The sequence below is a fragment of the Lathamus discolor genome, chromosome 1 (genome assembly GCF_037157495.1).
Source record: "Lathamus discolor isolate bLatDis1 chromosome 1, bLatDis1.hap1, whole genome shotgun sequence".
Classification (NCBI taxonomy): domain Eukaryota; kingdom Metazoa; phylum Chordata; class Aves; order Psittaciformes; family Psittacidae; genus Lathamus; species Lathamus discolor.
This window is the reverse complement of record NC_088884.1, coordinates 71,751,516-71,823,604: the sequence shown is the minus strand read 5'-3', so window position 1 is coordinate 71,823,604 and position 72,089 is coordinate 71,751,516. Positions and strand designations below refer to the sequence as shown.

The 72,089-nt window shown below is 43.9% G+C and overlaps 1 protein-coding gene across 1 annotated transcript; it reads right to left on the bottom strand.

The window, feature by feature from the left end:
• Positions 1-23,443: 23,443 nt before the first annotated feature.
• On the bottom strand, positions 23,444-53,922 carry ISX (intestine specific homeobox). The gene is made up of 5 exons (XM_065665126.1): positions 53,751-53,922; positions 45,671-45,913; positions 27,850-28,001; positions 24,357-24,473; positions 23,444-23,680 (listed from the first exon to the last, which is right to left on the bottom strand). The coding sequence occupies exons 1-5, from the start codon at positions 53,920-53,922 to the stop codon at positions 23,444-23,446; spliced, it is 921 nt and encodes a 306-aa protein (XP_065521198.1).
• Positions 53,923-72,089: the final 18,167 nt, after the last annotated feature.

Here is a 72,089-nt window from a genome sequence, read left to right as displayed (position 1 = left end):
GGAGATGGACCTCTGAAGAACTTGCTGTCAAGGGAAGTAGAGACACATCTATCTAAGGACACAAAACAGGATGCTGCCAGAGATGGGGATTCCTAGACTGATGTTACTTCAAGTCATTCACGTCACTGCCTCCACATGACAATTGCTCATGTGCTGTTTTTGTACTGCAGGTCACCTTCATTCATACAGGCTTGGTGTTTTCATTAGGAACAGGCATGAAAATTCAGACTGGCCAATCTGGAGACTAGGTGACTACGCAGGCAACTGAGGAAGGAGGGAGTCGGGGAAGCTTGAACTGGCTTGTGGAGAGGGGACCATCACCAGCAATAGTAAGTGCAACCTTGGGTGCAACCCTGCTGATGCTTTCATGGGACAGACTTCCATGTATCTCTCAGGACCAATTCAGTCATGAGTAAGGAGCTCAGCACTCACTGACATATTACATTTTAAAAGACTAATTAGTCTCTGGTGTTGCCTACAAGGAGAGACTTAAGCTGCAAGTAGCTTAATGCGGCTTCACAGGATAGCAATGAAGCAGCCTGGATTGAACCCTGCTGTGAATAATTACTGCCACAGCTGCAGCATCATATAGGACTGATCACAAATACTCTGCATGCAGTCTGGGACTGACATCATTAGGCATCTACTTGAGGCATCCCCCTTATGATTGACTTAGTCTTTCATATTCATGCTCGTCTTTTTGGTCCAGCAGAGAGGGAGGAAGAAAGGTGCATAGTTTATGGACAGAAAACTGCAGCAGGAGTAGGTTGTGACTCTGCCTGTGCTTTGGGGTGTAGAAGTGGTTCATAGCTCCTTCCTGTAGTTTGGGGTGAGACCCTAAATATTATACACAGCCTCCCCACCGCAGTTGGTTTCCAGTGGTGGGGAGCCCCGAACAGGAAAGAAGCCATATGTCTCCTGACTGGATGCGTGCAGGGCCAGGGCTCTAAGGAAGGGCACTCAGTTCCAAATCTGAATGTGACCTTGGAGGCTTCTCCAAAGACATACTAGGAACACCCAGCGGTGCCAAAAGAACTCACACAGAACTGCTACTCTGGTGTCTGGGCCACCTTTGTCACCCTTCCTTGCCTTAAGGAGGATAGGTTTTGTCATTTTCCTGAAACAGCAGCGCCGTGATTTCCAGGAGCTTTAGAGACCCTTCTCAGCATGACTTTCCAGAGTGTTTAAGGAAGGTTAACACCCTGGAGAATGGGCCTCCTGCCAAAATCACCAGGGATGGTAGGGAAGGGATGGAGATGAACAGCTGAGGTTGTGAGGAGAAACACTAACCAGACAGGACCTCATGAAGCACTGGGCAAACCTTTTCCAGTCTGAATGCTATCACCTCTGGCCTGTAAGCTGTAGTGAGACCTGAAAGAAATTCCTTGGTACTTGTTTGATAGACAGCCAAACTGCCTTGGCCAGCCTTGCAGTAATCTGCTACCCACCATCAGCATCTCATGGCTAGAGAAATGAGAGAGCAGGCTCAGAGGTCAATAACAAGCACCATTAGGGCTGCCTAGTTTGGGCAGCATGGTCTGAGAGGGAAAGCAAGCAGTTCTCAGCATCACCACTACTGTCAGCATCGCAGCTGCATCCAGCTCTGCCTCAGCCTCAGGCACAACACTGGGGCAGCTTGTGGGATCTTCTTATCACTGGGGTCACTGCAGAGGACCTGGTGACTGCAGGAGAATATAGCCTTGACCAGAGCGTCATCAACCCTGCTCGTGTCTTTCATTGTCAGCAGGAGGGTGTGAGGTTTTAAGCAAAGTATGAGGCTATGAAGGGAGGAGTGGAGGTGGTGAGCAGTGACGTGCAGGTCGCCTGCAGTGCTGCCTGACCCTGGGGCAGATTCCAGCTGCCAGATGAGGAGGAAGGTGCTGCAGGACTGCATGGGTTCTCCATTCATGCCACCCATGTATAGGTACACGCATCTGTGGAAAATTTAGAGGGAAACATTAAAAATAGTAAAAGAAATAACCCAAAACTAAAGCCAGTGAAAGTGCATGGTATTTGTGTCACTCATTGTCCTTGTCCAGACTGGACACATTCCAGCTTCGTGATCTCCCTGGGACCATGCTTGCATTGGGACTGGAGACCCCTGCTGCCCATACTCCCTGTGCTGTCCTTGTCCTTTTGAACAGAAATCTGTTTAAAAAACAAAGAAGCTGGAGAAGAGCCCAAAAAGTTGAAATCCGCCATCAACGTGGGAAAGGAACAAAGAGAGAAATTATGGCATGCAGTCCTGACACGGCTGTTTCTTGGCAGGAGATGAGTGCCTGTGTGTCTCAGATAACTTCCCAGAGAAAGTAAACACTATCAGAACTCAGTGGGGAGGAGCAAGGAGGTTGGAGACAAAGGACCCCATCCTTCTGCTGGTCCCTGAGGGAAAACTGATGTCTTCGTCACCCAGACTGGCACATCTGACCAGCTTGCCTCCCCACGCTTTCCAGACTTCCCCAGCAGTGGATGGGGAGCTCTGTCTCTCCACCCTGCTGTCCAAGACAAAATCAGCGGCTGCAGGAAGCAATGACTCCAGGTGCAGAACTGATTTTGACAGTAATGCCACCACTTTGCTGCCTGCGCTGCTATGTGACGTTGAGAAATCACAGGCCGGTATGATCAATCCCAGGTGGACTTACAGCCCTACAGTTGGCTTTTCCTGATTTCTAAGTGGTTAGTAACATTATCTGAGCATACTTAGCAACGTGTCCAGGTCTTTTTCATCCTTGGGCAAGGATAAAGCTGATATATTGCTTTGAGTGTAACTGTTAAAAGGAGTCTGCCTTTGGGCTGAAACAAAACCTCAGGCAATCCTTAAAAAATACTCCCAGTAGCACCAGAAAAGTGATAAGAGGCTGAAACAAGGGCTTTATAATGGAATGACGATTCCAATCAATTGGTGTGAGTTAATTAATTAATTGCTGCAGTTGCAATGACATTCCCTCTTGGCTGAGTAATCAGGAAATCAGCCACCTGAGGCTCTTAGGGAGTTAATTGCCTTAAACTTTGCTAAAAGAGTGATAATACCATTAAGAAAAAAATGCTATTAATGCACATTTCTTGTCTTTGGGGATCTTGCAAACCAATTCTTCATTTTGCAGAGCAAAACCTTTAAAGTTTTACTTGAACAACTGAGTAATGGAGACAGATGAGGTGGATAAGCAGGGAGCAAACTGTGAAATACAAATTCTGTATCATTTGAAAGCGATTTGAAATATGCCGAAACACTCCAAACTTTGTGTCCACCCAAACTCCTGTCCTTTCTTGAGTGTTTTTTGTCCAGCAGGGAGTGGAGTTTCCCTACATTTGAGTTACGCTTTTATGCCTCATATGGAAACAGTTTTCTTTTGTTCAACCTGATTTTCTCTTAAGGAAGTGTTGCCTGAAATGAGAGAACTATTCTGGGAAGAGCAGAAAGCTTTCTTCCTTCCCTTTCACAGCTACCTATTTCTCAGGCTGAAGCTGAGCTTCTCTGTGCTTTAGACCTCCCTCCCAAGTGAGCTCTTTGAGAACTTTGGAGGACGCTTGGTCCTCAGTAGAAGTAGGTATTTTTCACTAGAGCTCCTGCAGACATCCTTTAAAGGAGGCAAAGCAGAGGTCTTTGAAAGATGTCAAGCCATCCTGAGCAAAGCTAGCCTTGTCCCAGCAGTGGCAAAATCACTGTCAGATGAGCAAAGGCTAAATCTGTTGTGCATCTGGCTGGCTGTCTCTCATGCTGTCCATCTCTTGTACTTTCCCTGCACACCCTTGCTTGTTTGTCTGCAGCTGCAACACCACAGTTTGCTCCAGGCAGCCGCCTTCACTTCTTCTACCCAGGGCTCCCATCTGTACCCTGCAAGGTTTTGACTCCCTGCCAAGTGACAGAGTGGCAGGGGGGTAATTCCCGCTTGGACTTCAGAAGCACTCTGATGACTCCCTAGCCAGAGCTTGCTAGAAAACTTCACCTTTTCTTGACATTTGTAATTGGAACAACATACAAAAAATAAGCTGAAATAAAGAAACCAAATGAAGGAGGGAGATTTGTCCCTCCAAAGTTTATCATATGAGAGACAGTGAGTGCATATAGAAGAAACGGGCATTGAGGATCTGATGATATTGATTTCCATCATTTTATCACAGTTATTTTAAAGCCTTAGCCTTTTGAGTCCTGCAATTATAGCATAATCTCAGGGTTTGTTAAAAATCAAAAGAGGCTCTAGCCTTTCATATGATGGAGGATAGCTTGCAGCTGTTAGCCCTACAGCCTCAGATAAGAGAATAAAACCAGAAGACTAATGTTTTAAATGACACCTTTAAACATTCCAGAGATTTTATAGGTCCAGATTCATAATTTTCTTATTGCTTGAGGGTGGCAAAACTGGTATTTCCTTTCTTTACCAGCATGTTCCTAGACTCCAAGGGCCTTTTGGGGAGGTGACATGGGGTTGGGAGTCTCAGATCTCCCCGCTGCAACCCTGCCATGGGCTCCCACGAAGGATGCCGCAGTTCTCAGATGCAAACCGCCGTTTGTCCCTTCTATCTTATCTATCATTCACTTCGTGTGCGAGTGCATATACATATTATTAAATATAAATACAAACCCCAGGCACACATTTTTATCCTTAAGTAATAAAATCTAATGGAAGAATTTACAGTCATGGGTTATAAAGTAATAGTAGTTGTAAAATCATTTAGCAGGGTTCAAATACAGGTGAAGGGAGAAGTTCAGAAGTTCAGCATTTAAATAGGCTTCCTGGCAGTTTCCTATGACAAACAGCAAATCCCCTATTGACATGGTACCAGTAACAAAAGCCCAGAACTGTTCTCAGCTGCTCCATTTGTATTTTTGAGTTCATGGTTTGTTTAGTTTTATTACTTTTTAAGAGCACTTTCTACAGATCTGGTTATTCAGAGGGCTAGTAGTGAGGCAGGACTGAAAAAGACTGCATAAACAACAGGAACTCAAATTTCTGTATAGTGCCCCTGCAGCCCCATGGAGAGGGAATTATCTTTCTACTTAAAGCATAACGTACAGAGTATATCATAGATGGAGACCACTGGCATTACCTGGAGGGAAATGGTTGGTGGAAGCAGGCCGGAGCAGTATTTTGCTTGGCAACTAGTGCCCTTCCAAGAAGACTCAGATGACGTTACCATGAAAATGCTTATGTGCATATTGCTTATATTGCAGTGCCTGCCATTTCTAGCAAGTAGCACTTTCTATCAAATACTGCTTACTACATGTAGCCATTCATAGCTGGGCAACAGCTTTGCTAGAAGTCTTCACCATGCCAAAGCATAAAATACCTGCTCTGTCGTTAAAAGATTGAGCCTGTCTTCTTGTTCCTCTGTTGCTTATTAGCTTAAGAGTGAAAACAACTAAAGTCTATCCCCCAGAAATTGCATGAGGCATGCCAGAAGACTAACTGTAAACTCCAGGTCCCTCTTGCCGTGTGGTGCCAACTCAAAGCGCTGAGACTGGAACCACGTAGGAACCCAACAGCTGCTGTTAGCTCTGCTTCTGCTGCTGCGTTACTTAACATCCCACCTGAACTTTGTCCTAATGATGGAGGCAGATAATAAGTTATAAGGTTGCTCACTGGATAAGAACATAACTTTGCCCTATGCTTCATTTCGTAATTATATTTTTAGAAAAGAAATTATAAGAAGGTGTGTGAGAGAGTGTACTTTCAATGAAAAAAAGACTCAGTTTCGTCAGGGAATATTTCTCGGTGGGATAGCAGAAAGCAGATACCTATGATAGGTGCAACACAAGAACTTTAGCGTATCATGGTGCTTGACACTTTTAAAACTCAATTAACCTTGGCAATCTCAACGACTTGCAGAGAATCAAGGCTGTGCTCCCAACCAAGTCCCAGTTATTAGCATATCTGAAGAAATATTTCCACTTCCTCAAGACCTCGAATACTTATGTTTTTCCAGAGAATTTCAGAAGTTCCCTGTCATTATAGTGTGCTTAAAACTTATCTAAATGGCCTATGCTGTTATTGAAACTGGCTGCCATTTTGTTGTTGTGATATTTTCAAGCTCCGGGACGCCTGCTGTGCTGAAGCAGGCAGCCAAACAGCTAATCCCCCAGCAAACATCCAATTAGTCCTTCTGTGCATACAAATGCATTATTGTTTCCCATGTCGTCCTGTGTATTAATGCAACGGTGGGGAACAAGTGGTCCAGAGCTGCTTTCTGATGGGTTGCCTGGGGGGGTTAGAGGAGGCCAAGCAGTGGCTCAGAAAGGTGTTGAAAACTTTCACTAGCATAAGTAAGGACGGCATCCCTGTTCTGCTTAGGGGAGGTTGGGAGCAGGCGATGGGTATCTCACGTGGCCAGGCTGTCCTTCTCGGGTTTGTTTGGAAAAACATCAAAGAAAGCTTCAATTCTGGAGGCTGTTAACACATCGGAAGATTTACTTTCTTTTGCCTGCTTTGCTCCGTCTTCCTTTTCCTCTTTCTTACACTCTGTGCTGTTTATTTCTTCCTTTTGTCCTAACTCCTGGTGTGAGTTGTTTTTTCTCGGCCCTTTTCTCAAGGACAGGTCACATAAAGTAAGTACAGGGTCACTGGCTGGAGGAAAAGGGCATCTCTGTGGATTTCCCCCATGCTGCACTCAACAGAGACCTCTTCTGAGAGCTTATGCAGGCTTGCCGGCAGAGAAATAGCACTAGACACAGAGTAAGCTTGCAAGGCCAGTTCTTTGGAAGGCAGGGAGAGTCATCATTTTGGTTGCCTGGAGAGCTTTGGTCCCTCCCTCTGCATACTGTCCTCCCTTCCATGCCTATGCTGCTGGCTGCAGCACCACCAGCCTTGTTTGAAGAAGATCATCAGCTGGGAAGCACACAGACCAAGAGCCGCTTCCTGCCTGGAACAGGAGGTCAATGGGTTTGGCTCCTGGTGCAGCAGGGTAAATCTAGAGAGGACAGTTTCCAAGTTTCCAGATCCCAAGGCCAGTTTTCAGGGGCTCAAAGCAATTGAACTGTGCTGGTGCTGACAGAACTGTGCCCTTGCGGAGCAATGGAGAGCTTGGTCTTGCATTCATCAGGGATCTGATGAACCCCATAATGGTTTGCTTCCTGATCCTGACCTAGTTGATGTCCCTGCTCATTGCAGGGGAGTTGGACTAGATCGCCTTTGAAGGTCTCTTCCAACCCAAGCTATTCTGTGATTCTATGATTGTCTCCCTGTGGTTTTGCCCTTTTTTCCTCGTATATGTCTTAACCCTCCTTCAGTAAAATCTTCCAGTTGGCTATAAGATTTCTCAGTGCAGTCTGTCCCATGGGAGGAGACACGCAAAGCCATCCACAATTTTCATCCCCTGCCCACTCTCCAAGCATTACTGCATGAGCCAACTGGGACAAAACAGCTCCAGCAGCTTCATAAACAGCAAAAAAAGAAGCACCACACACACAATGGCTCATGCACTCAGGGCTAATGTTTATAGAACAAATTTAGCACTGACTCAAGCAGATTAACAATTGGTTGCAGCATTTTATCCACATCCTCACTGTCCCCCAGCACATCATGAACCAGTGAGTGAGCCGTTGACAGCACAAGAGATCAAACCTTACCAGCTCAGCAATAGTTCTTATCACTGTGGTTGTCAGAATCTGCAGGTGGAGATCGGCGGTGTGCATCAGTGCTACTGACGTTGTTGTAAGGGCTTGTGGGGGCTTCGATTCCTAGCCTGGCGGATGTCAGATACAGGTAGACAACACATTGTCAAAGAAAAAACAGGAATGTGTTATGGGTGGGAGAGCAGATATCTAATCGCTTCGTATGCAAGACGCTTAGTGGTGGATTACCAGGGAAGCAATTTGCAATGGGCCAGTTTAGCCTATAAAAATTAGCTCCTCTGCAATCAGGTAAGACTCTGTATGGGGTCGTTTAGAGCAACTAAATGGATCCCATGTCGTTGTAAGACCTGTTAAGAGAGTTTGAAGTTTTATCTAATTCGTAAGGTTGAGTGCCAACTACAGCTTCTCCAAGGGTCTTGGTGCCCCAATACTTTAAAAATACCAGATAGATGAATGCAAATAGCATCATGCTTACAGAAATATTAAGAATGCACTATACAGTGCTGCCTCTTAGGGAATTCAGAACTTTACCCCTTTCTTCATTAAGGAAGACCAGATAACTTTTATTGTATAGACACAGAAGCAGAAGCCGGAAAAGTTGGTCAGCTGCTCATGCTGTATTTTTTGGTCTGGAAAGGGAGTAAGTGTGGTAATATTTCTCACTTATCACTAAAATGGTATAACGGTGGTTCCCTTTGAGGCCCTTGAGGGTTAAACCTTTATATGGGCCACCTTATTTTTCCTTATTTAGCTCCATGATCAGCCCTGCCAACAACCCAACTGATTTACAACCTCCCTCAAATAGTATCCTGGAACTCCAGAGCTGTTAGGAGCCATCCTACAACTGAAAATAAGTTAAGCTGCTTGGGAGCCTATCTGCTGCTAAATGACTTCAATTGCAGGTGTGAAGCCAGGTTCTAAGGTAGGGTCACAGTGATACTGCTTCAGGAACGTAAAAGCAAGGACTGGTGGCGTGTGTATCACATATACTACTGTTCCTCTGCACCATACTTCTCCAATGGCTGGCAGTCCCCTGTAAGTGTTCTGCCTCACCAGCTGAGATATTTAGAAACAGCATCTGTCGAGAGCTAGGATCACTCTGGGCCTGATATGTGAGGAGGCACAAATGTGTTGTATACAATTTCTGAGGGGAAGATTCCAGACTGAATGGCCTTTCACATGGCAGGAAAGTCAAGAGGCAGGGGAATGCATGGTAAAATATTTATTTAGCAAAGGAAAATTTCAACAGTCAGAAGACCAAGGTTTTTTTTATTTCTCCATGGTATTTTCAACTGGCATGTCACAATTCGGTCACAAAGAAAAAAATTGATGTAAAAAGTAATATAATACTTTAATCTGTTATAGAATAAATGGACCATATTACTGAAGCAGTGTTGATTTTAGGTGGGAACACTGCATGCAGTTGCAGAGCTCAGCAATAAGAAGGAAGCTGAGATGCCTTTAGTTAATGAACACATTCCTGCTGTCACCAGTCCAGGCACTGCCTTTACACTACACAACTAATAGGGAAGAACAAGGTCGCTTTGAGTTTTCAGTATAGTTCCTACCTAATGTGTTGCTTCCATCTGAGTTTGGCTTGGAGCATCAGGTATTTTTCTAGCCTCAGAAAAAACCTCTGGGGTTTTGAAGCTATTCCTGTTTGCAGAAAAGAAGCCATTAGCAAAGCTGTGCAGGAGTTAGCATGCACACAGGGTGGTGGCATTCTGCTCATTGTGATGCTGCGAGATGTAGCAAGATAAATCATTTTAATCACAGAGCCATCGGAGAATGTTGCTTTCTCCCCTCAGATTTCCAGATGACCCAGGTGTAACAACAAAATAAATACTCCCTGGAAAGGACGTGTAGCTGCTTCAGCAGCACGATTTAATACACCATAGGATGGAAATATATGGGAAGCATCTGTCAATGTGTCAGTGTTTTGAAACAAGGACAGGAGAAAAAACAACTCCAACCCAAAACAACCAACAAAGAAACTCCCAGTGGAGAAAATGGAATCTGGCTGAGAAACACCATCCAGAAAGGACATTGCTTTGCTTTTCCTTACATTCCTCAAGCCGTAAACTTGCTTTGTTGTCCCTGTGTTCTGTGTTAGCTCCTCAGTACTCCCAGGAGACTATGCCTGAAATGTCACGGCAATTCCAGGAGGCTTTGTAGGAAACCTTGAAAGCACCGTGGTGGGTTTCAGGTACTTGGGTTGTTTTCCTAGTTGAGGCAGCTCTCCATGGAGAAAAGCTGAGCTGAAGCAGCGCAATGTAAGGAGGCACAGAGGGTTGGGTGGTAGCCCATGTCTGATGTGCCCTGTGATGGTGGGAAGTGAGATAACCAGGAAGAGAACCCAGCATCCAGACTGCCTACAATGCTTCCAAGGTGTAGGTGGTTGACTTTCTTGGTGAATGTGGACTGCCTGTCAGTGGGAAAGAGCTGGTGGGGGGAAACTCTTCCCAACATGCCCACAACGCCTTCTTCCTGCCTTGAGCTTGGCTCTCTGGTGAAAGGCTTCCTTCAATAGGGGATTACCTGTTTACAAAGAAGTAGAAGAATAGACCACAGTACAGCCAGTTATTTCTCCTGAGTACATGCAGAGTAACTTGTAACGCTGTAGTATTGATATAGCAGCTACTCATCTCTCTGGCATGGTGGCTGCTGGCATTTCTGGAGAAATTTTCCTTTTCCTAAGTTCATTTAGATGATTTCTTCTGAATCTTCACGCATGAGCAGGATACAGGTGACCAGGCTGGTGGCTGAGAAACAAGATCTTTCAGAGATCAGCCAAGGAAAAGGTCTTTGGCTTCTGCTCAGAAATTAGTGTAGTCTAGATACCACCACAAGATTTCCTGTTTGTGTTGTATTTAGGCAGCAAAATTCATCATTGTCAACGGAGAAACTCTGAGGCCTGCTTGACCTACCTAGAGTTTTTTCAAGTTGATCTTTATTGGTACATAGATCTCAAAATTGGTGGCCTGCGCAGGGAGCGATTTTATTCAGTTCAAGTTCAGGCAAGAGAGAAGTAAGAAAGGATGAATGTGTGACACAGGGATGCACAGGCACTGTTCAGGGAGCCGTCTGTCAGCCACCTGAGCCAGGGGGAGGATCAGATGCAGCTCCTGGGCTCATGTGCCTAAATGGCTTGTAGACTGACCCTGGCTGGTGTCTCACCAGGTTATTATAGAATCATAGAATTACAGAATAGTTAGGGTTGGAAAGGACCTTAAGATCATCAAGTTCCAACTGCTGTGCCATGGGCAGGGACACCTCCCACTAAAACTTACCACCCAAGGCTCTGTCCAACCCGGCCTTGAACACCGCCAGGGATGGAGCATTCACAACCTCCCTGGGTGACCCATTCCAGTGCCTCACCACGCTCACAGTAAAGAACTTCCTCCTTATATTCAATCTAAATTGCTCTGCATTGGCCAAAACTAAGCACACCTTGACTGTGACGCCAGCTTACTGTGAGGTGACATTTAGCACGACTGATGCCTATGCTCCATGCTACCTAACAATGTCAGCATGCCATTTGGCTATTTCAGAGCTGGAGAACTAGGTCCTATCCCTAGGAGATGTAATCTATTTGATTTATTTAGCACCTGTGCTCCTGCTTTTAATTTTCCTGACATGAGTTTAGCGAGTTAAAATCAGATTTTCAAGGGTGGCTTTTCACTGCCAGTGAAAGAGGGGAAAAAAATTCATCAGGAGTTTCTTGTCTACTGCTAGAAAATGCTTTCCATCACCCCTAGGGAACTGTGCCTGCTGGAGACCGTGAGTGGTTCTGGAAGCAGCAGGCAGGCAAATCACCTACTTTATTAGCTATATTTTGCAGTCCAGTATGGTTGTACAGTAAATAATATTTTGCATAAAGTCAATGGCTGATGCTGTGCTTTTTATCAGGGACTGCTGTTTTTTACAGCTGCTCTTTTAAGTGTCAGCACTGAGCGTTTGTTGGTGTCATCATCTGCACTTTATGTTGCTATGCATGGCGATATAACCGTTGCAAAGCTTTGTGACAGGGGTGTCACAGTAATTTGGGAAAGATGCAACCACACTTTGAACATTTTTCACTCTTTGCATGGCCACGTTTATGGCGTTTGTAAAATTCTGTGTGATTTTATGGCAGCTGGGAAATGCTGTGATTTCAATGAAGAATGGACTACACTGGCTTCAGTGGGAGAGTTTCCAGTGCCACTGAGAGACAAAAAACACACCCAAACTTTCTGAGCATAGCAGAAAACTCTTGTGAGGACAGCAGCAGTTAAAGTGTTTTCTGCCTTTGGCATGTAAGTGATTATTCTTTTTGTGGTAAACAGTATTTGCTGCTTTGCACCATATGTACGGGAAAAGAGTGCTGGAAGAAAACCTCTGTACTTACAAATTTTAATAAAGCAGAACCTCAAGGAAATTATATATTTATAGTCACACACATATGTAAAGGAGTAATCATGTTCAAAGGCTGCCAAGTCCCTTACGTCAATAATGGCAAAACTTAGTTCTGTGCAAAGGGATGGAGAAGGGGCTTTGGGGCTTGTCTCTGCTTAGGATTCTCCACTTTAATTTGTCCCTATTTGCAGGATGTTAATGCTCTTGATTGTCAGAATTAAACAGGAGCGTTGTTAAATCCTGCAGTCATTTTTATTCTTTGCAGCTGTGTAACCTTCAATAACTATGGTCTCACCTCTGCTTCTTGCAGGCTTTACTGTTAGCCATAATTGGAGGAAAATCCAGCAAGGAGCTGGAGGTGAGGTTTGTTAAGGCTGCTAATTATCTGATGCCATCACATCAGAATTACAATCCAATTCCTCGGAGGACTCCGGAGCCTCTTCTCTCCAGCTCTGAGACACATGCCGAATTTACCTTCAGAAAACAGGGGCAGATGGTTAGTGCTGACACCCTCCAGTTCCCCCGCAAAATGGCCTGGCACAGGGTGGTTGGTTTAAGTGCCTTGGCTGGAAATAGAGTTTTCTTTCAAGTTGGTTTGTGGGGGCTTTTTTGTGTTTCTTTGTTGGGTGGTTTTGGGGTTTTTAATTTTTATTTTTATTAAAAAGATTACCAAACTAATTCAACTGAATGTGAAATTTGATGAGGTAGTTTTCCTTCCCAGAGCTTCTAATTTTGGGAGGAAAGGAAAAAGAGCAGCAGCAGATCTTCTGACGATGAAACTCGACTACCATTGATTGTTTCGATTTTGTTTGTGTCTATCTTTCAGTTACGTTATCATCTGATTTTTCATTTTTAAAAAAGACTTGGTTTCGTCCTCTTTCTTTACATGTGATTCTCTGCACGAGTGGGTATTCCATGAGCCTGAATGAAAAGATATAGTGCTGCATCCCTTATTTACCATGGTGGATGTTGAAGACAGCCTTCTAAGAAGATGAGTATTACTAAGATATACGTGTTACATTAAGGACAGTATCCAGACCATGCCTGATACAGGCATTGTGGAGCCATAGTTTAGTGGCTGTATCTTTGCTGCCTGAATTACATAGTCTTCCTGTAGACTCTGTGGAGAGATTTAGGCATCCGTGAAATCCAAAAGGCACTGCCACTTACCATAGTACCCAGTTCGTCTTGGAGGTGGGAGCAAACAACACCACTGAGGGTTTGTGACACCACCAGTGCTGAAGGTGTGATTTTGTCACTGCGGCAGCTCCCAGGTAAAAAGCCATGGCAAGACCTCAGACCTATTGATTACAGGTTTTATTCACCGGGATGTGGCCCCTAAGTTTTCTCTGCCTTGAGGAAGATGGGATGCACAGCTCTGGTATGGGGCAAAAGAGTAATCCCTTTACAGGCTGTGTCATCAGGAATGATAGGCAGGAATACAAATGCTGTAAGGCCAGAAGGAGAGGAAACATCAAAGTGCCCAAACAAGACCTAGTAGTCATGATAGTCTGCTGGGAGAAGCAGGACTGAGGTTTGTCTCCCTGATCCCATCCTCCCCATGGAAAACAAAAGCACAAGATTAACTTGATTTCTAGTAAATTCTTACACTAAGAACCAGTTACTACATAACAGTGTGATGAAACAATTTCTGGGCTAGTGCCATGTGCTGCAACAGATCCTACAAGAGCTGAGAAGGCTTGGCGTCCAAGAAGAGGAGGAGCTAACTCTCACAGTTCCTTCAGCGCTATCGTTCATTGTAACATGAGTACAAATTCAACTTTATTAAAGTAGGATTTCTAAGGTAGCTCAGTTAAACACAATAAATATGAGACACCATCACACACTGTTGTTTTCATAAGAACAGCAGCTTTAATATTGGAGAGCAATAAATTGCCTGGAATGATATTAAGTCCTGGAATGCTGTGCTATGCTGGTCTGTGCTTGAGTAACTCCTAGTGCAATGTCAATAGGCCTCTGGCTGTAGTTTTGTTCAGTGAGTAGGTGTTAGAGGTTTTTTTTTCCAGTATACACCAATCTCTGGTTCTGCCAAAGATGATGGATGTTTTCCTGTTTTCCTGCTGGTAACAACAGGGACTGAACTAGACTCCCACAGCCAAACTCACCATCCTTCCTGAAACTGCCCCTAGCACCAAGTTCCAAAGAGCTGAACAGTGGATTTTTACCAGGTATAGATCAGAAGGCAGTGTTTGCCACATAGGCCCCTGCTTGTTTTGTGACTAGTCATAGAAAATTGTTTTCTGTGTAATTTAGGGGTTTCAAGAGTCAGCAGAAGCTCATGAGACATGGGGACCATTTTGGATATTTGGGGGTTGAAAATGGATCAGCTTTTTGCTTAAGACACCTTGCATCCACTTCAGACTTCAGTCTCCAACAAGTCTGGATGAAAACTGGGTGCACTGTGACTACCCAGGGAGGCAGGTGCTTGTGCAGGATGGGGAGATATTATGGGTGGGTTTTTTGTTCTGAAATGGATATAGGCAGTAGGCTGTGACTGAATGTTTTTCACAGAGGAGGAAAAGGTTCACGGAGGTTTTCTGGTGGCTGGAGAGACACCACGACTGTCTCACTTGACACAACCCTCGTAACAAGATGATGTCAAGGACAGAGAGGCTGCCATTGAGAAGTGACAGCATGTTGGGTTGTTTGCTTGAGCTGGGTGAATGCACAGGAATAACCTGATGCACACAAGACAACATGGAATAGCGCACGCTGAGAATATCCAGTGCTGATCACCTGGGTGCTGTCTGGTACTGGGCTGGGAGTTCATTTAGGGTTTGATGTAATGTGGCTTGTTTTATGTTCTTTCACTCCAAGTTTCTATAAAATAAGCAGTTTCATCAGTGGGATTTACCAGTAGACTCTAAACATTGTCATTCAAGAAATGCACACATACATACACACCCATGTTTAAAACACACGTACATTCATCAGCGTGTTTATTATCCTATATATTATTCTATCACTGCTTTTTAGTAATGAATAATATAATAGACACTAAAATACCTGCTAGTTTGGTCAATTTTTTTCCATCAGTTAACAAGAGCTTTCTGCTCTGTATGGCACAAAGGATTCTTACTCTCTTCACCATTCAGTCTCTCCAGTGATGCTCTGCAGAGCACCACAGGCAAAAGCTGAGTAAAGAAAAAGCTATCAAGCTAGATAAATCAGGCACTGAAAAGAGTAGGAAACCCCAAGAGGGTGGAGTGAATCTTCAGCTCTGCCCCTTTTTGTGTTTGAATTGTGTCAGAGTCCTTATTTCCTTAATTAAATGATTACACAATGGGTTTTTTTCCTTTGGGACCAGACTTCACTGAATGCACAAGATGGAAGGATTTACTGAAAAACAGGCCTTAGGTAGGACTTGTTTTATTTTTCCTTATTATTAATAGTGAGCTTTCATGCCTTAGCTGCTGCTCTGATGTTAGAAGTGTTTCCAGCTCACTGGGTTCTCTGCAGTGCTCCACTTTGGGTGTGTGAGCCCCACAAACTCATGTCCTTCAAGGATATGCAGCCCCTGTATTGCAGACAAGAACTGAGGCACAGGCTGGCAAACACTGGGAGCACTTCTGAGCCTGGCATGCCACTGTCAGAGTTTACGGATCTTATATTTGCAGGCAGGCAGTGTCAAATAGGGTTGTAGTGTGATCCAGCCGAGCCAGGCATATGGAAAAGCAGCCTTGCGTATGTGAAACCTGCAGTTCAAGCCACTAGCTGAGCATCACATAGGAACAGGTAGGGCCAAACCTGCCCCTCGCCCTGCCTCAGATCAGCTCTTTGTCCCTGTGCAGTCCACTGCTACCTGCCCATCCTGGCTTCATGCACACACAGGCATCACCTCTGGTAACACATCCCTAGCAGATACTCCTCTGTCTGTGACAGTCTTTGTCCTGTATTTCCTCTCCAGCCACAGCCCCTCCTTGCCACCCCACCTTCTTTGGTATTGCGCTCCTGCTATTAGGCTTGAGGAGGTTGCTCCATCATTGTGGTCCTGCAATTGAGGTGATGGGGAATTTAGAAACCACGGGAAAAGGGCTCTGGTGGCTATCATGACAGTCTGGGCAGTGTGTAGGTTCATAGCAAACTAAGAACTGAGCTTGTGGGAAGTTGTGCTGAGGCACCAGAATAAGCATTGCTAGGGAGCACTAACTCCACAAGGAATGTAATTGCTATAATCCGAAGGATACAAAATAAACCTGTGCAAAATTATACTTTTCAAAGACTGATACTTTGGCCAGATGTCAGTAGCTGGCAAATGAGCACAATTAACAGAAAAGGCCACCTCCATGACAGATTTCAAGCTTCTGCTCTAAGTGCTGTTCTAAAAATGGGATTAGAATTTTGTCATCATGAGCAAAAGAATGCACTTTCCCCAGCCTCAAGGATGGAATTTCTTACATTTAAGACATCAGCTTGAGGCAGACAGATAATGCAGAAAAATGTTAAATTTTAGAAGTTGAAATTTAGTAAAATTCAAAGTGTCAGAAAATAGAGGAATTGCACTGAGGAGCGCTGTGAAAGGCCATCAATAAAAGATTGCACGAACACCTGTGATGCAGGCTGAGATTTAAACCTCTGGGTGGGAACGTGCTTTTCCTTAACTACAAGGATAACCCTGGGAATCATATGGTAGACCCTGAACACTGAATCCTTATCTATTTCCCCTCCACCCAAGAACAGGAGAAAGCCTCTCCTGAGTAGCTCCCTATACCAGCAACTGTTTCATGGCAGTGAGGAAGTGTTTTGCACTAACTGGTGCCTCTAAAAGTGAGTGCACCTATTGCTGCTGGTAAATCCTGGCAGCACTGTCTGGGACAGCCCTAAGTTCAGAGCAGCAAAAAGAGATTAGCCAAGGGAATAAAGCAAAAGTAGCAATAGTATTTGTTCTGTTAATATGTGGGGGAGACAAAAGAAAAGAGCTGGGGAATAGCAGGGCTTCAAAAAGTGGAAAATTATTGACAGGCAGGGTTAATATTGCTGAGAGCTCTAAACATATTCCTAGCTTCAGTAGTCACAAACAAAGCAAAGGGTGCCATCCTAGAGTCAGGAACATGCTTCCTGCAGAGAAAGAAAGAAAAGTGTTAAATTGGCTTTTCCTATTGTTGAGTAGCAGATGAAATGGCTCTTTTCTGCTATTGGAAGCTTTCTAAACCATTAAAAGCTTGACAAGGCCTGGGGTCGGTAAAGCTGTAAATAGCAGCATCTATCTTTAATTGAAGATGATGAAGAATTCAGTGAATTTCTGTCCTGTAAGCTCTACATCATCTGTGTGACAAAGACGAGGAACGCAATGGCAAAGAATGCGACTATGAGAGTTTTGAAATGCAGAAGAAGGGGCAGCTTCTATGAATTCCTGGCACACGGTTTCTGGCTGGTAGTCTTTAATTCTTTAACAGGCTGCAGATCATTCAGGTGGCCAATACATATTGCTTGATATGCTGGTCCCAGAAACTGTCACAGTGCCAATGCAAGCTACCCCATAAGGGGACATCCTCTCCTTGAAATGCCTCTGAAAAAGGCTGTCAGAGTAATGAATCATTTGCTACTTTAAGACACAGAGTTTTTGTTTTCTTTGAGCTTATTGGAAAAAAAAAATCTGTTTGGGTTTCCTTTTAAAGCATTTAATCTAAACCCCCCTTGTGGCTTTGACAGCAGGCTCACTTTTGATCAAACTCCAGAGTCCTTTCAGAAGCTCTGAAGAGGTGGAATGAAAAGCGTTTTCCCTTCCCATCCTCCCCATTCTGCTGGGCTTCAGAAGGTCAGGGAGTGAGTTTTTATTGCTAACCACTTGAAAATAAAATTAGTCTGTGCAAGTATCTTTGGATCGACACTGTAAATGATGGATTTCAGCAAAAGCAAGAACATGTTGTGGAAATGGGGTAAAAACTGGCTCAGGAACAGAGCAGGTTTGCATAAAGACTCAAGCAAGGAAAAAGTGCCACAAGAGGCATTCTTGAAATAATCATGCTCTCCTGGTTGGATAAAAGCCCCACTGAAATATTGCACTAACCAGTATATTTTGAATTAAACCCTTATTTACACCCAGTGTTTTTGGTTGATCTCCCTGAGATACCCAGATGTGGGCTAGAAGTGACTGCATTTTCTCTTAACACAAAAATGCACTAAGCTACCAAGGGGCAAAAAGGGAGCAGAACAAGAAAACAGAAGTAGACACTTTAGTGAGACCTAAGGCTAAGGGGAGACGCAAGGTAACAGAGGAAAGACACTTGCAGTCACTTAGCAGAGTTAGATCAGAGCAGGAAAAGGACAGAGAGCTTGGTCAACAAGCATGAAGAAACAGATGTTTGGCTGCTTTAAATCATAGCCTTTTTTGACCAAAGGTGTAGTGTGCACCTGTTTGGAGTTGCAGAGCAGGCAGCACCCTCTCTGCATGCTTGGTTTCTGACTGTGATCAGAGCACGTGGTAATCACAGGGGCGCGAAACAAACAGAGTGAAAAAGAGGAAACTTTTAAAAGTAAGCAACCCTCCCCAAGCCCCAGCTCTCTTTTCTGGCCACCCCCACAAACCAACAGCAGCAACAATAATACAAAAGCTTTCTAGAGGCCCCTGGGCTCTCTTACTGTCATACAGTTAAAAGCCGGCTCATCTGAAAACTCCAGTTAAGAGCGAAAACAAAAACCCAAAATGAGTTTTTGATCAGAAGAGCAACCATTGTACATGTGTTTTCTTGCTTGCCCACTGATGTACTTTTCAGTCTGATATGCAGCAAGTTTTCCGTATTAAATTGTCTAAGTAAGAATCAGGTAGCCTCATCACCCATTTTTCATGTGTGGTCCTTTTTAAGCCCAGTTTTCCTTCTGTACAGTCATGCCCTCTTCCCCTTCAGTAGCACAGGGCCCCTTCTCCCAGGTAGCTGATACATGGGCAAAGCTGGTCCCAACCCTGCCAACTTGTTGTGCTCCCCATCGCCTTCTCTCTGATGCATATTTACCACCCCTTCGGACTTTGTCCCAGTCTCCGCCCTCTTGATTGGTGCTAATTAACGTTGGTTCTCGGACCTTGGTCATCCATCTAATTGTTTTCAACCCAATTGAGAATTTTGCCCTCAATATCTATGTCCCAGAGGGATTTAAAAGGAAAGATTAAGGACGTCAGATAGCTAGGTGACCTAAAGAACAAGCTAGGGAAGTCTGAGGGCTTAGAGGTGTCTGTGGTGTGCAAACAGCATCAGCAGAGTCATGTCTTCGTTGTGCTAAAGAGGACTAATTGCCATGAAATCGGTGGCCTGGCTTACTGAGGAAAGTCAGTGTGAAAATGGAAATCAAGGCTATAAGCCGGGAGGAGGAATTGTTCAGGTTACAAGGGGTTTTGTGGGGAATTGAAGGATGAAACTGTCACATGAATAATGTAAGCAAAATGTCATGGAGAGCTGTGACACTGCAGCGGGGTGTCCCCCGAGGGGGCTCTAAGCCCTGTCACTTGAGTCACTTGAAATCAGGTGAGGCAAAACCTCTAAGCATCTACCAGAAATAATGGCCCTTCATTTTTGTCAGGGACTAGGATAAGACAGGCCTCTCCTGTCACTTGTTTCTGAGATGCTATTAGATTAATGTGACCTGAACCAGCAGACTGTGGCAACAGCCACCCAGGATGGCCATCTATGAAGAGCGCATAGCTCCACATTGTTATCTCTCATTGCCAATGCCTTGGAGAACTGATTTGCTGAGGAAACAAAATGTTATCATGACTGGATTTGAGCCCAAGCTCTCTGCCAGGCCCTTTGGATAGAGATGACAGCCACACATTTTTTTTGAGAAGTAGGATGAGTCCGTTGCGAGATGGTCAAAGTGTTTCTGGCTGGGACAAGGCTGGGACATGTTCTGGGAGATCAGATGGACTGGCTCACTCTGAGACAGTACAGCCAGAGCCATACACCAACGGTGAGAAATCTGATTGCTTTTTTTTTCCACTCACATGCTCAGGGAATGCCACAAACTATTACTCTGAAGTTAGGATGAAACTGCGACAGCATTACTATATGCAGGTCTTGCTATTGTGTGACCAGCTTCCTTGGATGACTTCCTCTAGCAACCCTGTGGCAGGTTTAAGATACATTTATGCCCAAAGCAGTCCTATATGTCTAAAGGACAGTGGAGTTTAGGGTGTCACAAAGACTGGTGTGCCCAACCTGGCATTTTCTGGAAACATCAAAGCAAAAAGAAGTGCAAAAGGCATCAGTGCAAAAATCGCATCCTGAAAACCATCAAAGCCATGAAACAAGTGAACTTTCTTGCATGGAAGATAGGTAGAGGGTGCAGAGGGAGGGTGTCATGGTTTAAGCCCAGCCGTAACTCAGACCCACGCAATCTCTCTCTCACTTCCCCCAACTTATTCCTCCCAGCTCCCGGAGGGATGGGGAGGAGAATTGAAAGAATGTAATTCCCATGGGTTGAGATAAAAGCAGTCCGGTAACTAAGGCATAACACAAATCACTGCTGCTACCACCAATAATAATAATGATAAGGGAAATAACAAGGGAAGAGAATACAACCGCTCACCACCTGCCAACCGATACCCAGCCCGACCGAGCAGTGATCTAGCCCTTCCGGGTAGCTGTCCCCAGTTATACAGTGGGCATGACGTGCTGTGGTATGGAATACCTCTTTGGCTAGTGTGGGTCAGGTGTCCTGTCTCTGCTTCCTCCCGGCTTTCCCTCCTCCCTGGCAGAGCATGAGGCTCAGAAAGTCCTTGGTCAGACTGAACATTACAGAGCAACAACTAAAAGCATCGGTGTTATCAGCGCTGTTCCCAGTCTGAAAGTCAAAAACACAGCACTGCACCAGCTACTAAGAAGGAGAAAAATTACTACTACTGCTAAACCTAGGACAGAGAGGAATCTGCCACTATTAGATGAGATGGGATGAAAACTGGAAGACTAGGAGGTGTTGGGTTTTAACAAGATGCCAGTGCCAGGAACCGCCCCACTCTGTGTCCATTTGTTCTGGCTGCATCCCAAAATAAAATAATGAAATTGGTGGAAAAGAGGTAATAGTATTAAGTCTCCCTGGCATTTGAACAGATGCATATGGATGGAGATGCTACATGTATCCTGAAACCTAGATTTGCTGTTCAGTAGGAAATTCTGAAACTTCATAAATACACAAGAAAGCCTAAGCAAAATTGTTCTACATCAAAACAACCCCCCAAGTACTGAACTTGCTAGCAAAAAAGGAATTCTAAGGCTTTGATTTTTCAAAATGAAGTTGATAGAATTTGCTCATGACGTGAAGCAGAGTTTCCAGATTCTGGGCAGGCATCATGGCCATGCAGTTGTCAGACAGAACATCAAGAGGACAGAAAGTAAGCAATAACCCTAGAAAGCTGTTTGGTTTCTATTAAAAGACTGGTGAAACTAAGCCACTACATATACTGATGAAGAAAAACTGTCACATTATGATAATCCCAGAATCCCCCTCTATGCTACACATATATTCCCACAGGATGATAAATCGTCCCAGTGTGGGTGCTGGCTTGCAGCCCTTGTCTACTTGGGCTAAGAATCACGGCCCCTTAGCATTAGATGATTACAATGCCAGTGTTTATATTCAAGCTAATCATTGCACAGGGACAATTCACTCCCTGGAAACTGCACGAATGCACAGACTTCATTTAACCCAGAAACCTTAGCATGAACACTTCTACTTCTTTAAAGCGAGCCCAGGATTCTTAATCCAGGTGTGTTTGGCTGCACTGCAGTCGCCTAAAGTTGTATGAGGTGAACACCATTGATAATCCCTGTTGATTTTAGTCAGTTAGGTGCTTAAATCCTTTTGTTGGAGCTGAAGTTTAGTCCTATATCTAACTGGACTGCCCTTCAGGTGACATAAAATGATAGAGATGAAGAGGATATAAAGATCCAAGCAGGGGTGGGAAAAGTCTTGATTAATATCTATAAGAGTAGGGACACAGTATATCTGACTTCTGCTGAATAGTTGTGGCCTGGAGAAATGAACCCATGTAGTATAGGATTTATCTTTTCTTTCTTTTCCCTGCAACAATCACTTACTGCCTAGCATACAAGACTCCCATACCTGAAGTACATGGAAAGCTGGTACCAGCCAGACAAGAAAGCTATTGACTCACTGTGATCCACTGTGTAACTAACAATTAGCAGCTAGAAGAAGGCTGAAGACCTGGCAGCTGCAGTCTGGCTGGAGGGATTTCTTAAGTAAGCAACCTATTCAGAGTCATTAACCTGCCTGCACTCCCATGTGCACAGGACAGCCTTCCCAGCAAGCCTTTGGGTCACAATTTGCACTGTTTTTGGACTCTGTCATGAATGGCCACCCTTACAAGTGGTATGTCTGGGAGGGAAACCACATTTTAATGGCTTTGCTCAGTAGCTTGCCCTGTCAGTGTGCAATATGTGCTGTGACTGCAAGACAAAAGATTGTTCAACCCTTTAAACAGTGCTTTCCAACAGTGCTTCTCATGAAAGTCAGTGCAGACATCAGTGGAAGTAGGACTGGACTCTGAATAAGCAAGGGGAAAAAAAGCACCATATGTTGGAAGGAGATTAATATTATGTAAATAATAACCCATAGAGTCATCTTGTAAGTGGGCAGGCTGATCTCATTATTGATCTACAATTAAACCAAACTGTGGGGTCAAACCATCCTATTATGTCTAGCAGATTAAGACTGTCTCTTTTCGTTATTGTTTCTGAGAGAGTTTTGGAGCTTTCTTAATTTGGGTCAAAAATGAGAGGCTTCCTAATAAGCATTTTAATTAACCAGCTGAAGAATTCTATTGCCCCCAGAGACTCAAAGTACCAAATCCAGAGCCCAGCACTGCTACACCTCTCAGACTGTTGTATTTCAGTTCAAATTGTGTTTGTGCCCCTTTATTCAAGTCACAAACACAGCAAATCAAACCCACCCCCCTCCCACACTGACTACTTTGGGAAAAAAAAAGGATCTTCAAAGTTTGGTTTTTGACCTAATCATGTTCTTTGCTCTCCCCAGCACATGAGGACCAGCATATATGAGGAGAGCAACATAAACCTGAGGAGAAAAACCCCTTTGGCTGGACCATGGGGCTATGCACACCTTGGCAGGCATCTTGCCTGCTTCAATCCATCAATGCAATAGGGTCATCCAGTATTGTCTCAGGGCTGGGTAAAACCCCAGTTCTTTTGCAGGGCTGCTCCATGCACCATTCCCCCAGGAAGGGGCAATCAGTTGGCTGGTTGGGTTTCTACAGAGCATGCTGCTCCTCTAGCAGATGGGGAATTCCTTCCTGGTCCGTGGTGGCTCTTGCCCATGCTTGCTAGGCTGCGGTTACTCATGGCAGCGCTCCTGCAGCAAGCTGACTTTGCACCACAGGCCACCCATTGTCCCAGCAGTCTTGTTCAAGGAGAGGAACCGCACACTCCCAAATTAGTCATGGGTGAGAAAGACATGCCCCAGACTTCCCCTGCTCCCCTGTATTCTTCTCTATGTGGAACTGGCGCAGATACTGCTCCTTTCCAGCTTGTGGGGTAGCGGCACACCATAAGTGGGGAGCACATTGAAGAGCAAGTATGGTTTTGGGAAGGGCAGCAGCTCCAAGTGGTGGGGGACGAAGGAGAGCGTGCTGGGCAGCCAGGCAGTGGTCAGCTGCCCTTGCAGCGGCGAGTAGTACCCCATGGCAGGGATGGTAGCAGCGAGCTTTCTTGGCATCAAGCTTGGAGCCTTTCAAGAGTAAAAATGAAGTCTCAGGTGAATCAATGCAGACTTTTAGTTAAATACAATTTACAATCAACCTTATCTGTTTCCTTGGTGCTCAGTAATTAAGAAGAAAAGTTTAAGAAGAAAAGACTCCCTAAACCCAGTGGTGTGCTGTCACCCACATATCAGGGCAAAATACTCTTTTTCTAGCCATAGAAAAACTCCTGAGAGGGAAAGCGCATGTGCCAGCCTAGATCATATTAACTGTCCTGGACTTGGTAAGGATGTAGGTCAGAGGCAAAAATTGCTGGTCAACCTAACAAGGCTGGACATTGTAAAGAGATACTGTCTATAAGGAAACATGGCTTTGCCCCTGAAAATGTCATATTTCTTCCTGTTTAGGAAATTTCTGATGGTAAAGATATTTTCAATCAAAATATAATTTACAGGGAAGTGATTCAGAAGGAAAATTGGGAAGGACCATCCTGCAAGAGGCACCTCACATCATATTTACAAAACAGAATTAATTTAATGAAGAAATGTTTTATTTAACCGTATTTGGCGGGATTTCTCTTAATCATGTTGCCATGTTTGTCTTTTCCAGTCCTTCTTCACTGGTATAGTCCCATGTGAAGAGATGACCTGGTGAATGATAGCTATCTCTCCCTTAGTGTCTTTTTATGTAGCCTCTGATACTCACTGTGATATATGACTTGGGAGCAGAGACGAAATCAACTTCTGCCAGATGCTGAAGGCCACCAAAGTTGCCAAATTTTTCATGTTTCCTCCACTTGGCTCGCTGGTTCTGGAACCAGATCTGAATACAGGCAAGAAAGAAAAGGTACAGAAACGAACAGGAGATGAAGGAGGAACTGCTCTCATCCAACTAATTTCCCTGTTCTCTAAGTGAACATCAGAAAATGTTGACCTTCAGCTCAGCAGAACCAGGGACTGAATCTAAAGGAAAACATCAGGTTTGGCACAGCAGCTTTCACACTTCGCATGGCATGTGGGATGTGGGATGTGGGATGACATCCTTTTTTCTCTTGCAACTCACAGAAGAGCTAAGATCTACCTATGAAAGAGCTAGGATCTGCTGGAAAGACAGTGTCATAGTGAGGAGCATGCCTTCCAGGGCTCTCCTGGGGAAGCAGATGCTTTTGCGGACAAAGCTTTGCAGCAGTCAAGGCAAATGGCATTCTGTTTTCCCTAGGTGTGATTTGTTGCATGACATGGCTTTTTCACCCTGTTCCCAATTCCCAAATGAATAGACTGTGAAAAGACCCACTTAGACATTTTGCTGGGCTGCAATAAAAATGTGTCGCCAGTGGAGATGTAGTAGCAGGGTTCTTTATATATTTAACTGCCAACATTTTGAAGTTCACATAAGAGAACTAAGCGCAGAGCCAAGGGGATCACTCCGCAGTCTGAGTATGTTACCTGACACCTCTTTTTCACTGGAAAGCAGAGGGCTAGTTTTCTGAGGGGAGTTTCTTTCATCTGACCAGTCTGGTTTCTGGTGCAGGTACACAAGTAGTTACTGTGCAGCCACCGTAGTGCGTCTTGCTGCATTGCTGTGAAAAGTTGAATCCCCCTTTCACTGTAGTTTCTAGCTGGCTTAGGAACTTGCTGTTTGGACGTAAGCAAGTATTTCACACAAACACAAGGTGTTAGTGATCAGAATCAGATGCTACTGGATGTAAATATATATGTATTTTAAATCAAATAACGAGCAGCTCTATAATTTCTGCATCTGTTGCCGAGGAAGTAATGGGAATGTCAGGAGCCCTCTGCTATATTGCTGATAGTTAGCAGTATCTGAGGTTACTGAAAGGACAGTTTTGTTTATCTGGGTTTGCATGTTTTTGAGAACTGCTTAGTCTGTATAAACTGCTACATTCCCTTTCTACCATGCAGGAGTTATATTGTGAAACAGCACCATAAAAATGACTCCTCTTTAACAGCGACAAAGTGATTGAGGGCAGACAGGGGACTGAAGCCAAAATTCAACCTCTGAAGTGCTCCTTCTGAAGTCTGCACATGGGATAAAGTCCTCACTTCAGGATTTTTTTTTTTAATTATTGTTTTCTAGTTCATAAAGGCAAAACAGTATTCACACACCAAGCGGCCCTTTTTTTGCCCATCCAGCTCTCCAATACTCTTACCCCTAAAATGATTTTTTGTTTTCTTGTGTTCCAGGACTATTAAATATCAACACTGATGACCCGAAGTGCTTCTCGAGCAACTTTTTAAGAACTACTGGAGGTAAGTCACCTAGATGTCTGGATTTAAAAATATCTGTCTGTAGCAGCTGCTGTTCAACATTGTCCTTATGGATAAGTGTTCATCATCGTGTGATACTATTACCTTATCTGACATTTCCAAGGACAGAGCAGAAATTATGACTGAATATCATTGCCATTTCTACATTATCCCTGGCAGTCCCACAGTTTCTAGAAAGTAGCAGATCAATATAATTGTTGACTTGATTGTTTGGTTTTTCATTTTTAATGGACTTTTATTGAGTTTCTAATGATCCTTAATTTTCCCGACCAAAGCTTTGGCCTGTATCCTGCTTTGCTTATTAAATTTTTATAATTTCTTTTTTCTAATATTTACTCATACAGCATTCTTCACTTTGTGTTGCAGGTAGGCATGCACACATGCAGGGATGTAATTCCATCTATCCACTTAAACTGTTTCGCAGCAATCATACCTTTGTTTCTTGATTGGAGGACGCAAGCTTTTTCACAGTCATGAAATGCTTTACTTGGTTACTCAATAGTTGCTCACTTGTTTTTTTGTTTCCAGTTCAATTATCTTTCTGAGGTGATTTGGCTTATTCTGCTTTTAGGTTTGTCAAAACTATTATTTCAATGTACAAGAGCATGTACAAACTCTCTGCATGCTGTTTTGTTTATATGTGACAAATACAATCAATCAAAATTATAACAACTTGTAACTTGTGCCTAAGATACTGTTTATTTTTAGTCCTGTGGCTGGTTTTCCTTTGATCCCTTGGTTGACCTTGATTCCCAAGATGAGGACAAACACAGAATTTCCTGTGTCATGTATAACACTGTGTAAATTGGGAATTTGCTATCTGCCGTTCATACATGAGGGGCTTTCTCTTCTTTTGTCTGCGTCTCAGGTTGATGTTTCCCACAACAACTCTTCTTTATTTTTCAGCCTACAGATTATAAATACTTTCTAAACAGAAGATTGCCCTGTTCTTCCATGTGATTTGCTGTTCTGTTGGGAACAGTGACTAGTAGCCCGGCTTGTGTCTTATACCATTGGAAATGCATTGTGGGTACAATGATATCGTTAATGGGCATATTATGGCTACGCTGTTCCAATTCTCCCTGTCACTTAACTATGAAGTAATATCATCATGGTTAGTCAATAGTCCCAGACATGTCATAATCAATAAACTGCTTGGTGTTGAACTTTAATTGTTACAGTGGAATATGCGCATGGAAGTACACTGATGATTCTAGCCTTATGGCAAGTACAGAAACCAACTCATGCAAAAATCATCACAACAGTGCCTGGTAAACAACACCAAATTCCAATACACAGCAGAATGTACATTTTAATGTAGCAAATTTCATATGCAGTAAACATTTGGGGTAAATTTTAAGCACAGTCAGCAAGACTACATTACAGCTGGGGGGAATTGGATTAGTTTTCATGCACTTGAAATTACAGCCAGGGCATTTATAGCCTCTGATATCAAAATACAGAACATTAAGAAAGCATTTTCATTTGGGCAGTTATTTTTATTTTCTTGAAACCCTGTAGAAGATGGATGTGGATGGCAGTTTGTACTGGATGTACATTAGTCTATAAAAGGTTGAAAAATGATTAATAATTATTTTCATAAATGGCCCTTCTGTCAGTACAGAGTCCAACAGGTTGCTCATAACCATCTGTAACTCCTGTTTGCTATGCATTTAGTATGCTTAGAGCTCCTGTTAACCCTTTGATTAATCCCATTTGGTTAGTACCAGCTGAGTGACAAATACTTTTTTCCGTATTTGTAAAAGGAGGGCAGTGATACTGGCGTCTTCTGTAAGGTAACAGAGAGGTCACGTATTTCATTAGTGTTGTCAGCCAGGCATAAACTATTAAGAATGTACTCTGAATAAAGAATTGCTGCAGTGAGCATAGCCTTTTTGAGACAGATGTACCTGAACTCTGGCTTCTGGGAGGTTTATCTTTGCTGCCAGTTGATTGCGAATATGGACATCTGGGTAGTGAGTCACTTGGAAAATCTTCTCCAGTTCCTGGAGCTGCTCGGCTGTGAATGTTGTCCGGATTCTCCGCTTCCCTTTCCTCTCAACTGTGTAAACAAGAGAAAGTGTATTGCATTTTATAGGAAAACGCCACAGGGCCACAAGACAGAATCACAGAATCACAGAATCCCAAGGGTTGGAAGGGACCTAAAAAGATCATCTAGTCCAACCCCCCTGCAAGAGCAGGGTAACCTACAGTACATCACACAGGAACTTGTCCAGGCGGGCCTTGAATATCTCCAGTGTAGGAGACTCCACAACCCCCCTGGGCAACCTGTTCCAGTGCTCTGTCACTCTTACAGTAAAGAAGTTCTTCCTGATGTTAACGTGGAACTTCCTATGCTCCAGTTTACACCCATTGCCCCTTGTCCTATCACTGGATATCACTGAAAAAAGCCTAGCTCCATCATCCTGACACCTACCCTTTACATATTTGTAAACATTGATGAGGTCACCCCTCAGTCTCCTCTTCTCCAAGCTAAAGAGACCCAGCTCCCTCAGCCTCTCCTCATAAGGGAGATGTTCCACTCCCTTAATCATCTTTGTGGCTCTGCGCTGGACTCCTTCAAGCAATTCCCTGTCCTTCTTGAACAGAGGGGCCCAGAACTGGACGCAATATTCCAGATGCGGCCTCACCAAGGCTGAGTAGAGGGGGAGGAGAACCTCTCTTGACCTACTAACCACTCCCTTTCTAATGCACCCTAAGATGCCATTTGCCTTCTTGGCCACAAGAGCACATTGCTGGCTCATGGTCATCCTCCTATCCACCAGGACCCCCAGGTCCCTTTCCCGTTCACTACTTTCCAGCAGGTCAACCCCCAACCTGTACTGGTACATGGGGTTGTTCTTCCCCAGATGCAAGACTCTACACTTGCCCTTGTTAAATTTCATCAAGTTTCTCCCCGCCCAACTCTCCAGCCTGTCCAGGTCTCGCTGAATGGCAGCACAGTCCTCTGGTGTGTCAGCCACTCCTCCCAGTTTTGTGTCATCAGCAAACTTGCTGATGGTGCACTCAGTTCCCTCATCCAGGTCATTGATGAAAATATTAAACAGCACCGGTCCCAGCACCGACCCCTGGGGAACTCCACTAGTCACAGACCTCCAGCTAGATTCTGCGCCATTGACCACAACTCTCTGCCTTCTTCCTTTCAACCAGTTCTCGATCCACCTCACTACTTGATCGTCAAGCCCACACTTCCTTAGCTTATCTATGAGGATGCTGTGGGAGACAGTATCAAATGCCTTACTGAAATCAAGAAAAACTACATCTACCGCTCTACCATCATCCCTCCACCTAGTCACTTCCTCATAGAAGGCTATAAGGTTGGTCATACATGACTTCCCCCTCATAAAACCATGTTGGCTGTTCTTAATGACCCCCTCATCCTTGATATGCCTAGTGATGGAGTCAAGAATAAGTTGTTCCATCATCTTTCCAGGGATGGAGGTAAGGCTGACCGGTCTATAATTACCCGGGTCCTCCTTCTTGCCCTTCTTATAGATTGGTGTGACCTTTGCCATCCGCCAATCCTCAGGCACCTCGCCCGTTTCCCACGACTTACCAAAGATGATGGAGAGTGGCCTAGCAATGACCTCCGCCAGCTCCCTCAGCACCCGTGGGTGCATTCCATCCGGACCCATCGATTTACAGATGTCCAGTTTGCATAGCTGATCCCTAACCCAATCCTCATCTACCAAAGCAAACTCCTCCTTTGTCCTGACTCCTTCTGGGGCTATAGAAATCCGGGGCCCTCGGGGAGAGTCTGCAGGAGTAAAGACAGAGGCAAAGAAGGCATTCAGCACCTCTGCCTTCTTTATATCCTCTGTCTCCAGGGTACCCACTTCGTTCAGCAGTGGGCCTATATTGCCTCTTGTTTTAGTTTTATTTGCTATGTATTTGAAGAAGCCCTTTCTATTGTCTTTAACCCGACTAGCAAGATTGAGTTCCAAGGAGGCCTTAGCTGTCCTAATTGCCTCCCTACATCCTCTAACAACTGTCCTATATTCCTCCCAAGCGGCCAGCCCCTCCTTCCATAATCCATAGATTCTCCTTTTCCACTTGAGTTTGCCCAGCAGCTCCTTGTTTAACCACGCCGGTCTCCTAGATCCCTTACTTGACTTCCTACTCATTGGGACGCTCCGATCCTGAGCTTGGAAGAAGCGGTCCTTGAATGCTAACCAACTATCTTGAGCCCCTTTACCGCCTAGTACACTTTCCCATGAGACTTCCCTTAGCAGTTGACTGAAGAGGCCAAAGTTGGCCCTTCGGAAATCCAGAACTGTGGCTTTGCTAGGTATTCTATTCCTCCCACACAGGATCCTAAACTCCACCATCTCATGGTCACTGCAGCCAAGGCTGCCATTGACCGTCACCACTTCGACCAAACCCTCCTTGTTGGCGAGTACTAAATCTAGCAGCGCTGCTCCCCTAGTTGGTACGTCCACCATTTGCATTAAGAAATTATCATCAATGCACTCGAGGAACCTCCTAGACTGTGAATGACTGGCTGTGTGAGTCTTCCAGCAAATATCGGGGTAATTAAAGTCCCCCACGACGACTAAGGCATGTAGTTGCGAGGCTACTTCCAGTTGCCTGTAGAAAGCCTCATCAACTCCTTCGTCCTGACCAGGAGGTCTGTAATAGACCCCCACAACTGTATCACCCGTGCCAGTCAGCCCCTTGATTCGTACCCACAGGCATTCCACTTGCTCCTCATCCGACCCCGGACAGAACTCAATACATTCTAGTTGCTCTCTCACGTAAAGAGCAACTCCACCACCTCGCTTCGCTGACCTATCTTTCCTAAAAAGGACATAGCCATCCATGACCACATTCCAGTCATGTGAACTGTCCCACCATGTCTCTGTAATCGCCACTAGATCATAACCTTTAGCCCGCACACAGACTTCTAACTCCTCCTGTTTATTCCCCATGCTGCGTGCATTGGTGTACAGGCATTTCAGGGAGCCAGTCCTAGTACCCTTTTTCCCCTGGGGGACAGGATCTAAAGAGCTATCCTTTCCCACAAGTGAAACAAGAGATTGATAGTCCTCCTTAGCCCGCCATCCTTCAATCCCTAGCATGTTCCTCTTGGGCTTGTCCCCAACAGGCCCAGTTAAATCCCCTCCCCCCTTCATAACTAGTTTAAAGCCCTGTCAATAAGCCCTGCTAACTCCTGCCCCAAAACCCTTTTTTTCCTCTGGGACTGGTGTATCCCGCCTGTCACCAGCAAACCAGGTGTCCCATACAGCAGCCCGTGACTGAAAAACCCAAACCCCTGCCTTTGGCACCAGTCACGTAGCCATACATTAACCTGCAGAGTCTTCTTATATATCCCTTCACCCTCGCTTGCAACAGGTATGGAGGCAAACACCACTTGCGCTCCAGACCCTTTAACCAGCCGTCCCAGGGCCCTGTAGTCTCTCTTCATTGCCCTTACGTTCCTCGTAATAATTTCATCACTGCCAACCTGAAAAACCAGCAGTGGGTAGTAGTCAGACGGCTGCACCAGTTCAGAGAGCTTCTTTTTAACATCTCTAATCCGAGCCCCAGGCAGGCAGCAGACCTCCCTGTGGGGTGGATCCGGTCGACAAATGGGCCCTTCTGTTCCCCTCAGAAGGGAGTCACCCACCACAATTACTCTTCTTTTCTTCTTGGTTGGGGAAGTTCTGAGGTATGTGGGTGAGTGACTAGCCCTGGGTGACTCACTAGATAGATTTGCCTCACCATCTCCATTCACCTGGCCCTGAATTTCCAAGACCTCGTACCTGTTATTCAAGGGCAACTGGGAGGGAGGAAGGGATTGTGAGGGTTTTCGCTTACCTCTCCGAGGAGGAACCTCCCTCCATCCATCCTTGTCCATTAAGCTCTCTCCTTCTGTCTGATGGTAGGAGGGAAGGGGATCCATATCTTGTTGAACCACTTCCCTCTGCCCTTGCCTTAGGGTGTGGTTCCACCAATCTATTTCACTTTCACACTCTCTAATGGCTCTCAACCTTTCTACCTCCTCCCTCAGTTCAGCCACCTGCCTGAGCAGGTCATTTATTTGCTCACAGCGAACACAAGCAGTATCACTGGCTCCCTCCAATACAAGTGCCAGGCTCAGGCATTCGCTGCAGCCAGAGACCTGCACAGCTGCATGTGTGCAGGAAGGCTCAGTCTGGATACCCACATTAGTACTCACTACAGCTTACAAAGCTCCATCTACTTGAACCTCCTCAGAAAAAGTCTGTAAGGGGGATTTATTGCTATATAGATTAAAAGGGAGATATCAGTGTTGAGAATATAAATCTCAGGACACTATATGTCCCCTGTAGATATGAAAGAGCTAACAGTTTGTCTCTTGTCTGGAAGATTTTTACCTCATACCTCTCTGGTATGAGGCTGGCCTCCATATCGTTCTGGGAGATACTGCAAAGAGGTAAATTTGAGCACCAAGCTTATATTTTGTCAAGCACATCGTGTTCTGTCATATGGTAATAAATCTCTCGGCTGTACGTGTATCATGACAACATATGGTATTTAGATTTCTCTAGCACAAGGCATTTCATACAGCAGATCTTGACAGCAAGTGAAATTTGCCCTAACATTTTCACAGTCTCAGAAATCTGAGGCTTTCTGAGATGTCCTGTATGTCTCCCTGAACACTGAGCTGAGCTCCTGCTTCTAGGCAAGGTAGTGGTAGGCTCCACAAACCTGGGAGAATCTGCAGTCTACCTCCATCACTTCAAGAGTGGAGCAAGAGAGCCAAGCTCAAACTGTGACCACCTGCTTGTTCCTGTGGTCTCCACTGTACATAAACATCTGGGGTGTTGGCAGGGTTCTTGTCCTGCCAGGTTTTGTATACCCTAGCAGTCTATTCAAGCAATCAGAAAGCCTTCAGGAGAAAGAGAACAAACCTGCCCAGCTCCTGAAAGATTTCTGAACTAGCAAAAAATCCCAATGTTCCTTAAAAAAAAAAGAAAACTATTAATGAACTGAAATACAATTTCATGACAAGCAAATTAAGAACCAACAGTCTACATTTTAAAACCTAAGATGTCACATCAAATAATAAGTAAAAAAGGCAGCTTTTAGTATTCCATCAGAATGTATCAGCCAGCTCTTTCAGCCCTCATTGTAGCAGATGCCATACAAACAGCATTCATTAGTTCCTGCCTGTAAGCACATATGATGACAGCTATCGTCTCCTCTTCCTAATGGGGAATCAAGGCTAATGCAAGACTTTTAGTGCCCAAATCAAACTACTACCTGAGCTAGAAAGGAATGTTTTACACTATTAGACCATGCTAGCTGGAGGACTTCTCCATAGAGAGTATGTTCATACACACCAGAGACAATTATGTTGCTATCTGTCCTTGGTTACCACCTTAAGAACTTGTGGGTGCCGGCAAGGCACTTGGTACAGAGCTCATTGGATTAATCAACCTAGATGATCTCAAGAAATCAGCTGCTACAAGCAGCGCAATACCATCCCCACAGGGCCAAAGTGTGGAGCAAACTCAGTACTGAAGATCATGAGTTTAGAAGGAGCTACAAAGCCTACCCTACAAAGAATATACAGGAATGAGACAACAAAGGCTGTGCGTAGCTAGTGTAAGTTTGAGAAGAAACTTTTAGTTGAGCTGGAACATCTTGCAGTACCTAGGAGGCAGATCCATTGCCTTGAACCACACAGTATTTTAAACTGTGCTGGAGATGGGATGGGAAATTGATCTGTCAGATAATCTCTTACAGTATTCTGTCCCACCAGTAGCTAAGAACCAGGACTAGAGAGCATAGCTTCAGAGAGAACAGGTTTGTGAGTTTCTGGTGTCTCATAACACCTTTTTTAGTATGAAAGTGACCCAGATAACTTGGTAATGGGGAAAACAAACTCCCTATCAGTTCACTCTTACATCCTCCACATCCTTCCTTCTTGAAAGGTGAACATTTTTACGGATGAGACTCTTATGTAAGGGAAAGGTCTACACAATGCTCAGAAGTGTCAATCTTTCTGAAACCAGATTTTTCAAAGCTGAAACTCGTCAGATTAAACAAAATACAATAACATGAGATCAGCTACGGGCCAGTAGAGACTGAAAGACAGGATTTGATTTCAACTGGAAATTAAATTAAATTGCTAACAAAATAGACTCCTGCGAACTAATCAAGGCTTTTGACAGGAGGAAATCTAGAAAAGTGTATTTTTTCCATCATTCTATTTTTGTTTATTATAAAACAACCCTACAAAAAATCTAGGACTATCCGTTAACATTTTTTCTTGCAAGAGAAAACTTTTTCTGACTGTAGTGTTGATACTTCTCTTTGCCTTGGGACCTTAGCTTAGAGATCCCATAGCAAACAACTGCATTCAGAATTACAGTCTAATAAAGAATGTGGGTGGAAGATATAAGGCTAGGAAGTGTTGGAAGTGTAACATTGGCTTTACAAACGTGGCTCTAGAGTCTCTGGGGAAATAAGATTCTGTCTGAGTTTCCTCAGCTATTTTCTATGTAAAAGCTGGGGATATTCAAGTGTGGTTTTATGCTCTCTTGAAAGTCACTTGCAGGTTAGCTGAAAACAAGCCTGCAAATATCAGGCAGCTAAATATGTCAGCATTTGCAGACACTTAGAGACACAGCTGTCTATACATTGCCTTGGCAATCGGAAAATTGGCATTGGAAGGACCAAGATTCTCTACACTGATAAAGCAGTATAGATCCTTTAAATTCAGTAACAGGCTCCATTTTTCCCTGCAGATCTGGCTTTATTACTAGGTCAGACTTGGAGCAAGTTGAAACATCCAAACTTCATAGAAATACAGATTCTTCTTGAAGGTGTGTGGGGAAAGGATGAGATCAATGGGTAAAAATTGCAGCAAATAAAATTCTCGTTGCACAACAGGATGGTTTCCACCATGAAGGTGGTCTGACATGGGCTTGGAGAGGCTGAGAAGTCTCAGTCCTTGGAGGTATTCTAAACTCGACTGGACAAAGGTCTAAGTAACCTGATTTAAGCTGGCTGTGCTTCGAGCTGGGGTTGGGCAAGATGGTCTCCAGAGGTCCCTCCCAACTTACTTCATTGTCTGATCTCTGACCTTCAAATATCCACATGGAATGAAACCTCACCCTTCCTCACTCCTTTCTTAATGAGTAAGGGAATTTAAGGCTCGACTATGCATAGCTCAAGGAGTCTGATTTGCAATTGCTTGTTTACAGTTTTAGCTTAATGCATTACAACTTATTTCCACTGTCTAGTATAACACAGTCACAAGATATTAGAGGTATGAACAAACCAGTACTGAAGACTACTGCATGTACCTGAGTTTGCTAAGTAAAAGATGTGCAGCTGCAGCAATGCCATGCTTGGGCAAATTCATTCTGGACTATAGTCTATAGCTGGCATATAGCCTATGGTACACCTTGTACTGCTGCTTCTCAGCTGCTCTGTCTTCCTGAACCAGCCAGATAAATGCTACTTCAGGGAGATCATTGCAATTGCATCTCCCATTTGCACTTAGCCCATTAGCAGTCTAAGACTACCATATCAAGACTACTTGGTCTCTTTACAAGGGTGCATACTTACCGCCTGTAGGCATAAGGAATTAAAAAGCCAAGAGGAAGTCTGGAAGTCAGTGGTGACACATATTTGTTTGGAGTACATAATGCAGGTAGATGAAAGCTGTTGGGATCAATTTATCTTGCTGCAATACTCTTTGTCATTTCTGGACAGATACCCTCTCATGGTATGCAAGAACCAGATCCAAAGATTTTGCTGCTTCTTTGACAAGAAGAGAGAATGCAGTCACATAAGCAAGAAAGTGGCTTTAGCTACATATTCGCAGAAATATATTTTTCTTTATGTCATGAAGTTGTATCATTTGTTTCTCAAAAAGAAACTCCAGAGCACTGAAAAAGGGCTTCATTATATCTGGTTAAGTTCTATTTTTCCTTTTTAGACCCTTTAAAAGATGTTCCTCTGCCTCTTCTTTTTAATTCATCCAATTACACGTATGTGGGTTTCCAATTCAATTACACATATGTGGGTTTCCCAGCCAGTTCCTTCGTGTGGCTTTTCTGAATGTTGCCTCTTGTGACGCCCTGCCACCAAGCCCATAGCAAGAAAAAACCCAATTGCAATTCTATCAGAGTTATTACAGGGTGCTGATGGCATCAGGACAAAATGTGCTTGCCTGTGTACAGAGATGTGCCCATTGTAGTCCCTCTCCTAGTTAAGGAGGTGGCTTATGGCTTTCAAAGAGCTTGCACTGCAATATTTAAGTGGGAGTATGACAGCATGGTAATCTTTATTGAAGTGGGTTTTTTGCTTTTGTTAAGAAGGACTGGCATAGCCAGTGAGACTGATCCTAATTGGATAGGTACAATGTGCTCTGGATAGAGCCTCCTGCTAGCAAAATGCAGCATTTAGGATCCAGCTGCTGGCCGTTCAGGCATTGCCAAAGATAAGAGCAGCACGACTTGAACTTGCAAAGGCATGACTTCTTCCCTTCAATCCACAGCTCTTTGATGGAGAGTTGTTTCCACCCTGGCACTGAGTTCAGTGCCTAATCACCCGACAGCACGTCTGGAATGCAGAGAGGTACAGACTTCAGGTGGAATGAGCAGGGATTCTAAAAATACCAGGCTAGGGGTGACCACGTGAGCTTCTCAGTCTGCTTGTCAGAGTAGATGCCATGTATGAAGCCATTCACTTGGAAGCTGGTGGTGGAGGATGGTGCTTGCCATCAGCTTGAGCCCCTGGTGAGTTTAACCCTTCCCATCTGCCTGCAAAATGATGATAATGTCTACAATGCTGCTGCCCTGAAATGGTGTTGTGTGTTACTCTGGCACAGCCAGCAGTCAGTGATGTATCTGGAGGAAGAAGCATGCAGGCCATGGTATGAGGGACCCCAACTGACAGGAGTGTGTGTTCAGATCTGTACATGGGCTAAATGACCTGCACCTTCATGACCTCCTTCAGATACTAATGGTTTTGGGGTAGGTATATGTGTAGTTTCTCCATTCAGCTAAATCTCAAGCTTGAAATGTACTTTCTGTGAAGGTTCAGCAGTTGTCAAACCACCTTAAAAGCAGTGGCCAGCCTAATCCAATAATGGTTCTCACTGGGGAAAACAGGTTCCCCATCACTATCCCCACACTGTTAGATCACCTGCCTTTGTTAGAAAACAGCCATCTGCCCATGGAGAAAGCTGAGTTTATTGCAGGTTGCAGGCAGCCTGTTTTCGGCTGTTCTTTGTGGTTATTTGTACCTGCAAACCTCTAGACATCAATCAGACATGCTTGTTTACATCCCTGCCTCAGAGTCTGCACTCCCTAGTTTCCCATTTCAGCATAAAACACTTGCTAATACAGCAGGTAAAGGCTTGCCCTCAATTTCAAAGAACAGTAATTAAAAGTACCAAATCCTGGGGATGTAATGAAAAATTCTCAGACAAATCTCAGGGGTGGTGCATCCCAGCAAAGAGGAAGTCAGGCAAAGACGCCAGGAGGCCTGCATGGATGAACCACAAGCTCCTGGAGAAATTCCAACACAAAAAGAAAACCTACAGAGGGTAGAAGCAGAGAGAGGATTATAGAGAAATTATCCAAACAGCCAGGGATCAGGTTAGGAAACCTAAAGTCCTGGTAAAATTAAATCTGGTCAGGGACATCAAGGGCAACAAGGAAAGCTTCTATAGGTATGTCAATGGTGAAAGGAAGACTGGAAAAACGTGATCCCTCTCTGGAAGGAAACAGGAGACCTGGTTACCTGGGATATGGAGAAGGCTGAGATATTCAGCAACATTTTTGTCTCAGTCTTCACTGTCAAGTGCTCTAGCCACAGTGCCCAAGTTGCAGAAGGCAAAGGCAGCGACTGGGAGAATGAAGAATAACCCACTGTCAGAGGAGATCAGGACCATCTAAGGAACCTGAAGGTGCACAAGTCCCTGTCACCTCCTGAGATGCATCTGCAGGTCCTGAGGGAACTGGTGGATGAAGTGGATAAGCCACTATCCATCATACCTGAGATGTCGTGGCAATCCGGTGAAGTTCCCAGTGACTGGAACAGAGGAAACATAAACCCTGTTTTTAAAAAGGGGAAAAAGAAAGACCCAGGGAACTACGGGCCAGTCAGTGTCACCTCAATGCCTGTGAAGTTCATGGAGCAAATCCTCCCAGAAATTATGCTGAGGTACATGGAAAATAAGGAGGTGGTTGGTGACAGGTAGCATGGCTTCACAATCACATCTGACAAATTTTGTGGCCTTCCATGATGGGATTACAGCATTGGTGTATGTGGGTTAGGGCAATCCCAAGCACAAATAGAGGCTGGGCAGAGAATGGATTGAGAGCAGCCCTGAGGACAAGGACTTGGGGGTGTTGACTGATGAGAATCTCAACGTGAGCCACTTCAGTGTGTCCTTGAGCCCAGAGAACAGCCATATCCTGGGCTCCATCAAGAGGAGTGTGATCAGCAGGTTGAGGGAGATTTTGCCCCTCTGCTTTGCTCTGGTGGGGCGCAGAAACTGCAGTAATGCATCCAGCTCTGGGAACCCCAACATAAGAAGGAAGTGGACCTGTTGGAGTGAGTCTAGGGGAGGTCCATGAAGATGCTCAGAGGGCTGAAGCACCTCTCCTATGGAGACAGGCTGACAGAGTTGGGCTTGTTCAGCCTGGAGAAGAGAAGGCTCCAGGGAGTCCTTATTGCACCCTTTCAGTACCTAAAGGGGCCTACAGGAAAGCTGGAGAAGACATGTAGTGACAGGACAAGGGCGAATGGCTTCAAGCTGAAATAAGATAGATTTAGATTGGCTATTAGGATGAAATTCTTCACTAAGAGGGTGGTGAAGCACTGGCACAGGTTGTCCAGAGAAGCTGTGGCTGCCACATCCCTGGCAGTGTTCAAGGCCAGGTTGGGCTGGGCTTGGAGCAGCCTGCTCTAGTGGAAGGTGTCCCTGCCTTCCACTAGAAGGGGTGGCAGGGTGTTGGAACTGGATGAGTTTTAAGGTCCCTTCCAATGCAAACCATTCTATGACTCTCTGATACTAATTTAGGAGAAGCTAAATAAGTACTCATAAGACCTTTGAAATAAGCTTATCAGGGTGTGCAGTCAGCTTTACAAATGGTCACATTACACAGATTTGACTAGCAGGAACAAATTAATCCCTGGGTCCTGTGTAATACACCCTTCGGATCCAGAGTTCCCAGGAAAGCAGAGGCTGATAGAGGAAAGTATTGAATGCTAACATTTGCTCTAAGAAAAAAACCACAAACAAATACAAAACAACCCAAAACCACAAACCCACAAAGAAATGATAGAAGCAGTATTTATTATAGTCCCTCGACTGCTGACAGCTTTGCTTTCCTCGGTGCTCACTTGTATCAGTGAGACTTCTATGTGAACAGAATCTGAAGGGTGGGAGTAAAGGATTCAGGTTTCATGCCTTTCTTTTAATATCCAGGGTGTGATTATAAGCAGTCAGTCTTCAAAGAGGGAGAAAAGCAAAGAACCAGCTTTCAACAGTGCCTCAGGTAAACGCACCAAAACAAGGTCAATGGTCTGCTGCATTTCTAAATGTATATAGGAATACAGCACTTCAGAGATGCATGGCTGCAGGGTTTATTCATGTTGATAAACAGAAGACTGGTAAGACAGCTAATGGTAGCCAAATTATATATATAGGCATTTATTTTTTCCTTCTGCTTTTCCTTTTCATTTAGAATTGCTTCCTTTTGTTCTGCAAGATAATGGGATGCTTATGACCTTTCTTGCAGTTCCTTTGGCATATTCTGGGCAGCCGATATTTATCTGGGATTGTGATTACACAGTGCTTCATAGTCTCTTGGCTGCTTTATAAATGCATTAAGCTAAGTCAGCATATTGGGGAAAAGACTATTCTGCAAGAGATAGACCATGCTGTTTCACAGGGGTACATGGATTTAACCATATTGTCCACAAGTAAACAGTACAAATTAATTTATGGAGTTAAAGAGAACATTAACAGTAAGATAAAGATGCATGCAACTGACATCAGTAAAGAGGGGACATGACTTACTTACACTGGAAGCTCTCCAGAACTGAGATCATCTCTAAATTTCCCATTGTCTTCATAATTGTCACCAGAATTTGTCAGTATGCTTTGGGATCAGAGATACTATCATAATAATAAAATAATTTTATTAATAAAAGATCCCTGGGCTTCCAGTCAGCAATGTGTAGAGGATATCTGCTATGGAAATATTTGGGTGATATTGGCTCATTACGGCATCCTCCTCTACAGTGATTAAAGAAGACATGAGCTGCAGGAAATAACACATTCCAGTTTTTCCGATGGCCTGGAACCCTCAAGTTCTGCTGGAATTAGAACTCAGCTCCTTTTATTGAAGCCTGTTCTACCTTGTACTTGAATTATTTCTCAGAGAAGAAATCTAACAAGACTGGGCATCTGTCAGTGTCTTAAGGCGATGCTGGTGTCTGTCTGGCTTCTCCAAGGTACGGACTGCTCCCTCACTGGAGTAAAGGACTGCAAGTATTGCCTATGTGCAGCGCTGGGCACACTCATTTGGATGTAAATAGTTACAGCACGCACACATGGATGTATGGAACCAGACCCAGCATGTGTAGAACACATTGCAAAAGAATTGCCCATAAGGATGTGAACTAGGCTGCGATTTTGTACATGGCAGTCTCCAGCAGGTCACGCAGGCATGCGGGCAGGTAATCCTCTCAGGCTCCAGCGCTTGGCTGTCGTGAGCTGGTCAAGTCTCAGGGATGTCATGTAGGGCAGAGAGAAGGAATTAAATGGAAAGTGGGAGCTCACAACTTGGGACGTGTTGTTGTGATGCTGACTGACAGCCACAAGAGCTTGCCCTCCTTAAGTTTTGAAGACCTAGCCAATGATGGTTGTACACAGCAAACCAGCAGCAATTAATCATTTCACAGTGCGCTGGCCCAAGCACAGTCTGTACTCAGCTCCAAAATAAAAGGCCTCTCTCAGAGTGGTCTCCTAAACCAGATTTTATAAGCACTGCTACCCAGGAATGAGGTTTTCTGAACAGGTTCTGCTGACTTTTTCATACAGAAGGCTACAGGTGAGAGCACCCAACATTCAGAACAAAGGCTTCCAAATCCAAAGGGGAGCTTAGCAAAACGAAATGTCACTGTCAGCATGTCTCCTGCATGTGAAGGCTTTTATCTTTCTTTTGCTTACGGTGCAGCCTCTAAGTTCAAAGTGCAAGAGGCATTGCTTCCTGTAAATGGTTTGTGATAAGGGCATAAATCTGTTAAGTTTAGAAGACACTGCATTTCTAAACCACTTTGCCACAGAAGGCATTTTTTGGGAGAAACAATTTTTTAGGAACACTACAGAGTTACAGAGCTTGCTGGAAATACCCTCCAAATTCACACTCACGACACAGTTGGGGTGCTCCTGCTATTTCAGACTATCTGCTCATGAAGGGCATATTGTCACAGCCTCCACCCCATCTTTCTCTTCCTATCCAAAAAAGCACCAGACATACCCCAGCTCTCCTGCCACCAAGGTCATTGCATAGCATTCTTGATTTCTTCTGCTCCCTGACAACTGTACAGATGCGTGTTCTTAGCCAGAGCCTAGTGCCCTTCCTCACAAATTATGCAGGTGTTTTATAGAAATAGAGGTGGGCTGTGAGAAAGAGGAAAAGGAATGCCCAGCCAAGGTCTTCTGGTGTCTTTCACATCAGAAAGTTCTCCTGGTGCAGAGGGCTGGTGCCATTGCCCTGGGCACTTATTAGCATCCTCAGTGCAGATGTGAGGGAGGTCCTGGGGGCACCTCCATGGCACATGCTATAGGCATTTGGCACTGCCCTTGTGCCTTGTTAGATGACCGATAATCAGACTGTAGTTACCATGCCAAGAGTGTGTCTGAAGCACCACAGAGTTGATAGGCATTGAAACAGAAGTTAATTTGCTATCAGCACAAAATGTAAGGATTAAGGACTGTTTTCAAGGGTGATACAGTCTACCCCTCCTGCAGGAACTGCTACTGACCTTGTCTGGCAAAGATGACTCATGCCACAGCCAGAGGCAGGAGAAAAAGAGCCTCCAGCTCTTCTCCCCTAATGTAAAGTACAGAAAGGAGGCTGAAGCTTACGATGCTGGAAAGGATTTTAAGCCCAGGCCTCCAGCTCTCTGCTAAGAATGACACAGTGCATGAACGGGATATGAAACATCACTGTGCACTGCAGGAAAAATGCCAGTCCACTGCTTCAGGATCTTCCCCCCTCCTTGAGCCAGTTTCTATCAAAGGCTCAGCAACTGCAGGAACCATTAACCTAGAAAATGGCAGATCATTAAACCTCTGCTTGGTTTCAAAACCCCACTGCCACCAGGGAGCAGAGGGATTTTGTTTAAAATGCCTTTAAAATATGTTTCCATTGAAAGGACCTGCGCAGATTGGCTTGTTTCTGTGCAGATAATTACATCCTCCCCAGCCTGCTTTGCTGATGAGGCTGATACCAACTACTGTGCTGGTCGATGAGGCTAAGTGCTGAGTCGGGATAGCTGCCTCCCTCCTCTATCACCCTGGGAAAGCCACCAGCCAGCTCCAGTGTGATCCCTGTGGCTGGGGACTCCCTCCTCCATGAAATATACTCTTTTTTAGCACTCATGGGCAACTCCAAATGCCAGATACCTACAGCCCTATCTCTTCTGTGAGGAACTTCATTTTGCCCTGCTGCCATCAGCTGCATGCAGCTTACAGGACAGAGGTAGGCTAAAATATCCAGTTATCTTACAAGGCTTCTGTCTGTGTCACGACAGATGCTGTCTCATGCAGGAGAAGGAGGTGACAGCAGCTCATCACAAGACTCGTGTATACCATAGCAGCAGCAGCAGCAGGAACAAGGCTTTTCTTTCAAATGTATTTCACAGAGAAAAATGTTTCCTTTGCCACCTTGCAGAGTATGGACTGAGGAAGATGTGTGAATCTCAGTGAAGCCAGCTGAACAACTGCATCTGTGGTCACATGAGCTCCATTAGGAGTCTTCCATGGCCTTAATTGGAATTGCCTTTCTTTTCTTTCAGAAAGGACTGAACAATAGCAAATTATGCAGGAAACACCTTATTGCTGCTACTGAGTTGTTTTCTGGAGTGTAGTATGATAATCTGTATGTATGGAGTGTAGTATGATAACCTTTCCTAAAACCCAAAGAACTTAAAGTACTTAAGTACTCTAAGGATAACAGGAAGAGATTCTACAGGTACATAGCAAATAAAAAACAGACTAGGGACAACATAGGCCCCCTGAGGAAGCTCTCGGGAGAACTGGCTACACAGGATTTGGAGAAGGCTGAGGTTCTGAATGACTTCTTTGCCCCGGTCTTCACTGTCAAAGGCTCTGACTGCACCACCCAAGTCTTAGAAGGTAGACGCAGGAACTGTGAGAATGAAGACCTTGGGCCCACTGTAGGAGAGGATCTGGTTCGAGTCCATCTTCAAAATCTGAACGCGCACAAGTCCGTGGGACCTGATGGAATCCATCCGCGGGTCCTGAAGGAGCTGGCGAATGAAGTTGCTAAGGCACTGGCCATTGTATTTGAAAAATCATGGCAGTCAGGTGAAGTTCCCGATGACTGGAAAAAGGGAAATATAACCCCCATTTTCAAGAAGGGGAAAATGAAAGACCCGGGGAATTACAGACCAGTCAGCCTCACCTCTGTGCCTGGCAAAATCTTGGAACACATTCTCCTGAACGACATGCTAAGGCACATGAAAAACAACAAGGTGCTTGGTGACAGCCAGCATGGCTTCACTAGGGGGAAATCCTGCCTGACCAATCTGGTGGCCTTCTATGATGGGGCTACAGAACTGATGGACAAGGGTAAAGCAGTTGATGTCATCTACCTGGACTTGTGCAAAGCGTTTGACACTGTCCCACACGACATCCTTCTCTCTAAATTGGAGAGACATCAATTTGATGGATGGACCACTCAGTGGATAAAGAACTGGCTGGATGGCCACACACAGAGTTGTGGTCGGTGGCTCAATGTTCGGCTGGAGACCAGTAACGAGTCGTGTCCCTCAGGGATCGGTGTTGGGACAGGTCTTGTTCAACATCTTTGTCCGTGACATGGACAGTGGGATTGAGTGCACCCTCAGCAAGTTTGCTGATGACACCAAGCTGTGTCATTCGGTTGATATGCTGGAGGGAAGGGATGCCATCCAGAGGGACCTTGACACGCTTGTGAGGTGGGCTGATGCCAGCCTCATGAAGTTCAACCATGCCAAGTGCAAGGTCCTACACCTGGGTCGGAGCAATCCCATGCACAGCTACAGGTTGGGCAAAGAAGAGATTCAGAGCAGAAGGAGAAGGACTTGGGGGTGTTGGTCAATGAGAAAATGAACATGAGCCAGCAGCGTGCGCTCGCAGCCCAGAAAGCCAACTGTATCCTGGGCTGCATCAAAAGGAGCGTGACCAGCAGGTCGAAGGAGGTGATCCTGCCCCTCTCCTCTGCTCTCGTGAGACCTCACCTGGAGTATTGTGTGCAGTTCTGGTGTCCTCAACATAAAAAAGACATGGAACTGCTGGAGCAAGTCCAGAGGAGGGCCACGAGGATGATCAGGGGACTGGAGCACCTCCCGTATGAAGACAGGCTGAGAAAGTTGGGGCTGTTCAGCCTGGAGAAGAGAAGGCTGCGTGGGGACCTCGTAGCAGCCTTCCAGTATCTGAAGGGGGCCTATAGGGATGCTGGGGAGGGACTCTTCATCAGGGCCTGTAGTGACAGGACAAGGTGTAATGGGTTCAAACTTAAACAGGGGAAGTTTAGATTGGATATAAGGAGGAAGTTCTTTACTGTTAAGGTGGTGAGGCACTGGAATGGGTTGCCCAGGGAGGTTGTGAGTGCTCCATACCTGGCGGTGTTCAAGGCCAGGTTGGACGAAGCCTTGGGTGGGATGGTTTAGTGTGAGGTGTCCCTGCCCATGGCAGGGGGGTTGGAACTAGATGATCTTGAGGTCCTTTCCAACCCTAACTATTCTATGATTCTATGATTCTACTTTTTGCCACAAGCTCCTAATAAACTGCAGTCTGTCTGTTAGGAACTTGTCTTGTTCAGGTACCATGCACCCTGCTTAGTTTAAAGCCTCTGTGTAACAGATTGGCAAAATATATTTGTATTGCCCTTTTCTTTGGTTAAGAGATATACTGCTGTTCACCACTGCTCACAACTAATGAAATTACCAGACCTGCCAACATAGCCAGGCTTGAAAATTATGCCTGGCCCATCCTGCATGCCAGACCTATTGCACACGGACAGTTTGCCTGTGTGCATGCTGATGACCTCATCACCTGCGCAGTGGGTCCAAGGTGTATGGAACACATGGAGCTGATTTGTCATGTTCAGTAGCCTTGTTCCCCGCGTTGTGCAATGCCCATTTGTCAGGAAATGGGCATTGCACAACCTGGGAAGAGACGCTGCTGAACATGGTAACTCTGTAGATTGCCACCCCAACTAGAAGGGCAATAAACACCCCGAGTAGTTCTATCATTAAAATTGGTAGGGTTGGCAGGCCAGATCTTGATCTTTAGCTCAAAGGGTGAGTCTCCATGTTTTCGATGGCAACACTGAAGAATCATCCCTGTGACTCAGCCATATTTGTGACGTCTGTTACTAGGTATTGCCATGTACATCACTGTAAGATAGCAGCTGTGGTTTTGGGTACTCTGGGAGAAAGTTTGGATGTAGAAACACTAACCATGAAGTGGATGGTCCACCGGAAAATCACATATCTGTTCTTCCTCTTCCTCGTGTTTTCTTTTGCCTTCCAGGTGTTGATGTCGTGTATCCTCACCCAGGAGGGAAGCTGGGCTGTCAGTAGGTCTTCTGCAGTGAGCTGCCTGCGTGTTCTTTGCCCTGGCTATGGGTGTAGCACACATGTCAGGGAGAAGCATTTTGGCTGAATATAAGTCACAGTCTAACTGACTCCCGCTGCTGGAATCTGTGGAGGACATAGCACAAAATAGCTTTGAATAAACCAGCCATTGTTCAGAGCATCTTCCAATTTGTGTGAAAAAATAGAAGCATGGATGTGGGCTAAATACTTTAGCATTCAAACCTGATAATTTTTAAAATGGCCTTAATCTTTCCGTGCTATGCATCAATGCGAAGATAAACCCATGTTGCAGAGGCATGATCCTGGTGAATTTGACCCCAAAATCCAGCCTGTTCTCTGCTTCCTTCCACCTTAAAACTTTCAATGGTCCTTGTGGAATATTTTCAAGAAGGGACTGTAGAAGTAAGGAGGCACACCCAATGTCAAGAAAGATCAGCTTCCCTGTCGGTACCCAAATCAGTGGCTGACTTTTCTAACAACTCAGAAGCGCAGTAGATGTGGAGTGCTCTGAAAATCTGTCAGCAAGATCACTATGGAATTTGCTCTATGTCACATGCTTTTAAAAATTGTTCCTTTCTTAAATTTCCCTGTAGGTACATCTACCCTACAGGAAAATGAGCCAGAATAAGCTAAAGGTCATTGTCTTCCCTGATTTAGGTCCATTTGTCCTTTCTTCTACATCTGGTCTGCCTGCCTCTCAGATTTATGCATTGGATAATTCTAAAAACAGCCTTTGCCCATGCTGTCAACATTATCCATCTGCCTTTGTGACAGGTGACACTGGTGATATCTAGCAAGGTACTGACAGCCAACTCATCTTCATGAAATCCCCTGCATGCTCTTGTTGACAGGACAAACATAAGAGAAGTGCATATTGGCCCATTTTCAGGAAGTGCAGCCATATGGTTATCTTAGATTTGAGCATGGGCACTACAAACAGTCGCCATGGGAGCTGAAGGTAACCTCAGTAGTAGCCAGTGGTGACATGTGCTAGGACTTCTGTCACTGCTTGGTGATGAAATTGGTCACAGAAGCCATAATCTTTCTTCTGCCTCATTACAAACACTATCATCTCTGTGTGTACAGGGGTACTGCAAATATCTTTCAGATTAGTTTTCTGCCCTTGTGGATGTAGTGAGTCCTTACCTTTCTTTAAGAGTAAGCGGAGCTTGAAAAGACATACACTGAAGTATAACATGCTGGGAAGCCTCATTGTTCAGGCTGGGTCTATCAGTGGCTGTTAGTATCCCAAGAGAGGATGCTAGACCAAATACTCCCACTCTTTTACCCCATCTCTTCTACACTAAAGCCTTACCATAATCCCTGGTTCCTAGTGCTTTATGTGCTGCCCTTGATAGATGCAATCAAGGCTTGTCTCTTCAGAGAGAAGATAACTGGGTGTGTGCTGTTTTAATGGAAAACCTAGAATTTGATCTAGTCTTCTGCCATGCCTGGATTTCTTTGCTGGGAAAGGCAGAGGGAGAGGCAACACATAAACATAATGGACCCATTAGGCTCCATGGTTAACATAACACTGAAGTGAATGTGACAGCACAGGTTTGGCTGCTGTTACCACCAAAGAACTTTAAAATTTTAATGCAGTAATGGACTGCAAACATCTTTTTATTGAGCAGTTACCCATACCTAGGTTCTGGGGTTTGCAGCATCTGTGGCTGTTCCCCTCTCATATCTAAATAGAAGCATGCATGAACCCCAACAGGTTATACTGGAAGAAAGTCCGTTATTTCAGTACATATTTTTCTTCTGGTGTATTGGCAAAGCATCAAACTTTTTAGACTTGTCAAGAGCTTTATTTTCTGAACAAATAACAGTTTTATTTGTAACTAGCCTTGGAGCAATGACAATTATAACATCCGGAGACAATAGTGCCCCTTTTTGCCCTCAGTGAAAGCCCACACAAGAGGAATTTTACAGAGGGCTGACAGTGACATGAAGAAAATGCAGTTACAAGAGCACTGGAAATTAGTCAATGACTCATGTCAATAAAGGATGACTGTTCAAATGTTATCTTTTCAAATTATCACCAATCTTTGGGCAAACTTCTAAACACAATTGCCTGAGAACCTTAAAAACCTGGTGTGAGGTTCACCTCTGTGTTTGAGGCATATTGTGCAAAATGAGGTTAATTTAATTCCTTTTGGATCAACTAGGTTTGAGTTTTCTGGTAAGAAAACAGGTGAGGTTTTGAAAAATATTTGTGGAAGGAGAGGGATAGACCTGGCAGTGGTCACTGGCTCATGGCTGGTGTTAAATGATTTATTTAAGAACTCAGAGAATATTAGTGTTGGCATAGGTTTTTATATCTCAATCCCCCATCCCTAAATTGAGGACTAGATGCACTCCTTTGCTAGATGTGATGCTGAGAAAATCGGTATGCTACAGAATCAGTGGTGCTTATATCCTACAGTAATGAAGAACTTAACAGTACCTGAGCAAGGTGCTCTTATGAGCAGTGATTAAAGCTTTCTGAGAATGACACTGCCATTTCCTAAATTATAGAAGACTTTTCACGTATCTTCATCCTTCATACACAACTTTCCTCCCTCTGATTTTTTTTCTGAAATGCTTACATACCCCAGTGATGAGCACAACTTTTGTGTGTGCATGGATAGAATAATTATAGACTGAAGATGAGAAAACCGGGAGGGAATGGAAGACTGTCCTCGGCAGATGGGAAAATACCAATGTCACTGTGAACTGGTGAAAAGGAGTGGGAGGATCGGTTGTTTGAGATAGAAGCAGTAAATTAGAATGCTATGAACCCTAAAGACAGTCAGAAAAGATCAAGAAGTTTTCTGGAGGATAAAATTAAAGGTAGATGATATTGAGTTTAAAGCACATATCTGAGACTTAGGAGCCCTAAAGTCTAGTCCTGTTTGCATTGCAACCTTCTCTGGTGCTTGTTGTCCTGAACAAGCAAGGAGACTGTCTGAAGTGATAACTCTTCAGGCCAGCCAGTATTTTTTAGTGCATATTCATGTGACTCCAGCAGAGAGCTATGAAAAATACCTACAAATTGGCATGGGGTAAAATTTCCTCCAATTAATGCAGTTCTTTTCTTTTCCTCTACTTCCCTTCCCTTCCCTTCCCTTCCCTTCCCTTCCCTTCCCTTCCCTTCCCTTCCCTTCCCTTCCCTTCCCTTCCCTTCCCTTCCCTTCCCTTCCCTTCCCTTCCCTTCCCTTCCCTTCCCTTTTATTTTCTTTCTTTTTTTCAGGGATGGCTATGACATTTCAGCCTGGCACAACATGAGACACTTTTTATTATCATGCACAGAAATTACTTTGACTTGTGGCTCAAAATGGTCTTTTTAGTTTAACTTTCAATTGCGCAAGAAAGGATGGGAAATTTCTTGCAAGATAGTAAGATTTCCTTTTGGAAGTGGGAGGTTATTTCAGATGGCCTGAGTTCCATTTAAGCCTTTCTGTCTAATCACTGGAGAGGAAGAACTGTTGTAGGCATAGGGCTTATGACTTTAGGATCTTACCACGGCTGTGAACAGAGAAGTCTGCCACTGAGATATGCAAGCACCTTTTTACTTTGCTGTTTTTCGCTTGCTTCTATACCTCTTTTTCACGGTGGATTGTTTTGCCTTGTAATAGGTGGGGTGAACTGGTGATATTGGCCAGGTGGTATCTGTTCAGTTTTATTCCTTCAGCTTGTTTCCTCTTTTGCAATAAAGCTGGGTGGAGTGTTGCTATGGGTGAAGTAAACAATCACCATATTGACATTCGTGTGTGAAGCAGCAGTTGTATTCCTATTAATTTACATGTCCTTAACATCATGGAGCATAATACAGGCAGAATGGCGAAACTGCTGTATCTGTTACTGCTGTTACTATTAATTTCCGAGGTGTAACATACTCATCCCAAACTCTCCTTGACTTGATAAAGAACCTCCTGCTGGTGGAACTTCACTGGTGCTGAAGTAATGAACAATTATTTCAGATGTACTTTCAAGCACATTGAAATCAAGTTCCTAGGGATTTCAGAAGAAGGATTTCTTCTGAAATAAGCCTCCTAGTCTTCTTTGTTTAAAATGAAAGATTGGGCACTAGGGAGGAGATCAGCACTTGGTGGATGCTTATTTGTGTCACTTGCAAAGGCCATGGTTACCCTTTTGAGGCCTTGTGACAAAAAGAAGAGATGGAAAGTATAGACTGAATACTAAAATGTCTTCTTGTTCACTGTTCCTTTTTTAACTTAGTAAGAATCTTTCAGTAGATGTCAGATCAACAGATGCAGTTTCAGGCCACCCAATAGTTGTGTTTGTGTGCAGTAAACTCACTAACACTGGAAAATCACACACTCCTGGGAAGCCTGCACACGCCTTATTCCACGTCCCACTGGAATTACACTCAGAAACACCTGTGAACTTCAAAGTCAGGCCCAGAGATCTTCTCATACATCATCGAGCCCTGCCCCAGCTTTCCATGAGAGGCTGCAACTGTACATCACAACATCCTTTTTGTTAAAGAATCACAGAATAATTTAGGTTAGAAGCAACCTCTAGAAGTCACCTCATCTAGCACTTCCAGGTTTTCTTGAGAAATTACTCCAGGGCAAACTTTGTGTCCCTAATTTCTGACATTCTGCATCTTCTGGTTCTCTGATACTACCCATCTACTCAGCTCTTAATTCTAGATTTAGACAAGTGTGACCTCAGTACCTAAGCTGCCTAGATTAGCAGATGAGGTGGACGATAATTTCTGGCCTTGGTATTTACCTTTTGGTAGCCATGAGTATGTGTGTGGTGCCAGTTTGCTCTCATATGGCTCATGGCTTGGTTCAGATACATACCATATGGGATATGGGAAATGTTCTTAAAATCCATAGTAAGGTATAACTCAGGTCTGACCTGTAATACTTCCTTCTTTGCTGAACAGTGCTGAACTGTTCTGGGAATGGAGCTGGATGTGTGTCCCCTCCTGGAATTTCCAATAAGTTCCCTTGCGCATTTCAGTGCCCTGACCTTGGCCAGCACTGAGGCAAATTAGATATAGCTGACTATTTACACAACTTGTTTAATGGCAGTTATATGGCATGAAGTTGAATGACTGATGAAATACAGCAATTATCCCAAGATGTACAGCATAGGGTATTGCACTTCTGAAATAAATAAACCTTATCTGCAAAAATTGGCAGTTCTGCTGGGAAAGCAAAGGGTAATGAGCCTAAGTATCAATTTGGTGTTAGTGAGAAACCAACAGTGAAAAAGATTTATTTTCATTTTTTTTTTAAACACCTTTGATGAATTGCAAAAGCAAGGTACAACAACAGTCTGGAATATCTCTACAGCTTCCCTGTTTGCTCAGCTCCAGTGACAGCGAAATGAATCTACTATTTTTATAAGTTAACATTTTACATTGCCTTAAGTGTATTAATCCAACCTTGCTTTCTAGCAGGGGAGAAAAGAGTTACTATACTGTCTTGCTACAGCTATAGTCTCTCTCTTGGCTAGGTGATGAAGTGAAGTCAATGGCAAGGCCTGGCTTTTCTGCCTGCATTGCTTTCAAGGTGAAAAACTGACTGTATTCTCAGGTGGAGCAATTTGGGATGAGACAGTACTGGCAGTGCAGTAATGCAGTCCTAGGAACCCATCATGTCCTGCATACAGATTTGTCAGACCTTGCACTTGGAGCAGCACGCTTAGCTGAGGCATATAACAAAATAGGGCTTCAACATATTGATCGCAAAACAGACTTAATATAAAAAGGTCCTGTCTCTGACACGCTTCTCTGTTCCCAGAGAAGAGTTTCATGCTGTTAAAATGCAGTTCTATGGTCCATGTTATGAACAGCACTGACTTAATTTTCAGTGGTATTACCTGTCTCACTTTGGATCCAGTGGCACAGAAACTGCCCTCTGGAAAGGACTTTCAGTTCACAAAATCTCACTCCCATGGAGCTCACGCCAGCATTTCCCCCCCTTCGCAATGTAGCACCTGAGCTCCTTTGGCACTCAAGCCCCATTATACTTGCTCCAGCGAGCATAATATGTTGTCCACCCCTACAAACTACCAAGCTCTTACTTGTTTCAGGGCCATATTTAAAACACGACCTGGGCCTGCTGTTGTTCCAGTCCAATCTGCACTGTCAGCTTTAGGGGGCCTCTAAATGCTGTAGTCCTCCAACAGTACCAGTAGTGAAACAGCCAAGCAATGCTCACCGTGGCAGCTTCTGGCAGCTTCAAAGATAGACAACCTTGTCTGTCTTTGAAGCTGTCCTTTCTTTCAGCAGCAGGCTGGACTTCCACACGACCTTAAGAGGTCCCATTCAACCTCAGTTATCCTGTGGTTCTGTGAAAATTCAGCAGCATGCTATCCTTCTTCTCCACACATAGGTTTCTGTGGAAAGCCACAGGCGCCAGCACAAAGGCAGCGGTTGTGTACTCAGCCCCGTGCTTGGGGCTCCCACAGCTGTGAGGTGTCTTGTGGGCTGGCTCTGCCCCACGGTTAGGAAACAAACTCTGTGCAGAGTGAATGAAATTACCCTGTGTCAGAGCTGAACAAGAAAGGGCAAATCTTGTGCAAAGCATGGCTGAGAGGCAGCATTAGTGGGACTGGTGACTAACATTACAGTAGTGAGATGTTCACTTCATTGTAGTTTCCCTTCCGATTTAGGTCTTGTTTTCTTTCTAGTCCAGGTCAGTATCCACTTATGGACATAAAAAGAGCTGAAGCTATGCAAATAAACAATGATCACTTGAGCTGCCAGGGTTTTGGAAAAAGTCGCTCCCTTACTGCTGGGTGATTCATCTGGTGTCCTGCAAAATGGGGTCCTGAACCATGAAAGAATGTCTGTGTGTTACAAAAACTGAAGTGGAGCCTTAACCTTTGTTAAAAGCAGTTGAGCGAGAGGTGAGTGAAACTTTTCTGTCAAAACTACAGGTCATTTTCCAGTTAAGTGGATGTGTTTGTATGCTTAAAACATCTCCATTTCATGGATGATGTAAATTAAAAAAGAAGGAATACTAAATCCTGAAAGTTCTGGCCGTTGGTCTTTGTTTAAGGAAAATAAAAGAGAGAATTTCTGGGGGGTAAAAGTTCACTGAAGGCCAAAGTAACTAAACTGAGGAAACTGAAGTTAAAAAGGCTAATGCACTGCTGGTTTACAAAGATTGAAGTCATGCTAGTTTTCTACTAGCTGGCTTTCTTTAGTTCATGAAAAAACCTGGTGTCCCTGATGATAAGGAGAAATGATTAAACACAAATGCTTTCTCTTTTCTTGTTCCAGCAATTGAGTTCTAACACTCCTTAGCTACCATTACCTTTGCAGGCCATTTCTCCTGCTTGAGGATGACTAGTCGAATTTATCAGAGAATGGTACTAATGAGAGATTCGGCTGTAATTCCAGACAACAGTCAGCTCTTGATTTAAGTGAAACTGCAACAACTTCAATATGTTTCAGCAGTTTTAGGTAACTTCCTGAATTTGAATGGCCGTCTTTCCTTATGACAGGGGATTTTTTTCTTTTAATATCAAGAATGTTGTTTTTTAAAGGGAAAGACATTGGGATTATGTTGTATTTATTTCCTATAAGCAATTCTCACTGTTATTGAAGAGAGCTACCTGCAGTAACTGTTCAAGTTGCATACCCACCTCTCCAATGACACTGGGACTTCATAATGTATAAAATCCCACCAAAGCCTGGGAACAGAGCCCAGTCTACTGCAAGGTTGAAAGCAAATTATTTTTTAAGGATCATTTCTGTATATACAATTAATGATTTGTACCCGATTCGGGAAATCCTAGATTACTGCAAAAGCTAAAGAATAAAAATTCTACATAATCATAGAATCACAGAATGGTTTGGGTTGGAAGGGACCTTAAGATCATCTAGTTACGCCTCCTTGAATCAAATGTGATAGCTCCAGGGGGTAAAAAGAAAGGAGCATTTTCATTAAGTGTTATAATTGGTACTTACCAAAGGCCAGTGGTGACACTGCTTTTAGGGCTGGTGGTCTCTCTGCGTAGCTACTTCTGTTCCTGGTTTCACTGGTTAGGGCAGTGCTGGCAGAAGGTTTCTTTAAGATCTCCTCTATGGAAAAGGACAGGCTGGGCTTCCCCTGGCCAGCACACCCCTGCGGGTCTGTCATCTTGTTGCCAAAGTGGCTATGGGGCAGAGAGTGCTCTCCTGTTCTCCTGGCTCTTGGTGAGCCCCAAGACGCATATGCCTGTCTCTCTTCACCCGTGCCCAGTCGACCTGCAGCAGCACTCGGAGATAAAACAAAGGCCACTCAGAGCGAGCACATGCGCCTGCTCCTCTCTGCTGATAGCTTGGGACCAAGACATACGCTTCTGTGTCTGGGGAAGACAGCATTACAAGTGGGGGTGTAAAGTCTTGCCCATCCTACCCACTGCCCAGCATCTCCCAGCCAGTGCAGATTACAGAGCTCCGAACCTCCTGGGAAGATGTGTGCTCCTCACAGACCCAGGTGGAAAATGCTCTGGGAAGGATTGCTTCTTGTTGGTAAATCCTGTTGGTGGGGCAGATATCCTCCTTTTCTGCTTTCAGGCTGAAATCTTTGGCAAGCCCATTGGATTTGTACTATTACAGAGTTAACCAGCAGGATGAATACTTATCCCTTGTGTGTTTACTAGTAAGAGAGAAACCTTGTGAACTTCTCTTGCATACAAGAGAGAAACCTCCCTCACTAGCAATTCCCAGGTTATCCTTCAGCTATGTCCCCCACCCACCAGCTTTACTTCAGATTCTCTTTTCTTCTACTTTGGAAACCCTTTGAACTTTCCAAACAGGTGCTTTTCAACATCACCCCATCTTATCAGTCACAAGAGAAAAAGCGATGGCCCCTGCAACATGCTTAGGAATAGGAATTAGTGCCCTCTGCCCCCCACCTATAATCCTAAAGATAAAACATTTTTTCCTTTCCCTTCTGAGCTATGAGGGAAGCCAGCTTGGTAATTATCCCACCAGTTGCTTGTGTCTCCCAGTCTGGCATCCACTGAAGGGGAGAAGATTTCCTGGATAATGAGAATGAATGCCAATGATTCCTTTCCTGAGCCTTTTCTGTCTTGTTAATTCTTATTCTGGGGAGAATGTGTGGTTAGATACTCTCCCGTTCCTTCCCTTTCCCTGCCCCCACTGGCATTTCTTGCCTTCTTCTGGGATTGCCCCTCACCTTTTAAATTGCTATGGTTGTGTCTCCCTCTCCTGCTGGTTCTTCTCTGTGTCCTCCTTATCGGGCTCTTATAATTGTATTGGCAGGCCCTGCCTTATTTGTCCAATGAACTGACAATTCTTGTGCTGATATCCCATCATATGACCTCTCCAAGGAGCGGAGACTAAAATTACTGTGTAACCAGGGGGCAATAAACCACACCTGATAAGATGAAAGGCTTTCGCCTTATTCCAGATTCAAGATACTGGTAAAGCGGTGGGGGTGGTGGGAAAAGAACAATGAAAGGGGTAAAAAATGGTGCAGCCAGTGGTGATGAAGAATATTTAATTGTCTGATTTTATTAGTCAAGCTTCTCCCCAGATAACAGGGTAGACAAGAGAGTGTCTTTCACACTGCCGAAATGCATGGGATAGAGAGTGGGAAGTGCTTTTCTTTGTTCCCTTTTCATCCCTCTGCCTGGTGGCTCAGTGGAGCTGGCTGTGTAAAGGAGGATCTCATGCCTCCCTGGTTCTGTGATGAGGTGGCAGCTGTTGTGTGGGTGCAAAAGGGCTTTGTGGCCCTCTGCGTAAGCAGAGGACACCTTGCCGTTTCAATTGGTACACATAGGGGGATGCTGTTCTAGGCAAGCCATCCTCTGCTGCTTTTCTGCCAGTGCCTGCAACTCTGGCTGGGGACACAAAGAGGGATGTCTTCCCCTAGAGTGGGTAATTTTATGGGCTGAGAAGAGGTGAGTGTGTCATCTGTATGGAGAAGGAATGGAAGGAAAGATGCTCTGAATCTACACCCTGCATGAAAACTGTTTATTTAATGACAGGGTTGCCCTTTTTCCTCATGATTTCTGATTCAAGACCCATGGGAAAGCACAAGGAAAAACCTGGTGCATTCTTTTACAAATGCCTTACTTTCCCTACTCAGCTTGCCTAAAGCACTAAAAACGGGCCACTCTTCTTGCTTTTACCAGCTTTACATAGAGCAGTGCCTTCCAACCATACTTCCCAGATACCGTGAGCTGTACATCCAGCCTTCAGTGTATTAATTCAGCACATATGAAACTGTCTGAACTCTCTGATTTTACTGTGCTACCATTTATTTAAAGGAAGCTTCCAGGCACAGGGCAACCACCTCAAGGGACTTGGAGCCTCTGTTTAAGCCTCCCCTGCTGTTCATTTTTCCAAAGGCTCTATGTAGGTGAAGGAGTGAAGCCCATAGATTTTTCTGTTCCAGTTGCCAAGTGAAGGCCAAGAAGGGATACACTTTCTACTGCTGTGGAAATGTTTGGCTTTGATTTGCTATTAAAGTCTCTTTGTGTTCAAGGAGCTAATTTTTGCTGTAGGGGGAGGAGGATTTCACGGGGAAAGTCTGACAGGTCCCACACCCCTTATGAGAGGCCTTATATCTTTGGAGGTCACTGACTGGGTAAATTAGCCTAAAGCATCTCAGGGGAAAAACCATACTTCCTGTCTTTCCTCTTTGCTCCAGCTCTGTTTTAGCCGAGTTACATACACACCATTTTGAAAGGAAGAAACGCAGCCTTTTGGCAGTTATGTCTCTATGAACGCTCACACCAGCTTCCAAAGAAATACATGAGCCTCTGCGTTAGAAAATTTCTGAAGAAGAGAGGGGTGAGACAGGCACACTCCAAGTTTTCATCTCGGTGAAATACCTTTATTCAATGATCACACTGACAACATGTACCAAGTGAAACTGAAGTATATCTGTATTCAGAGTATGCGCTGCATAACTTCACTGCCACCAACTCACTCTGGGTAGGTACCTGCTGAGATAACACTGTAGTCCAATGTCACAAAATCAAATTGTGCCTGTTTGTATAACTATTCTGTCTTAGTCTGCAACTTTAAACTCCCTGCTGCTCGCAGGGACAAGTTGATTTTCTATGTGTGCTTAAATGAGATGCTCTCATGCAAATTTACAACTTGAAAGCTTCCTTGTGAAGGCTTTATTTTTGTTCTGTCTTATTGTATTGTTCCTTTTATTGTAACTGAAAGCAATGCCAACTTAGAAATATATTTTTGTTCAATATAGAAAGAACTAGCAAGCACCAGAGTAGGAAACAGGATGAATAAGTGACAACTCTTGAAAGGGGATTAGAAAGCAGCAGTGTAACGGTGTATAAATCCCATGTTTTGTGTACAAAAATTTCTTCAGAAGAAAATGTAGATTTGATATCAAAATGTTTAAGTAATACCAAAAGACTTGGACATTTTAATATTTTTAAATAAAAAAATAGAAAAATAGTGATAAATACTATTTCATTAAACTAAAAAAAAAAATACTTTATTAGGATAACTGAATTCCTTTGCTTTGTATTAGGTTAAAATAAAGATGAGTGGCAAAAGAATAGAACTTGAAATGCAAATGAACATTTTGCCAATTAAAATAGTTAAGTTGACCCCCTTTTTCAAATGATAGAGTTGCTGAAATGTAACAAATTATTTATGTTCAAACCAAGAAATAATATACTTTAAAATTACCAAAGAATGAAGAAATTATTTTTCTGCCAAGTTCTAATGTGATGGATTTTGAAGGCTATTTTGGAGATATTTTTGCATTTATGCTTGACCTGGAAATGCAGATGACTCTCATTCATGACAATTATTGTGCTACCTGTCAATTTAGTCTATAAATTCCTTGAGGCAGGAAACATCTTCTTTTAGGTTTGCTGAGCTCTGAAGGCAACTCTTTACACCAGAAGGCAGCTGTCTAGAACAAAATCATGCTGTGTTGATTTTCTCAACCCGCCCTGCTTGTGCCAGGCAAACCTAGAGGCCCACAAAGCCTTTAAAAATATGGTTATTAAAATACGATGTGCTTTCAGAAAGTGAAGAATCCTGGATGTACGGACTAGAAATCAACTGGGGATCAATACTTGGGAGTTTTCTGTCCTATATTGCCTTGAAGAAGAATTGTATTTATGCTGTTAGTAGGGAAGCACAACCGTTCCAGCCCCACTGGTCTCTTCCTCTGGGTAAAGACGACAAAGATGATAACGGGACAATATCCCACACGGCATCTCTGAAACATCTTAAACCCTTAAGTTTTAAGGTGTTTAAGGAACTCCCACTTCTTTATGTGACTCAGAGTCAGAGCTGTCCAATGTTTATGCACAGCATGAATCCTGCAGCTCACAACACTTCTCCTCTATGGGCTTGTGATCAATCAGCTGTACAGAGCAAGTCTACAAGCTCAGGCAGTCAGAGGCATCGGTGCATAGGTGCACTGGCAGCTGCCAGGGACGATGCAGCTGCAAATTGCCCACATTACCTCTGGAGCCTCATGTCCTTGTATGTTTGTCTTCCATCCTTTACGCCTTACTGGACTCTGACAACTTCCCCAGTGACAGCTGAGCTGCTCTGCTCTTCTCAAAGTTCAACAGCTGCCTATGATCTAGCAGAAAGCCTATACATCCTAACTTCTGGAGTCCTTTTAGCCTCAGATTTATTAGTCCTGCTGTCTCCATAGATTTCTCAGCAAGCTCATATATTAGAAATATTAATAAAAGGGACACCGTAGGTTTAAACTGATAACACTTTTTTTTTTTTTTAATGGCACAATTATTATCAATTGACATTTAAAATGGCATCATAATCCATCAAGGTGAAATGGACTCAGAAAGATATTTCTCCTGGGCAAAAAATAATAACAGCAGCAGCAGCAGGACTGCAAGAGAGGAAGCACAAAAACAGTTTGAGTCAGGTCACTGATTACATAGTCTGGAGGTGTTTTTTTTAGCAACCTCACCCTCAGTTTAATCCATTCTTGTATTTCATAATGCTTATTCTTTCCTGCCAGGCCCCTCAAGCCCTTCATAGAGATATTTCTAGCAAAAATCTTCAGTTAATCCATGATGGGGAGCTCTTTGCTTCAAATAGAGCAGGAGTTGTTATATGTGGGAAGGGCTGGAGAGATCAAAGGTTGTCCTTTTCACAGCAATTCAGGCTTCTGAGCAGCAATTGCCATGGAGAACTGTCCGGCATGGCTATCAACTGGCTTTGATCTGTCTGCTCTTTAGCTGATGGAAAGTTAAAATAAAGAAGGAATGTGCTTAACGTAGCCCATCCTTGCAAACATGGGAAGAACAACAATTCTCTCTCCAGCTGCTGAAGAAGGCTGCAGAGGCTGCATGTAGAGAAATAACAACATTTCTCCAGGAAAAAATAAAAAAAGCTCCAGGAATTGGTAACAGAATAAAACAGAAAGTCCATGACCTCTAGATCATCATTTCAAATAGGTTGCAGTTCGGTGGTGAATAAATGTCCATAGTGATACATGAAAATGAACTTTCCATGTTCCAGAATGGTTCTTCATCACCAGATGTCGAGAAGGCACTGAATCCTTTAATGAATCACTAGTGCTATGCTGGACTGCTGTTGTTTTGTAAAGGTATCTGCAATTAAAGAATTAGGCCTTCACTGCATTTCCCATTGTTGAGATGGCCAGCAGAAGATAATCTTTTGAACAGTGCCATGGCAAGCTGTCTCAATCACCAGTGGGGAGCAGAACAGCACTTCCAAATCATAGAATCATGGGCAACTCCAGCTACCCTCAGGTCAGTGTCTGAGAGGTGTTCCTAACCTCCTTCAGGAGGCACTTGTTCTCTACATTTTCAACAGAGAAAGTCTCAAGAAGTAGTTTATATTCATTATCTGGAAGTTAGGTGCCTAGAGTGTGGTCAAACACACACCCACCCACACCCATCAAATAGGTCATGCAATACAGATTGGGAGTGTAAGACTGACCTTCTTTGTTCTGTGCTCTTAACAATGTGTGCTCTGGATTGTTTTGTTTTGGTAGACAGCTTTTTCAATGTGCTTCTATGAGAAAAAGTGCACACAAACAAAGTGAGCCTAGCAGTAGGCAGAAGTCAATGAGATTGAGCTGACTATCAGTGTCTGTATGGGAAATGTTTATGTTATTCTAATGGGATGGAGCTGCTAGATATTGTCTCATTCTTGAGAAGACTGGTCTAGAGTCATTTACCTCCTAGGTACAGTTTCATGAGAAGTAGCTTTCTCATGCTGGGAGTCTTTTGAGATTTAAAGAGATGCAACTATTCCAAATCAGAACAAAAAGTCAAACTCTCAAGGACTCAAAAAAACTTCAGGCTTATGAGTCTCAGCTCAACAAAAATGCTTCATTTTGACCGTAATAAAACGTTTTGTGTTGCTGCTGAACTTTCAATTATTTATTTTCACCATAGTTTATTTATTTTTAAACAAAGAAGTAATCTCAAACACAGAAAAACAAATTTTTAAAAAACTATTGGAACAAGTTTAAACAATTCGAAGTATTTTAACAATATTTTTTTATTTATTTAAGTAATAGTGAATCCAAACACCACCAGCCTGGTGGTGTAGTGCTCTGTGTCTGCAGAACAAATGTGTTTGCCACTGACCTAGTGCACGGACCTAGCTCTCCTAGATGTAATGGGTAAATCAGCTGCTTGCCAGAAACCATTCAGAAGTATATTATTTATGCTTTTCCTAAGGCTGCTACCTGTCTCGATTAAGACGTGGTGTAGTTAATTATCAACCCCATTTTTTAAAAGGCTTTTCCTCCAGTTCCATAGATATTTTTCTCAAATCCAGCAGTGCAGTCTGCGAGGCATCCTGGAAAGCAGTTGTTGCAGAGATAGTTTATGTGGGAATAAATAAATCCTATATTGCATGGATAACAGGACATTTATCTGTCTGGAATAATCACAGATTTCAGTGTACACAAGTTTGCCAACCTTACCTTTCTCTACAACCATTCTGATTTCCACAAGAAAAAAGCAATACTGTGTCATAAAGATCCCAACTGGCTCTTACACTCTGCATGGATTTTAACCAGTCAGCACCCTTAATGTGATAGGCTTTGCAAACAGTATTTTAAAACAGTGCTTTAGTTACCAGTGATTAGTTCAATGTTCTGGCTGATCCAGTATCAGATGATGACCGATAAACCATTTCTTCTTCTCAAAGCCAAGCAGGAGAGGGCAGCATGTCTCTTGGGACAGCACACTGGGGCTGCAACAGGCCAGGAAGGGAAGTGAAAATTGTCCTACATCCTTGTTTTCCGCTTTGAGTCATTTCCATGGTGAAATGCACCAGAATGCAAAGAAGTGATACTCTTATCCACCTTATTTCCATGCAAAGATTCTCTTTCAGTTACTTGACATAGTAAGCCCCAAGCTGAGAACAGCCTTGAGTTTTTACATATATGGGCGTCTGCAGCTTGCAGGGTAGGAAAGAATCACAGAAGTGATTGGAACGGAACAGAACAGAACAGCACAGAGCGGAACAGAACAGAACAGAATAGGACTGTTTCAGTTGGAAGGGATCTACAACAATCATGTAGCACAACTGTCTGAAAAACGCAGGGCTTACCAAGTAAAGCATGTTATTAATGGCATTTTCCAAATGCCTCTTAAACACTGACAGGCATGGGGCATCAACCAGGAAGCCTGTTGCAGTATTCAACCACCCTCTCAGTAAACCAATGCTTCCTAATGTCCAGCCTAAACCTCCCCTAGTACATCTTTGAACCATTCCCACATGCCTTATCACTGGATAGATACCAGTGGGAAGAAATCAGCGCCTCCCTTTTCACTTCCCCTCCTCAGGAAGCTGTAGAGAGCACACTATCTATAAAGAAAGCCAGTAAATTACAAATCGATAAAGGCTGGTCACTAAAGCCATTTTTTTTCCAGTTGACTTATTCTAGAAAGCACAAGGGAAGCTGAGAGTTGACCTGTCTTTTTTAAACTTCAGAATTCCCACCACTTAGACACAGTTTTAAAGAAATTAATAATGGGAAACGTGACAATCACTCATGATTTTCCTGTCAAATACCCCAAACTCTTTTTATACAAGAAAGAATAGGGAGTGAATTGATCCTGATCCAGGCCTGCTGGGCCAAACAGCCTCTTGCCTGATGAGACTTAACTATTATCTCAGGATAAGCTGGGAGCTGGGATGGTTTGTATTATCAAATTTCTCTTAGGTCTAGAACAGAAACGGCAGGAGGGCATGAAGATGCATCCTCAGAGCCATACAAAGGGGGTCCCGAGAGGAGAATAAACTTTGCTGATGGACGAGTGAGAGCAGTAGACAAAAAAGTATTGCTAGCAGGAGAAGATACAGAGCAGGAGTAAGATACATCAGCAGAGCAGACTGGGAAAAATCCTTGCAACCTGTCCTGTCAACACATAGTCTTCATCAGTGCTAAATTCAAGTCAAATTCCATGAAGAAAGAGTGAAAGAGATTGTACTGTACTTATTCATTAGTTCTGCTTACAAAACCTGGGGAAAATGTCACTTCCAAATTTAGACAATACATCAAGATTTCAGCTTCCGCCAGGGACAGTCGTGTTAGGCTGGCCAGATGGCAGAATGGCAAAACAAGCAAGAAGTCCACTGAGGCCCTGCAAAATCTTGGGAGAGCACAAGGTATCTGTGTACAGACTAGAGAAAGAAAAGTATCACCTGCAGGCACACAAAGGAGACGTTCATCCACTTACTGAGGAGACATGAGCCTCTCTCATCTCTCACTGCTCTCCTTTCCTAAGCCAGCTCTCTCCCAGGCTCCTTCACTTTGGTAGCATTGCAACTTTTACTGCCCTCTCCTTGGGGATACTGGAAAAATGATGAAGTGCACAATATTCCTAGGCTTTCAGCATTTTGTTTTGTTTAATGGGCTCCAGTGGGAGCTCCTATTAATCCACTCTAGAGAGAAGACCTTTTTTGTTGTCACTGCCGCTGTTGTTGTTTGTCCCCTTCTGCCTGAGGCAGGTCGTGAATTATGTGCCTGATGTTCCTTCTCACTCCTGGACTTCTCTGTGATATCCCACAGGGGCCCATTAAAAGCTTCCTTGCGGCATCCCTCCAGAGAAAGGCCAGGTGCTGAAGTGGCACAGGAAGGGGTAGAGAGAGGCTCTCCTGCCTCTGGGAATTACAGGATTTTTGGAGGGGAGCAGCAAGTCCACTTTAGGCTTTGGATAAAGGCAAGACAGCTCTAAAGCTACATGGGCACGTAGGGGTCTGCTGTGGGGGTTGAGCTGCATACTAGTCTGATTACAGGGCAAAAGTATGTTTTGGGTGGTTTTCCTTCTAAGTTGCTCTCTGAGCCATGGTATTTCCACTCATGTAGTGGCACAAGAACTTCAGCTTCAGTGAAATACACACTTCTTGCCTGCTGACTGCAAGTCCTTCTATGGTCTGACCCACAAACCACACACACTCGAGCTAAAGGTTAGCTCCAGCTGCTAAAGCTGCCTGTGCCTTTGGGTGAGAAAAGCCCTAGTTTGATTCTCCTGGGAGGCACCTAATGTAGCATGCGCTTCAAATAAATGTCCTGCAAGAAGCCATCCTGCGTTTTTATAGCCATGGATATTTCAAACATGCTTCTGTATTTTCTGATGTGCTGCTGTCACAGCCTGTGAAAATTGTTTGGGCTATATAGCTGTCTCTTTTTCTTTTTTCCCCCTTGCGGTTTTTAGTAGGAAAACAACCTTTCTGTAGTTGTGTGCCAACCTGGCCTCTCTTCAACTGCACTCTCTGCTTTTTATCCCTAAAATCACACTCCAAAAAGTTCATCTAAAGAGCATTATTAGCTGAGCCTGCAGAGTCAAGTACTGGAAAGCTAAGGCAATTCCAGACTTGAGAGTGCTTCTGCTCATACATTAAGAGGCAGATGCGTCAGGACATCCTAAAAGCTCTTGTAGATGGTCAGACTCCTGCAGATGGTGGGAGGATCTGTTTCACAGGCAGGACTGATGAATTACCTGAAAAGAGACTCATTTGCATGAACTTTTTGTTCCTCAGCCCTGGCCCTCAAGCCCCTTCCCTCTCCTCATTTTGGTTTACTGTCTGTGTCCTCCACAACTCCAAGTAGGTACTAAAACCAGGGGGGCTGTCAGCACTCCACTGCAGACCTGGAAAGAGGAAGAGGAGGTAGAAGGTGAAGTCTGCCTGGTTCAGACATTCTCTGAGAGGAACGAAAGGGCATTTTTCAGCCCTGAAGGAGACAGACGGGAGCTGCTAGGTAGATTAAACCCTTTCTGCGGTTTATTCCTAGCTCATTCAGCCTCCTTTGGTGAGTTTATTGTTGCCAGTCATTGGTGAGGCACTGAAAAGGGCTACAAAAGTAGTGCTATTTTCTGATCCACTAAAGGTTTCCATGGCCCATTCTGGGGAGAAAATGAAAATTTACCCCCACCACATGGCAACAGAAGTGTAGCTGGGCTGTACATGGGCAAAACAAAGCACCAAGAAGCCCCCTTGCATAGCCAAAGAGAAACCTGGTCAAGGATGGGTGAGCACTGTTAGGGGCAGCTAGTGGAGGTTCTCTGTCCTCTGCCTACATTAGTGTTAACGTAAGAGGGCAGTGAGTTTCCTTCCTGACTGAATACTGAAGCTTATTCACAATTTAGGTTGCCAAAAATAAAACTAATTGGCTGAAATGTTCTATTTAGTTGTATTGGTATGGCAGTATGTTTTGAAAAATTAAAACATATTCAGATTGTCAGTGCTCTTTTGCAAAATTTATAAAAAGAGCATTTTTTAAAATGAAAAATCTCTTCTGTCTTTATTTATTTAGGGGAAAAGAAAAGTCCCTATAATTTCCCTTTAGCTTTAGGTACAGCCCTTCCCTCTGCTGGACGCTGGCAGCAGATTAAAGTGCATGTTGCTCTATCCGTGACATGCAGGTTGCCATTTCCAGGTTTTCTTCATGTCCAGGAGGGCTAAAAGCATTTCTCAATAATGCAAACAGAGATGTTGTTGTCATCAAAGCAGAGCTGGAGCCCCAGGCACATGCCTGTGCATTAATCTGTCCAAGGCATCACGTAGATTTGTTCCTCAGGCTCTGCAAAGGCAGGTACAGCCTTGTACGTGCTTTATATACAGGAACTTCCCTGCAGACACCACATACTAATTGCCATCCCTATGCTGTTGACATGACTAGGTGAATACACAAGACAGTCACTGCCAGCTGTGACAGGTTTTTTGTAACCACTTTTCTAAGTTTTGTTTACATGCTAGTACACTAATAATTGTAGAGGTGAGATGAGGTTAAGAATCAGTTCATAATTACATATCACTTCCTATTTTAAATAATAAGGATGGTGGGTTTTTTTACTCCTTTGAAGAACTATGAAGAATATGGAGTGCAAACTCACATTATTTTCACATATCCAAATCTGTCACCTTTAAACCAGTGCTCAGTTAGTAATACTTGGCTAGCAATAGTGACACAAGCAGTAAGTCTAGATCCCATTTCATATTCTAGCACTGGTTATTTAGAAACTGTACTAAATAAGCAAAGCTGTACTGACAAGGTATTTGAATGCTGCATTCAGGCATTCTCCTGCTTATACGTGAAGATCTATAGTTTCACCTAAACATTTAAAACAAAATTTGAAACATTGTGTTTTCAGGGCCCAGCTTAGCTCCCATAAAAGTCAGATAAATAGTTCCTTTGATTGAAATGGTGGCTGGATCAAGCTTGAAGCATGTCAGTGCATTTTCATTAATACCCAAGTGTTAGAACTAACAAATGCATCTGAAATATTAATTTTCTGAGACTGCGTGTATTTTGAATTCAAGAGTTCTGAAGATGCACATTTTGGACTTTGTGGCTTGTAGTTTATTATAGAAATATCGCATTCCAATAAAAATCCACCTCAGGCATAACAAGCTAAATGGCTAAATATTCATTTGGTTCCACCTTAATACATCACAGAGCTACAGAGCACTAAAAAAATTGCACACACACACATAAACAGAGAGTCATACACAGCCAAGGACGTTTTTATCTTGATAATGCAAGGTAATAGTGGTACAGATGGCATAACACAATCCAGAAAAAGCGGTAAGACAGCTGCACTGAATGCATTTGAAATAGGGTAGAGATGTAATAGAGAAGAGGACGCAGTTAAGAGACCATGTCAGCGCAGACATTGTCAAGGCAATGTCCAGCAGAGACAATGTCTGACTTCGGACCATGCTGATGTCCTCTGTGGATATGGAAATAGCATATTTGTTCAAGCGGGGCACCCACAGGTGACTGCACAGTTAATATCCAACCTGCATAATGGGCATATAGAGAATCAAGGAGAGTCTTTTTATCTCCTGCTTCACCCTCAAAAAAGACAGTCTTTGCTTTCCACAAAAATCTTTCCATTAAGAACTTTACACCGTATGTAACTGAGCTAATCAAATTCAGGATACTTCAGTCCAAAGAGAGTGCAATGTCCTTAGGCCATGAACACAAGAACCCACTTTTTTATAACAATGATTAATCCAGCTTGCATATCTCTTCTATTTGCAGCTGGAGCAGGGAGAGAGATGGGGAAACATTTTTCACCTCATGTACAAGCTGGTTGCTTAATGTGACTCGTGCCATCCCAGTTTGAAGTTGCTCTTTAGTGCTAATGGGCAGCTTCATCTTCAGCTTTTGTCTCCACAGTGAATTGTTGATGAATATTCCCAGTGATCTTTTAGAAGACCAAACACATAAAGTGTTTTAAAGACATGGAGAAAGAATTTCCACAGGCATGTGTCTGTGATGAGGAAGCTGTGATGAGTACAGCTTGAGAGTATTTTTCTTTGCTTCCTGAGAGAAAAAGAGAACAACATGCATTTGCTTAGCTACCTTCTGCTTGACAAAACATGACCAGCAAGTGATCTGTGCACTTTTTATGACCATGCAGTCAAGATTCCTGCCTGGGGTGCTGGCTGAGGAGCCCTGGACCACAGCTCACATACTGGACTTCAAGTGTACTAGGACCTTCATAAGTGGAGGAAATAAGGTTTATGCACTTTCTGCATTGTTCATACAGATGGAGTTCATGGCTGAGAAAAGCACTAGGGTTTGGCTCACACTAGCATAGTGCAGTGAGAACATTTGGAGGAACATAGACAAAAGAAGTGAAGCCATTTTCAGTTTGTGCAGTATACCTGATTCATGTGTTGGCTGGCCTGAAATATTGATCAGGTTTTTGGCTTAGTCACAACTGTTACAAAGCTTTCTGATTGAGGATGATTTAATGCCTCATTTGGCACCTGAAGTTTCACCCAGGGCAAAGAGAATATGAACTAGGCCAGAGGAAAACAGAATGGCTCTGTGTGGTCACAGATGCTCCTGGACATCGTGGCCGCATTCAGCCCTGCAGTGTATCCTCTCCACGAAGAGTCCAAGCACGTAGCCTTCAGACCAATACCCTGAGGTCACAAATAGAGACTGGAAGCTGTCAGCTTGGAAGCATGCTCCGAACTGTTGCAGTTTTCTGCTAATGTGGGGAATGTTGTCATATTCACTGAGTTTGCATTCTGTGTTTGTTTAATTATCTGAAATGCAACTTCCACCTGGACTTCTCAAGGCACTAGACTGAGCTTACAGCTTACATTTAGTACCTAAGAACCTCTTTGTAGTAGGTGCTGTAAAAGGAGACACTTGGGTATGTAAGATGAGAGGTGCCAAGATAATGCAGTGACCTTATGAAAACAAAAATGTTACAAAAATCTTGTATCTTCATGCTGTCCTTGGTGGACTGTGCTGTACTGAGCTAAACCACAGACATAGTTTCAGCATTTGAATCTGAACATTCTTCCAGGTGCATCAGGCCATGTCAGCACCATGCAATGCAGAGATTCTATGTATGGGCCAGTTTCAAACCTGCTGGTTCCTCCAGGGGGGATTGTGCTGAACTTTGGTGTACTGAGATGCTGCTTCTAAGACCAGAGGAACTATCTCAGTTAATACAGAGTTCTAAACAGGCTACTTAGTCCCATTCCGTGTTGTGAGCCTGATGAAGTAATTATCTTTTACAGCACTGTCTTTTACATCAACACACAGTGTTGCCCAGAGTGATGGAGATGAACCCTCCACTCCCAGTGCCCTCTCTGTGAGCAAGTGAAGAATTAACTAGAAATTTACTTCTTTCTCAGCTTCTCTCAGTTTGCACTGTACAGCACAGACAGCTAGTCTGCCAGCAGTTAGCGGTATGCTGATGAAAGCACTGAGCTCTGAGTTACAGCAGGCAAGTTCCCAGGTAAGAACTACTCTGCAGGGTCCTTGGCTTCCTGTTCATCAGCTATTCCTCTTCAGAATCTTCAGTTTAATTTTCTTCTCCCACCTCCCTTTGGGGAAGATATGAACAGAACAGCAAAGAGGGTTTGTATTTCTCCTCCCTGTAAAAACATTCATTTCCCATTGTTGCTGAGACCCACAAAAATTCTAAAGCGCTGTGACAGGGCCATGCCTTGGGAACAACTATGGCAGGGAATGGCTGTCACTGCTAGCAAGGATCTGGGACCATAGCAGCAACTACCTTCCTCCAAAGGCTTCAAACGTCAAGCTCTGGAGTGCTTCCTGCACTGCCCACGCGATCTCGCAGATCTATCATAGTGGCTGGCTGCTTCCCTACCCCTCCGTGCAGAGTAGCCCGTTTCCTGCTCGCTCTGTCGGGTGGCGCGGAGGCGCCGCGGCGGTGCCCAGCATCCCGGTCCAGCTGAGGGTCCCGCCGGGGAGCCATGCCGGTCGCGGCCGCCAGAGGGAGCCATGCGCGGCCTGGCCGGTGCTCAGCGGATGGGCTGGTCCGGCCAAGCCGCGACGGTGAAGGGCACCGCAGGCTTGCCGGTCGCGGCGGGGTGCTGCCGAGCCCGGGGCGGAAGGGGGTTCTTCGGGGGGCCTGGGCGGAAAGTAAACTGTAAGTGTGCTCCTCGTTGGGCTGCGACTAGGAGGCCTGGCTCTGGGAATGGCCAAAGGGAGTTTTAGTATGGGGAGACGTTGTGGGTGAGGGTGAATATCTAGAAGGAGAAGGGAAAAGCCGCATCGCCTGAGTGCCTGAAGACAGAGGGCAGTTTGAAGCGTGTCAGTTTGCAGACCTTAGAAAGTAGGGGCAGTTTCACAGAAGAGGGAGGTTTTTGGTGTGGTCCCGTAGTATTTAGAGGTGAACAGTAAATTGGCATAGCCAGCTGCTGACATCAAGTTATCTACAGCAGTCAGAGCTCAAACTGTTTGTGAAGGCTTGACGAAGGAGCTTGAGAAACTGAGTGATTGGGTAATAAAATAGCAGCTGAAATTCAGTGTCAATAAATGCAAAGTAATGCACACAGAAGAAAACAACCTTAGCTGTATATTCACAGTGATGGACTCTAAATGAGCTATTACCACTCAGAAGACAGATTTGGGAATCATTACCCATAATTCTTCAAAAGCATCATCTCAAAGCTAGCAGTGGTCAAAAAGACAAATGGAATATTAGAAGAAAGAAATAAGCAACATGATAAAACCACACATTTTGTTACCATGCAAACCTATGCTGTGCTCACATCTTGAATGCTACCTGCAGTTCTGATCTCCTGGTAGAGTGAAAAAAAGCATGAGGTAGGTATGGAAATATAGAACTAGAAATTTCATTAAGAAAATGACAAGGTTCACTGGAGGGAGGGAACAATTTATTAGGCAGCAGGTTTAAAAGAAGCACTGTAAGAATTCAAGAGCACATTCAAGTATTCAGGTATTCCACAGCACTGTGGAACTCATTGCCACAGGAAATTCTGAAGGCCCAAATATATTGAAATTAAGCTACCAACAATTAAATAAAGCTGTTGGCATTAGGCCAAACAAAGGCTGCATTTTTTGAGTGAGGTAGACACAACTACAAGCTCAGGAAACAGCATTGTTTCTAGCTGCTGGAAAGGCATATGGGAATAGGGAACGATCACTCTATTCCAGCCTTGCTTCTAACACTTTTGTTTATCTGTTGGGCTGCACAGACCTTTGCTTGTAACCAGCAAGGCCATACTTATATCATTATGCTAAAGAAATATTTTAGTCCTAAGGAAAATCAATGGCAAAATTCATTGATTTAAAGAACAGGGAAATCAGTTCTGCCTCTAGCTGGGTCATGTCTCACTGTTTGAGGTGTTGCATTGATTGAAGTGAGACTGCTGGCACAGCATGAACGGCTTATAACAGGTAGCTTTGAGCTACCCAGAAAGTAGCAGTGACTATGAGTGGTATTCATTTCAGCTAACTTTAGCTGGTGTTGAGAGCTAGGTGAGAACTAGGTGCTTATTCTTTAGGCAACTGAGGTACGTGTTCCTGTCACAGTGTGTCTACAGTGGTACTAGGTTTGCCAGAGGAAACAAGGACAAAATACATATCATGTTCCCAGATTAAAAAAAGAACAACTAAAGCATCGAGAGCATAAGTCACCTTGCCTGTTCTCTGGCACCTGAAATAGGAAATGAAGATGATGGTGTTTGGGTACCTTGGGGTAAAGACATCAGCGGAGAAATTAATTTTCCCGAGGAAAATAAATGTGATAGTGTTTGCCTTTGGGATGTAACGTAGTACCCATTCTTTTCAGTGTCTCAGTGACAGAATGAGTGAGCAAAAACCCAGAAACAGTATTTGCATTAGAAGCATAAATATTTCTTTTTGGCACAGGATTATGGAATAGGGATCCCACTTTAGGTTATTAGTGAATTGTTGCAGAGCTGTAATTGCTTTGTCTAGCCAGGATTTCTTCGTCTTCTAGGGAAGAAAGGCCTTCTGACAGTGAGGAAGTAGCATTCCTCGGAATTAGGTTAGGGTAGCAAGAGTTAGCAAGATAACTTGAGTGAAAGTGTTTTAGATTAATAATCGGCAGAACCAAAGCAGAATACTGCAGAAGGTAATGCAAGTGCAACAGTACTTTAACCTGTATGTTCTAGGAAGGCAGGAAGGAGGGGACTAGCTTTGTGTGAATCTGTTCCAGGGATACAGATTATCTCTCTCATTTTCTTCTTTTTTTTTTTCTTTTCTTTTTAATTGCTTCTGGAGCAGCTGATCTCCTTTCCTTTGCACTGTGTCTTTTTCTGTTTTCAACAGAAAAGCTTAATGGATCAGAGACTTGAGCGGTAATGAATACTGAGTATGTTTGTTCCAGAAATAATTAAAGAAATGGAAGGCATCATTTCAATATCCTGAAAATGTCATGGTTTGAGAACATCCCTTTCATTCTCTCCAAATCTTAAGCTTTATATACATTATATACCTTTTTAAATGGTCAATCACTACTTTTTTCAGTGGAAAAGAAATCTGTATATGCACTTATGTATATATTTATAAGCAGAGAAAAACAAAGGGCTAATCATCTTTTCAGAAGTCAGTACATAGGGCCTCCTAGTCAGCTGGTTTCTTTGGTATACACAATTAATTCATATTAATTATCATGTATTGCAGTGGTGTTTAGCAGCTGCTGCTGAAATTGAAGCTTCCTTATGCTGTATCTGCGAAACACTAACGAAGAGTCCTAGCCTTGAAGCCATCGGAGCCTAACTAGGCAAGAGAAGACATGGCAAGAAAGAGCAGACATCTCCCCTGTTTAATTTCTCTGACTACCCTTGTAATTTCTAAAGAACTTTTACACAAAACAGTTCTTGGTTAGTTATCCCTGACCAAGCTAGTGCCTTGAGCTGTCCCACAGTAATACTGTGCAGACAGTAGCCTAGAGCAAGTCCTGGACCCAGAAAAGCCTCACAGATGGGATGCTGTGCTTGTACCAGAGGCCCTCCTTTGATGTGGGATAGCTCCACAGCAAATCTGTGGAGCACTGGCAGCAGAGCCATCACTCATCTTGCCTTCAGTGACAAATGCACCTGGTGGCTTAGCTGAGGGCACATAGAGGGGCAGTGCTAGAATTGCAGACCTGCCTAAATATTCCAGATGAAGAGCTCCCAATCCAGCAAACCTTATCCACAAGTTTGGTCACATCTAATTCCATGCTTTTCACTATACTGTGCATGGCACATCATCTCTGGGGAAAGAAAAAATAAATATGTTTTTGCAGTGTAAATCAGTTTTGACTACACTTCCTGTTTCAATATAGTTTCTGGGTGCTGCCTTTTATTTGCTAAAATACAGAAGAGTTGCCATTAGCACTCTGTGCTAGTTTAATATTATGGTAACGCATGCATTAAAAATGCATAGGTAGATTAGATATTTAGCATTCAGTTGGAGTTCTGGCACAGTCTGAGGGTGTGAACTGTAGCCAAGAATATATAGATTCTTGAAACTGTTTCCTGTGCTAAATCTCAACATCAGCCTGTCCATAAGTAATGAGGAGAAGGATG

What these genes read in the sequence shown, in the direction of transcription:
- ISX (XM_065665126.1), bottom strand. Translation starts at nt 53,922, where the DNA reads ATGACAGACCCGCAGGGGTGTGCTGGCCAGGGGAAGCCCAGCCTGTCC. An exon ending in AGTGTCACCACTGGCCTTTG is followed by an intron (nt 45,914 to 53,750) that starts GTAAGTACCAAT and finishes TGTCCTCCACAG; the next exon opens with ATTCCAGCAGCGGGAGTCAG. An exon ending in TCCCAGAAGCCAGAGTTCAG is followed by an intron (nt 24,474 to 27,849) that starts GTACATCTGTCT and finishes GCCTGTATTCAG; the next exon opens with ATCTGGTTCCAGAACCAGCG.